The sequence below is a fragment of the Bactrocera oleae genome, chromosome 2 (assembly GCF_042242935.1).
Source record: "Bactrocera oleae isolate idBacOlea1 chromosome 2, idBacOlea1, whole genome shotgun sequence".
Classification (NCBI taxonomy): domain Eukaryota; kingdom Metazoa; phylum Arthropoda; class Insecta; order Diptera; family Tephritidae; genus Bactrocera; species Bactrocera oleae.
In genome coordinates this window covers 57639397-57711485 of record NC_091536.1, presented here as the reverse complement: position 1 = coordinate 57711485, position 72089 = coordinate 57639397, and the positions used below count along the sequence as shown (strand labels likewise).

Here is a 72089-nt window from a genome sequence, read left to right as displayed (position 1 = left end):
ATAAGTAAATATTTGGCAAAATGCAAACCCCGATAATGTCAAAACAATAATGCCGTTCATTTTTCAATGAATTAATATTAGATTACCTAAGTACAATAATTGTATTTTCTCAATTACCAAATATTTAATATTTTTATTAAAAAAAAAAAAAAAGCAAGTAAGGAAGGGCTAAGTTCGGATGTAACCGAACATTTTATACTCTCGCAAAGTCAAATGGTATACTCGTTTGAGATTTCTTTGTGGATTGACTGATATTTTCGGTAGAAGGTCAACTATAGGCACTGGGGTCCACATATATTATATTTAGTACTTAGGGGCTTGAACAGTTTTGGTTCGATTTAGACAATTTTTAGTCACAACGTGGCATACTTTAATTATTCACGCAAAGTTTTACCCCGATATAATCATTGTTGCTTGATATGCATAGTGGAAAGTGAAAGAATCAGATGGAATTGAAAATGGTGTTATATGGGAAATAGCCGCGGTTGTAGTCCGATTTCGCCCATTTTTGCACTTTGACATTGAAATATGAAAAGAACGTTATGTACCGAATTTGGTTGAAATCGGTTAAGCAGATCCCAAAATATGTGTTTTCACCTAAAGGTGGGCGGTGACACGCCCACTAACTAAATTTGAACGCGGTTCCTATAAACTCATCTCATACCATCCCAGAGATAAAATTTAATGTCTCTGGCGAGTTTAGTGCTTGATTTATCGCGCTTTTAGTAGTTTTTAACAGTACCGTTATATGGGGAGTGGGCGGAGTTGCCACCCGATTCTATCCCGAACTATTTTCACACTGTAGGTAGAGGTTCTGAAAACATTTGCTTCCAGTGAATTTTGTTATTATAGCATTAGCGGTTTAGGAAATATGCACATTAAACCCATTAGGGGCGGGACCACGCCCACTTTAAAAAAATTTTAATTTATGCATAAGCAATGTACGGGATAATAATAATCGAACTTCGTGCTTCCGTACTCGGTTCAACTTTGCAAAATCTAATTTTAAAAAGTTAAATACAGAACTTTCTACAATAACATGGCCTATTTATAATGGTGATATTGAGTTCAGTGTCTTCCATTTTAATAACATTATTACGAAATTATTTGAAAAGTATGTTCCAATAGTAATTGTTAATAAAAGTAAAAGTAGAAGTAGAAGTCCGTGGTTTTCAAAAGAGTTACATAAATTGAAAAACAGAAAAACTCGAGCCTTTAAACATTTTAAAAAAACCGGTTCACTTGTCGACTATTCTAAATATTCTGTATTGCGTCGACAATATTTTGACCTAAACAAAAAATGTTACAATATTATAATTACTTAAATAAAGTAAAAAAGAATGTTGTAAGTAATCCAAAATCGTTTTATGATTTCGTCAACTTCAAACGCAGGATTTCCAAATTTCCGTCCGCGATGAAATACAAATCTATCATTTCAAGTAACAATGATATTATATCCAATATGTTTTCAGAATTTTCCAAGTCAAACTACTGTAATAATTCTTCCTAAACTTTTTCTTATCAGCACGTGCTGTGTTCGAATACTTTAATTAACTCTCCAATTATTTCTGAAGAAGACGTCCTACTTAATTTAAATAAGTTAAAACTATCTTTTAGTTACGGACCAGACATGATACCCTCATGCTTCCTAAAAAATAGTGCCAAATATATTTACTTGCCTTTGACAATGATATTTAACTCCTCTCTTAAACACGGTATATTTCCTTTAATTTGAAAACAGTCAGTTATAATTCCTTTGCATAAAAGTGGATTTAGGTCCTCATTGAAAACTATAGAGGTATCGCAAAACAATCAGTTATACCTAAACTTTTTGAAGATATCATCACTGACCATATAACCTTTTCGATTTCTCCGTTAATTTCCTCATCTCAGCATGGATTTCGTAAAGGGAAATCGACTCTAACAAACTTACTTGAATTTGTAAGCCATGTTTCATTGGGTTTTAGGGAACATAAGCATACGGATGTTATATACACAGACTTTAGTAAAGCTTTCGATAAAGTAAACCTCTCGATTCTCATACATAAACTTGATCTGCTGGACTTTCAGCCAAGATTTCTTCAATTGGTAGCTTATTATCTTTATAATAGAACACAATGAGTGATATTTTGTTCAGGTGTTCCGCAAGGTAGTCATCTTGGCCCGATTCTGTTCTTGTTGTTTTTAAACGATATCTCTTCAGTAATAGAATTCTCAAAAATTTTCTTATACGCTGACGACGTAAAGCTTTTTAAATCATACACTTCAACTGAGGAAAGGTGTCTGTTGCAAACAGACTTAAACAAAATGGTTGCATGGTGTGATAGAAATGATTTGCCATTGAATCTAAATAAATGTAAGACGATAAGCTTTTCCCGTAGATCTGTGCACCACTCTTCTTATGTAATAAAACACCATATTCTAGAGCAAGTTTTTAATTATGTTGATTTGGGAGTTAATATGGACCCTAAGCTTAATTTTAGTCTTCATATTGACACCATGGTCTTGAAAGCAAAAGCTGTCCTTAGTTTTGTTAAACGTTGGTCTAAAGAATTTAGAGATCCGTATATTACTAAAACACTTTATACAACTTTGGTTAGACCTATATTGGAATATGGCTCTGTTGTATTGAACCCTAACTACCAAATCCATTCTGACAAGGTAGAGTCTGTTCAAAACCATTTTTTACTTTTCGCCTTAGCGCATTTCCGATGGGATTCAAGGGTAAGTCTACCTCCATCCACTAGTCGTTGAAAACTTATTAATCTACCTACACTTTCTAGTCGTAGGGAAATGCTTGGCATAATATTCTTAGTGAAAATCTTGAATGGAACAGTTTGCAGTTCTTTTCTCCTGTCTGAAATTAAATTTAATATCCCGGTTCGCTTTTCGAGGCAGTTAAGACCTTTATTGTTAAAATCCTGTAGATCAAATTATGAACTAAATGACCCATTTCGCCGTATACGTCATGATTCTAATTCTCATTCCAGCATATTTGACTTATATGATTCGCTTTTCAAAATTATAAAAACTTTATTGTTTTCTCTTAATAAATAAAAATGTAACAATTTATTATATTGTAACTTTAGATCTTAGCTGTTAAAATTTTTATTTCTGTAGCTGAGCAGTTTTAGATCCCAACACTTAAAAAACTCTCTTGCCTTTTCTGACTTGGCTAATTCCGCACATATGCGGATTGCGCCCCTCGCGTCGGTTGGGCGGGAGGAGGGTAATCGTTGGGTTATTATTATAACACAATATGCCACCCCGCAATTTTAATTACTATTTCAACATATTATATATATGTGGAATTTGGCATATTAGAATTTCTGATTTAACTCAACTTCTTTACTTTCAAGGAAAAAGATGAGTAATAATAGAAAGTTAGGTAAGCTTATACGTTTTTATTCCTATTTTTAACATCACGATAGATAACAAAACTCTCAGGGTAGAAATATATATTGTATTTTATTATGACAGTGAAAATAATAGGAAACTGGTTACAGGTATCCTTGTTTATTTCAACGCGCAATCGTATAAGAGATCAGAATTTAAAAGTCTATATTTGTCAGTTCACAAATTTTTCTAATCTCACAACATTTTGCAACAGAGAGTATAATAGTTTGGTTAACCTAGCTGTGTTTTTTAATACCTGAAGCTAATCGAGATAGATATAGATTTATATATATAAATTTTGAAAAGTATTGCAAATTTTGTATTTCTTAAGAAAGTGTTTATTTATTCATGAATATATATTTTGTCCCCTTCAAAGTAAGTACCACTGGATTCAATGCACTTATGCCAGCGTTTTGTCCAATCCTCAAAGCACTTAGAATAGTTATTTTTTGTAATCTTGTTCAGCTTCTCCTTCTATGCAGTTTTTAGGCAGGTCTGGGAAATACGGTGGCTGCGGCAATGTTAATGTGTTGCTTTTGGCCAAGTATTCGCACAGAAGCAACGATGCGTGAGCAGGAGCGTTATCATGGTACAAACCCCAATTTCTGTTCTTCCACAAATCCGAGCGTTTCTGGCGGATTGCTTTCCACAAATTGCTCATAACTTGCAGGTAATATTCTTTATTGACCGCACGACCCTTTGGCAAGGACTCATGATGCACGATGCCCCGAAGAAACTGTGAGCAAAACCTTCGTATTCCATTAATATGATTGAATCGTCACCAGCTATGACCCCCTCAGATATGGGCGATGTCCATGCGAAGCAGTTTTTGTTCAAAATTGAGCAATTTGGGCACAAACTACGCGGCGACACGACTCATACCCAAATCATTGGTTAAAACCGAATGGCACCAGTCGATATGTGCGATATGTGTAGTTTCTCGTCAATTTATCTAGTAATGATTCAATGATTAGCCAATTCTATTTTCTTCACTTCATTAAAGACGTGCTCGGGCGTCCGGCACGCTCTTCGTCATTGACATCTTATCGACCTTCTGAGAACATTTTGTACCACCGCTAAACGTTGCTTTTGTCCTGGGTAGCTTCCGTATATGCCACAGTCAACATTCGAAATGCGTCCGCGCACTTACATTTGTTTTTCACACAAAATTTTATACAAATTCTTTGATCAATTTTTTGGAAAAAGAAGAACCAAAACGAGTCCACGCAAAACAGCTATTAATTTCCATAAACTTTCAAAATGGCCGACTTTATCAGCATAAGAAAGGGATATGAGTACCAACATAAAGCAATAAAACAATGGAAAATCGAATACACGTAGCCCGCGAAAATTTAAAATTCGCGATACTTTTTGAACCGACTTCGTATGTATATGTACACGATGACGAGACGGGCTCAGGGATCAATTTATCACATGATTACGTAGATTACAAATATTTTGTGTTGAAAAGATATTATTTGGAGATCCATAATTTGTACCCAGCTGAGTGATATTGCGTTCTATGCATCTAAAGAAATGCCGAAATTCATTTGAAATATAAGTAAACATCTTTAGCATTGCTAAGCGTAAGTGGTATTAACTGGAGTAAGCATGTTGTTAAAGCATACATGCTTGTACTTAGAGCCGTTGACACGAAATCGACTAAAAACATTGTGAATAAAAAAGCTGGCACTTGGCTGGAATGATTACACACATAAAAACGATAACAATACATACATATCTACATATATGCGAGACATCAGCTGTGACAAAATTTGCCTTTTGGAAATAAACCCAGGTAAGCAAACTCTTATTTGAAGCGACAAAATTTCTACTGTATAATTGCTCGGATTCAGTAAACGATTGTATGACTTCTGCCTCCACTATTTAAATGACAAACAACCAGCGAAGTAATCACAGAAATGCCAAAATGGGCTTACACGCCAACAAGGCGTCAAAAATTTACTAATTCATAAACTCATCTCGGGAAACGGAAAGCTGCATATTTGTTTAGTTCATACTTACAAGTTCCCTTCTGTTAGCAGACAAGATAAAACGTTTAAGCTTTAAAAGAAATCTGGAAGAAACAAGACTTTCTACCTTTGCAATAGTTACATACCATTCTTTAGCTAATTCCTTTACATGTTACGCAGGTTTCATATATTATATTTAGTACACAAAACTATTGTGCGCATAAACTTGCCTACAGTGCATAACTCTATTCCGTGAAAACGCTCTAAATTTAGTTTGAGATGCTGCAAACAACCGTTAGGTGAACAAAACTATTATGCTGCAGCAGATTTTGCAAGATTATAGAATTTAGCAATTTTTGGTGAACAAAATCACATACATATATAACTGTACATCCATTAAAAATCGACATTGGCACTGGATATTATCCCTTGTCATTGTGAGGCAAAAACGATTGCGTATAAATCCTTAAAGACATCTTATATGAACATACCATACATACTCGCAAACAGTTCATGCACAGGTACACCCTACATAAGAACCGGAAATAATAAAACCAAAATACACGTTTTTCTTTTGTTAATTTTATCTAAAGTAAAAAACTCTAATTAACTTCAAAGAGTTTTTGGTTACATCTACAAATATATGGAAATATCGTTTGAATTTCATTAGTCTACACTGACAAAATTTTAATTTATTTTGGCATATTTTCTGCATGAACGCAAATTCTAAAGAATCAAAACCTACCAATTTTTATAAGAGCCAAAAGTAATCAAGGACAATAAAGCTCGAAATACATCTTCAGAAGTTACAAGCTCAATAAACAAGTAACAAAACTTATAAACTTGATAAAAATTCAAAAATAAACAAATTCAGGATCGATTAAGCTACAATCCACTTTTCCTAATAGCTCGTTGGTTGTATCGACACAAAATATTCCAAGAGACAAATGGGATCCTGTACTGTTAAATTTATGCACCGCAGCATTACCAGAAAAATCGTTACTATTGTTCTTATCACAATCATTCTTATCACCCACAGGAAAAGTCTAACGGTTGGTGGCCAATTGACCGGCCCCAAACTTGAAATTCTCTGCTCACCGCAGTGTTCTCTCAATTAATCCATTGATTGATGCGATTTGTGGGAAGTGGCGCCGTCTCGTTGAAACCAAATGTCGCCGAGATCGGAAGCATCAATTTCAGGCATCAAATAGTCCGTGAACATGGCGCGCTAATGACCATTGACGGTTACGTCCTCACCGGCATCATCAACCGCTATATTTTCGTCGCTGCGTGCTGGACGTGGTCTATTCGGTCGAATATTATCCAATAATGAATGCTAGGTCTCAAGATGGGTGATGATGTTGCGAATAGTACGCTCATCAAGCCATAAGTTGAGCGAAGCGCGCGAAACACATTCTTTGCAGAACGTGAATTTTCGTAATAAAGTTGAATGATTTGTAAATGTTGTTTAGGCGTAAGTCTTTCCTTGGAAAAATGCCTTATAGAAATTGCTAAATGAAGGCTTTTAGCTTAGTGCCGTACTTTTACCCAGGAACAAGAGGTTTTCCTTAAAGGGTGTTGTACTGTTCTAAGTTGATTCACTTAATAGGATTTTAAGTCAGGTGAAATGGCTCAGTTGATTCAAAGAAAATGCATTAGTTCATTTCTAATAATGTCTTAAATAAATTTTTCTGCCAATAATGAAAATTCGGAAGGTAACAACTCATTGAAAAACCTTAGAGATTTAGTAGCACAATACTATTGATCGACATCCTCTGGAATGGAAATTTTTTAGATATTAAAGAAACAAAAGCCTTGAACACATTTCTTAATATTATCGTACACTAATATTTAAGTAGTTGAAACCTCTATCCTGAATGCGACTTACAGGTATTGTTTTATTAAATACAGTTGCTATTTTCTATATTCTATTGCTATACTAGCCAACCAAGCTAATTATTATTATGATCCACACTTTTATTAAACCCGCAGTATAAGTTGTACAATTCTGTAAATTCATTTGGACGGTGAACAAGTGAACATGAATTGTTATTTTACCATTCCATGGTAAAGTTAGACTGGTAAAAGCGCGTGTTCTTATTCACAGCTACACATATTCTACTTTATACTAAAAAGCTACCCAAATAATTTACAATTTACATTTCATATGTCAATAAATTGTAATCAAATAACTATTTGAAAGAATGTAAAAAGCACTAATTCACATTTTGACTTACAGACATAAGAGGTTAACCCTGGCAGCGTGAAACCAATGTCTGGTACTGATGTCTTCAAGAACCATGCATTAGATTCATATATGAAAGGTGCATTAATCCAAGAACAAATATACTTATTCATCCATTTAAGTGGATTATTTAAAAAACCTGTGTTTAGATGCAATGAAAGAGAATAAAAATTATTTTCCCTTGATCAGTCATTCTTTAGTCTGAGTACTATTATCTTACTATTGAATTCAATGTTGCATTAAATGTTTAAGCCATACTTAGCGAATGTAAGAATAATTTTTGTTAGATACGGATTTCTCTCGACCAATCTAAACAGGCTTTGTTTTGAGCAATTGACAAATAGTGTGAGATCCAACGTGAACAAATGTTTTCTACAATTAAATATTCATGCAATATTGAATGAATGCTGGTCCCACTAATGCCTATAGTTGTCTAAATCTCACGATGACGATCTTGCAATATCAGTATCTGCTTCGAAGACGTATCCCTTTCAATAGTGTCCAGCAAGATGGAGCTACTACACATATAGCCAGACTCGTTATTCCGGAGCTCCAAAGAAAATTTGAAAACAAATTAATATCAAGAAAATTCACTTTCTGCTGACCCCGAGGTCATCTGAACTGCACCAGACTTTTTTATGGGGTTATATCAAGCAAGAGGTGTACAAGAAAAACCCAGAAATCTGACTGAATTGAAGCAGTCCATTAAATTGATAATTGCGGCAAGCCCAACTTCAACCCTTCAGGTAGCAATCAATAATTTTCTAATTAGGTGTCGCAGATACGTGGCTGAGCATGGAGGGCATTTACGGTCCATAATTTTAAAAAATAATAGATTATATAAAATTAAAATAATTTGCTATACAATAAAAAAAAATCTAACGCATTAATTATGAAAAACTTTACAATATTACGGTTTTTTTTTAACGCGATGAGCAACCCTGTAGTATTCTAATAGGAAATAAATAAATAAATGTAAATTGCTTACAACAGCACCGCCAAAGAGGAGAGGCAAATACAAAATTTTCAAAAGCATTCAATAAAATTACAACTAAGCAATAATATTAATCATTATATAACAGGTTGCAAAACTTTCTTATTGTATAATATAATTTCCTAGTCGACGTGATAGCACATTTTAATGCAAACAAACAAATAAATGTTTATTATTAAACGGGTTTCATTATAAATCCAGATTTAACTATTTTCTCTGTCCCACATATATCAATTTAGTTGGCCCAATTACCTGTGCCAGCAAATGTTAATGTTCAAATCTCTTCATGAGATTGCAAAACATTAATTTGTATATACCATATGTTTTATACTATACATATTGTACTACAATACAATATGTTGAACTAAAAGCAGATTTAAACAAAAAAACTACATAAAATAACTTTTCACATTTCTATAATCTACACAAACGTACTTATAAAATTGTATCTATAGTTTTGTTGTTATAAATATATATTGTATATACTTGTAGAGGTACTTTTTTCAATAGCCTTTTACTGACAGATCACGAGTGAGTCGTGTCAAAGTGTGACGTTATTTTTATTCAGTGTTGTTGCACATTTCATCATGGAAAGACTTACGCCTAAACAATGTTTACAAATCGTTACACTTTATTACGAAACTTCGCGATCTGTAAAAAATGTGTTTCGCGCACTCAACTCATGGTCAACATAATCGGCCTAATGAGCGTACTATTCGTTACACCATCACCCATCTTGAGACCCAGCAATCATTATTAGATAATATTTGACTGAATAGACCACGTCCAGCACGCAGTGACGAAAATATAGCGGCCGTAGCTGAGAGTGTACACAAAGACCGTGGAGAGTCGATTCAGCGCCGTTCGCAGCAACTCGGACTAACAAATGGAACGACTTGGCGCATTTTACGTCGAGATCTCAAATTGAAAGCGTACAAATTACAGCTTGGCAAGAACTGAAGCCGCTCGACCTTCCCAAGCGACATTGGTTCGCTCTATGGGCTCTTGAAAAGTTCAAAGAAGATTTCTGGTTCAATGGATATGTAAACAAGCAAAATTGCTGCATTTGAGGCAAAAAGCAACCTGAAGAGATTCAAGAGCTGTCATTTCACCTAGAGAAAACAACGGTTTGGCAGGGTTTGTTGGCCGGTGGAATCATCGGTCCATCTTTGTTCAAAAATGATGCCGGTGAGAACGTAACCGTCAATGGCGACCGTTATCGCACCATGATAACCGACTATTTGCCGGAAATTGAAGCTCGCGATTTCGGCGACCAATCGCATCAATCGATGGATTAGTTTAGACAACATTTAGGTGAGCAGATAATTTCACGTTTTGTCGGCCAGTCAATTCGCCACCAAGGTCATGTGATATCACACCGTTAGACTTTTTGCTGTGGGAATATGTAAAGTCTAAAGTCTATGCGGACAATCCCGCAGCCACCAGTCGAAATGCTGAAACGAGTCATCGAAAATAGCCGGATCCAAAATTTGAAAAAGTTAATCTTCAACAAGTAAGAAAGCGCTAAGTTCGGGTGTAACGAACATTTCATACTCTTGTTACTTTGCCAGGATTAAAGCCAGGGAAATACCTTCAGATGCATACGGTTTGTTAGAACAAAGAAAATCAATATATGCAGTACAAGGTGCGTTCCAAAGTAAACAGTACAAAAGTAACTAAGTAAACTCTAGTGGCGCCATCTATATATCGACTAATGCATTAGAATCTGCTATTCTTTATCGACTTCCAGTAAAAATTTCATGACATTTCATCTATTGGAAGTGAAGTTATTCCGTTTTAAGTGTCAGTTGTTTTTGTCATCGGTGCGAAAACGAGCTTCGAACAAAGAGCCAACATTAAATTTTGTTTTAAAATTGGTAAAACCTTTACCGAAACGTTTCAATTGATGAAACAAGTTTATGGCGGTGATTGCCTATCCCGTAGCAGAGTGCTTGAGTGGTTTCAACGTTTTTAAAGTGGTCATGAGGACATAAATGAGAAATGAGAAACCCAAAAAATCGCGCCTGGAGAAATCAAAAGTGAAGACAATGCTGATTTGTTTTGATGATTCCAAGGGTATTGTCCACAAAGAATCCACCCGGGCAAAACGTAAATGCGGTATTCTACCTTGGAGTTTTGAAGCGTTTGGTGCGCCGTATTCGACGTGTTCGGCCCGAATATCGCGAGGATGGAAGTTAGCGTTTGTTGCATGATAATGCGCCGTCTCATCGATCGACGCTTGTGGCCGATTATTTGACCAAAAATCACATTTTAACAATCAACCACTCCCCGTATTCACCTGATATGGCACCGTGCGACTTCTACCTTTTCGGAAAAATGCATTTGCTGATGAAAGGAAAGCGTTATGCAGACGTGGAGGCCATTCAAAAGGCTTGCACCGGCATACTGGCGGCCATACCGGGCAACGAGCTAAAACACTCGTTCGACATGCTTTTGGACCGTGCAAAAAGCTGTATTAAAGCAGAAGGAGACTATTTTGAATAAAGTTAATTGATTTCGCCGATAAACCATTTGTTCTGTCTTTTTTTTAAAGTCCTGTTTACTTTGGAAAGAACCTTGTACATAGCGATATAAGGACAGTGAGAGCGACTTGGTTTTATACTATGTATTGATTATTAATGAAATGAAAGTATTTATACCTCAGTGAACAAATTCAACAGTAAACACTCACTTACAAAAATTATTGTACATTTATTCGCATATATAACAACATATCCTCTCATCTATATAATATATACTATATTGCGTTTTTTTTTAAACTTACTTTTACACATACTTACACATTTTCACGTATATTAATATAAATCTTGATTAACAGAAATATTCTCCTTTTGAGCCAATACAAAAATGACAGCGCTTAATACAATTTTCCAAACCTATGTTATAAGCCTCAGCTGATATGAGCATCAACTTCACTTTTGACTGACTTTGGCGTGGTTTTATATTTATAAACATATATGTTTGGTGAGAGGGATGATATATGTATGAAACTGTTAAAACTATCAAACATACTTGTGAGGAGCAAGTACTCGTATTTCCATGTCTTAGAAGCTAAAGCTGCTGGCATCTAAAATACGATACGATATTAAATCTTAACTTTCCAAACCAAATCTAGAGGGCCTCTCCTACTGATAATAATGCACATGTTTGTCAAACATTTAAAAAATCGGGGTTTTATTTGCCTAGCTTCCATTAACCTAATATACGGATTTTCGAACTTCCGGTTCATTTTAAACTTCTGTACATCGGTCAATCTGTGAGATACCTGAGTGCGGTTCAGATAGTATATTTTCCTGATAATGGTGTGCCATCAAATTACATGCCATAAGGTGGTTTTGGGCTGAATATGAATTAAGTCGGTCTATTACTTGATTTGGACTCCATATCTAAACATATATATGTCCATATGTATATAATTTATATTGGTATAAAAGTTTTAAGTAAATGACAGAAATTATAATGTGTTATGCTTAGTGCCACAATCTCGTACTCATAAAAACGAAATCTTTTTTTATTTAATATTATATAATCTCCCTTAACTTTAATACACCTATTCCAGTGAACCGGAAGCTCTGCAAAATACCCGTCTATGGCTGTAATTGCTAAAAATTTAGAGTGCTATTTCTTGGTGAGACCAACCAACTTTTCAATCAACCTGTATATTGTGATATATTAGATATGATGTAGGAAAGTAATTCTAAATTTTAATATGGAAGACAGAAATATTGCACATAGTAGATCTAAGTACGTGGGTACATTAATTAATAAGTTTGCAACCATTAAAAACGTGAACTTCGGCTGCACCGAAGCTGTAATACCCTTCACAAGTGCATCTCTTATAGCAATTTTAACACTTCCTAAACGAAGGGAGTTAATTTGCAGAACTAAATAACCGTCCAACGCTATACATCCTACAGAAAATATTTTGCTAGTTCTTTTTAGCCAAGTTGTTTGATAAAACCATCTTCAAACACTCGGTAATGAAGTTTTGTTTACGAAACTACGAATATAACGTGGACAAAGAATATGGCTGCAGAGAGCAAAGAGAGAAAGGGATTGTTGTGTTAAGAGATCTGTTATGCCGAAGAGTGGGAGGAATGAGCGGAAATTGAGCTGTTTATTTTGAGTGACACCGTCAAAAGAGTAGATTTGAATTCCACATCTGCTCACTATGAATATTGATTTGGCTTAGGAAGTAAAATGGGTATATACATATTTACATATGATGATAGTGAATAAGAGAATGCTTGACGGAAGAGAATATCGGTGAAAAGAATTTTTACACGCAAGGTCTTTACTAGACCCATGTCTGCGGTTTAAACAAAATGAGTGTGAACAACAACAAACAAAAAATGTTTAAAGCAGAAAGTTTTTGTGTTAAAGCGTTAATTTAATTATTATTATTTTATTTTTGTGTGATTTTCCATTTATATTATATAATATTTTGATGGTTCTCAAAATCGCTGAAACATCAACAATATCATGAATATTAAACTTAAGAAAACTCAATTTGCCTTTAATTATCTGTACTGTTACAACGCTCAAGAGAATATACATTAAATGCATATATGTTTGTAGATGTCTATAGAAAAGAGTAACAGAAAGTATTCGCTACTCAGCAAACCACTTTTCCTACGCCAATCCCAGCACATGAATTTTGCTACTTTTTTACTTTTTCTACTACATTTTACCTTTAGTTGCAGATTTAGTATTATGACTCCAACGTCGACAGAAGCAATATTTTCACATTCGCCACGGTGTACCAAAGTCAGAAGCGATTCAATAGCGACAATTCAGTACGTCGGGATACCTTTAGCATTGCGGTCGTGAAAAAGATAGTCGGTGGAAGGGCAAGAAATTCTCAAATGCAGTAGACTAAAGGATTATATTGAAACATGAGAAAAGTTTGTGTTTCTGCTAAGAAAAATAACATAATTATTTAAGGAATGTGTTGAAGATAACAAAAATATAATTTTTTCACACCTGTGAACGGAGACAATTCAAAAAGTAATAAAATCATCGTTAAACAACAATTATTTTAAAAAAGCGAATATATATAGCTGTGCAAAATTTATACAAAAAATTATTCGAATAAAGTAAGTTTATATATTTTTTGTGGAAAATGAGTTTGTTTATTAACGCAGGAAAGGAAATTTTTAATGTGGAAGAAGTGAATTGTTTCTTATTGGCACAGCTACTTTTGTGTGTGAAAAAAATATATTTAAATAAACAATATAATGTATAAAAATTTGAATATAACCAGAAAACTAAAAATACAATAAAAATTTTATTTGAAAAATGTTTAAATTACTGAGTATAGATTAAAATTAAACAAAAAAGTTATATATACAAAAGTTGAGTATTTTGAATGCAAATAAATCGAAACAAACAAAAAAAATTTACTGAAAAATGTTTATGCAAAAATAAGAACAACTCGCAACCAACTTACTAAGCAGTTCACTAGTGACTGATTGGCGAATTCGAATAGAAATTTCTTAAAACCTTAAAATATTTACCTAAATTAATAATAAAATTGCTCTTCCTTTATTTAAATCGGAAAGCAAAACTAATAAAATACTCAACATTAACCACTGAGATAACTGTAAAAATTCCCGTCTTCACGTCAGCGTACGATTGCCAAGGTTAAGTGATGTGAAGTGTAGCTCTTAGAAGCTTAAGAAAAATATTCAGCAGTGTCGGTACGTTTCTTGCTACACAAATATTGTAAAGTGTTGTTGTATTATTTTCTTCCAAAAAAATAGTTTTTTGTTAAAAATAAAACACCACTTCGAGGTGTTAATATGCTTGCATGTGGAAGCTACTTTTATTTACTGTTAGTGAATTTATAATTTATGCACAACAACAAAGAGTGAGAAAAGTTTAACTCTTTATTGACGTCAAGTAACAATCTGCAATCAGCCAGCGTATAAAGTGAACAAATCTCGTTCTGAACTCCTTTCTTACGCAATTTGCATAATGTCTGCGTAATGTTTTTTATCTTGACTTCAATTGCTGTTTGTTAAAGTTTTGCCATCTGAAGTGTTTGCTGTTTTTCGCACATACCAGAATTTGTAAATCGAAAAATTAAAGAGGGAGTGTATTAAAAGGGCAAAAGATATTTTACTTTTTTTTTAATATTCAAAATGTAACATAATATAAGTGTGTTTTGGAAAGGAAATTTTGAAAAAATTATTTAATTAAAATATAATTTTAGAATACAAGTACTTATCAATAGTATCTTACAACAGAATTTTATATGTAAACTATCTAAAATAATGACTATTTTTTAAATCATTTGTGAAATTCGCTCTTAAACTTTGCTTAAAAATAACAAAAGTATCGAGGGCTTTATTTATAACCTGAACACCATGTAAAAAATCGAAAGAAAAAAATAAACCTTATGAAAAAAAATTTTAGTTATCCGCCATTCATAGCCAATGAAGTGGTATTAGCTGAGCTAAAGAAACCCCCTGCTAAACTAAAAACCTTTTTTTTCTAACATTGTGTTAACAAATAATTCAAATAAGTTAATCCTGATCCTGTATAAGAACTAAATATGTTAAAACTGTGGGATATTATACTTCGATTTTTTGAGTTAAAATAATTGTTAACCTCAACAGTAACAACAGGTAAAAAATATTTTTTACTAAGCAACGACTTAAAATAGTAAATTTGGTTTCAAAAAAATTAATTTTTCGTGGAAATTGTTTTTATATAAGCCTTTGCAAATGTGTTTAAATTTAAGAGTAACACCAGTGATGAGTGAGTAAGCCAGTGATTGAAGGTCCGTATCAATTAAAGAGAGAAATTATTAAGTAAAATAAAGAAAGTGCTTCTGTACCAACGTAAATTCATATGAAAATATGTATTCATTTAAGTTTGAGTCACAATCACTGGCGTTTTGTGTTTCTTGAACTTCGTGGAACATAAAGCAGCAATTAGAAAAACAAAGAAAGAATATCATAATATTCATATTGTAATTAGTGATTTTTATAAAGGTGGCTTAAAAGTTATGCAATACTGATATAATTGTGAATACTTGCTTTTAACTTGACCTTTGAAAATATATTGAAATTATCTGCTCATATACTTTAAAGCCAAAAAATGTGTGGTGCAGTACAGAAAACATTTATTTCTTAAAAAGGTCTTTATATTATTTCGTGTGTGATATGAATTACCAGTTCCTGAGAGTATAAATGTAAAGACCTAGATCACGAGATACTTAAAAGGGTGAAGTACGTGTTCAAATCACACGTTGTCGTCAAAAATATTTACTGGTGATTGCCTGAGTTATATTTTTAATACTTGACACAGTTACAAGTCCTATTGGAAATAATGAGGTCACTAGCTCTCGAATAAATTGCAGAAAAATCTAGTGCACTTAAAATATATAAAACTATAATTTGCTTAGAAACCTCTTACAGTTAAAACAAAAACGCCGTTTCGTGAAAAACGTGCTTAAATTTGAAAAAAATATTTACTTGGCTTAGTAACATGGTAACAAAGGCGCTCATATAGCCGAACCAACTTCAAGTTTTCAAAGAATATATTTATTTGTTGTAAATTCTAATGTCTTTGTCTTAGAAAATTATAATGTTCGCAACATCTCCTAAGTTGTTACTCATATTGTCTAAAATTAAAAACTTTACTGTGAAAAAAAAAATTCCCGACAATATTACCAGACGTTTGTGCTGCTATAACAACATTCTTTCAGTATCTTATACAAATAAATAATGAAAGACTTATGAGAAGAGAAGTGTTTATTTGCTGAGGTACAATTAAACAACAATTAATAATAAACAGAGAAATTGAAATGTTAACGGTTTTCGAAAATATTTAAACAAACAATGTGTAAAATAAAAATATAAAAAAATATTTGTTTTACATAATTTGAAATTATTTGCGAATCGATTGATGTAAGCAAAAGCGTTTCCTAATATGTAGAGAAGTATACATATATGACTTTGTGTAGACTGTAATCCCTGCTGATTACATGAGGGTAACGCACTAGATAAAAATAGAAAATAAGTTTCAAAAGCATTTTTCGAAATTTTGGAGAAATTATTAATAAAATATACGTATTTCTTATGGTTAATTTTATATTTGCTTTCCAAAAAATATCGTTTGTAATATTTCTACATATGAGGGTTGGTCGGTTTGATGGAGTTTCGATTCCAATGCCTTATTACATTACTTTTTATTTACAAATATTTCAGTATATTATATATCTATATTTCTACTTGATGTATGTTAGTGTGATCAGGCAGTACGCTATGCGGGAGATTTTCTGTTGACCGGATGCCGACAACTTATGTATTTCAAGTATACTTGAATGTGTCCTAATGTGTTTGCCACTCTGCCTCTGTTTATTTGTGTACTGAGCTTTTCTATTGCAATAAGGAAACTAATACATCCATTTCATATTACTTTCATAACTCAATCAATATCCGATATTTCTTTTATTTTTGGGTGCTTTTATTGTGGACTTTCTTTTAACTTATCCAAAACGCAAAAATTGTATTCCTTTACCATTTTAATGTAGCGGTGGGCATCAAGTGTATCAATAGTATATATGTACCTATATAGTAATATTTAATATACTTTATAATGGAACCGTGAAAGTGTGATGCCTTTCAAGTGCTCTAAATGTAGGCACAGTGTAGAAGGATTTACTGTTTTCTATAATATTATTTAAAACCAAACCCTCTATCTAATACATAATATATATACTGCTTACACCTAGATTATTATATCATCATAAGTATATACATTTTTGCAATGACTAGAAATTTAGTTCTATGACATGTTTGTGTCAGACATGTGATACATACATAAATAGGACTTACTCTCAGTATACTTTGATTTCTGCCCCTCTAAACTCATTAATTTGACTGATATTATATGTATACATATCTTTTTGATAACTTTTTTTTTTTGGTAGCTCGGTTTTGTTAATACGATGTGATTTATTCACAAGACTTCAGATTTACAAAATTTGTAAAAATATAAGATAAGTCTGAGGTGGCTTATCAATAAAAGCCTAGGGCTCTTTTCGGACAGAAAAATTGTAACTAGAAAAATGAAATTAAGTGCAAAATGTCACATCAGACACGAGATAATGTTAATGTAAAAGAATTTTTTTATTAGAATGAATTTAGTTCAAGCAAGAAAAATATGGTATTATAGCATCAGGAACGGTTTTTTCCGATACTGGGAAAATTGCACACATCTTACTGGTGGTTGTATTAAATATAATTAGCTAGAACCCCTTTGCAAAGCCAGCAGCAATTTTTTTTATAACTACACACAGCATCAAAATAACAACCGGCACTATCACTTCGTGGTACGCTTCAAAGTACGCTCTGATATGTTTGTCAAATGGAAAGTCAGTTCAGATATTTCGCCAAATAAAAAAGTTTTCCATGCAAGCTCTTTATTCCAATCGTTCAGTTTGTATGGCAGCTATATGCTATAGTGTTCTAATCTGAACAATTTTTTCGAAATTTACATTGGTATCTTAGGCAATACCTCGTGCCTAATTTCGTGAAGATACTTCGTCAAATGAAAGAGTTTTCCATACAAGCACTTGTTTCCGATCGTTCACTTTGTATGGCAGCTATATGCTATAGTTTCCGTTATTGGCAGTTCTCACAAATGAGCAGCTTCTTGGGGCGAAAAGAACGTGTGCAAAATTTCAAATCAATATCTCAAAAATTGGAGGACAAGTTCGCATATATACAGACATGGCTAAATCGACTCAGCTCGTTACGCTGATCATTTACATATAAATTTTATAGGGTTTCCGACGTTTCTTTCTGGGTCTTACAAACATCGTGGCAAACTTAATATACCCTGTTTATGATATAAAAATTGTGACACTTTTTGACCAATCCAAGTATGTCCGCTTGTGAAGGATCACCATGGTAATTATAGTAACTTGAGTATTGTAAATTGGGTGGATTAGTACTGTGATATTAGTTTATTTTACAAAGGTCAAAATTCTGCAAATGAATTTTACAAATCCTGTTTCAACAAATTAAAATATATGGAGAACTTCAATTTCAAAAAACAATATATATATGAAATTTTTCTTTCATCCTCCTCTAATTTATCTCTTAATTTTTAAATTTATCTTATTCTCCGTCTTATGAAAAAATGACTCGTTGTCTCTGTATTATAACACATCTGTATATTTCCAAAAAACGACTACCAGTGGATGAAATTTCCACGCTAAACGGAAAATGTTTTTTAAGAAATTATTATTATTTATTGCACTAACTTCACTACAATTAATTTCCTATATAATTTCCAATACCTTCTGGCTGTCGACTTGTAGACACGACATGTAATTGTTGCAAGTTTATTGCCACTGATTTATTTTAGCAGATAGCTTTTAGACCACACCCCCGTTGTTGTTCGTTTTTGGATTGTGAATCGTTTGCTTTCTTTTTATCAAGCTTTTGCTGAGTCCGCGGAATATCTTTATTTTCATTTTCTTTCACTTTAATCACCGTCATAATAACTTGCATAGACAGTTGGTGGCGGCTATGCTTGTTTACGGGTTTGTGTCAAATTTTTTAAATGTGTTCAGTAAAGTTTGCCATTTCGTCATGTTACGTTTTGCTTTGTTACAATGCTTGGAAATCGTCCAAGATTATTACGCAAATTCACGTTCTCCGAAATATTCACAGATTCACGTTCATCGCAAAATCATTTTCTCAGATGATTCCTATTTCGCTCTTTCGGTAAGTCAAATGCTCGTTTGATGCGGATTGTGAATGCGGGCCTTATTTTTTTCGAAATGAGGCAGGAAATGCCGTTTCCATCAATAGCGAGCGTTATAATACGATGTTAATAGATTTTCCTTTCCGGAATTTGATGAAATCGAGACGTATAATCTCTATTTCCAACAAGACGGTGCGCCGCCTGATGTTTAACGTCTAAACATGGACACATTGCGTGTAAAGTTGGGTGACTAGTTAATTCCGAAAAATGGCCCGATCAAATGGCCACCAAGATCATGCGATTTAGCGCAAATCAACTAGCAACGCTCGAAGGCAACATTCAGTGCACTATAGCCGAAATGCTGCACCGGGTCATCAATAATTGGCTTGAACGGGTGGAGATATGCAAACGTAGTCATGGTGACAATTTACCGTCATTTTGTTCAAATCTCAAATGGCATAAAATTATCTATATAACAAAAAATGCAGCACCCATTCTGACCAAATATGAGTGTTTTATTCAACTTTAATATCACGTCGTTCTTGCGCTATAACGGCTCGGGGCGAATATTTGTCAAACCTGAAGGATAGTTTCAAAACGTTTTAACCTGAATGTAGGTATATATGTAAATATAAACTGCGGTATTATACCTTTTCATTTTTTGAGGTGACTGCAATACGGTTCAGAAGTTTAATTTTAATTAGTGAACTTCGGTATGGCCTTCAGCTCCCTGTCTACTTATCAATTGACATATACAAATGATCATATTGACTAGACAAGTTGAAATGTGCAGAAAGTTTTGTCCGCCCGTCTGTCTGTGCAAGCTGTAACTTGAGTAAAAATTGAGATAGCGTAACAGTGTAAAAATGAAATTAAATAGAAAACACGCCTACTCCCCATATAACAAAATTTCATCTGATTATTTCACTTTCCAGTATACAAATCAAGAACCAATCAATGTATCCGGATATAACTTTGCACAAATAGTATATTTAACCCTTATGTTAGTAACCAACTTTTAGCAACCGGGTACCGGGGGCTACCACGATCTGAGTGTTGATATTATTTTGTTTATTTTATTTAAAAAAATTTTTTAGAAAAAATACGGTTCAGAAGTTTAATTAATATTTGAAGAAAAAATTTTTTTCTTTCAATTTAAAGAAAAAAAATAACAACGTAGAATGAAAAAAAAATTTAAAAAATGAACTCACAAATAGCTTTCTTTTAAGTTAAAAAACGACGATTTGAGAGCTTAAAATGAAATATTGAATTTTTTTTAAGCTATTCACACAAATACACCGCGGTGGGTACCCGGGTATCCGGTTAATAACATAAGGGTTAAGGTATTTCATCTTACGCTTAAAAATTATCAAAATCGGACCAGACACCAAATATGTGGACCCCAGTGCGTATGACGGACTTTTTTCCGAAAATATCGGTCAATCAGTGAGATATATTATTGAAATTCGGGGAAAATGTTTCTTTGATAATAATATACCCTTACGTTCAAAATGGGTTGAATCGGATCAATACTTCTTTTAGTCTCCATACTCATAACATAAAGATTTTCGAACTTCCAGTTGACTTAATACCACATATATCGGCCAACTGGAAGTTATTTTAGTGAAATTGAGAGAGCGTGTTTTTCTAATAGATCAAATCGCTCGAAAACTCTCCTTAGCCCCTATAAACTTGATATTCAGGATTTTAAAACATCCTGCTAACTTTACTCCATATACATACACTTGTATGTTTATATTTATAAATTTTCTTGAAAATAAGTTCTCAAGTATACCTGAGCAATATAAAAAAGTAATGCAATCAGCGCTTCCATTTCTCTGCCCCCACTGATTTCAGTATAATTCTTCTTTACTTGTTATACTCTCGCAACTTGTTGCTACAGAGTATAATAGTTTTGTTCACCTAACGGTTGGTTGTATCACCTAAAACTAATCGAGTTCAATATAGGGTTATGTATATATAAATGATCAAGATGAACAGACGAGTTGAAATCCGGGTGACTGTCTGTGCGTCCGTCCGTCCATCCGCCTGTCCGTCTGTCTGTGCCAGCTGTAACTTGAGTAAAAATTGAGATATCTTTATGAAACTAAGCACACATGTCTCTTGGTACCGTAAGACGGTTGGTATTGCAGATGGACCACTGCCACGCCCACAAAATGCCATTATTCAAAACAAATAAATTGCCAGAACTAAGCTCCGCAATAAGATACAAAACTGTTATTTAATACACAGGATCACATTAAAAAGGGGCATCTGCATGCGTGGTCCCGCCCCCTAATAGGTTTAATGTGCATATATCCTAAAATGCTAAAGCTGTAATAACAAAATTCACTGAGAACAAATGTTTTTATCGACGGTCTGAAATCTTTTGCACCGACGTGAGAGCTTTTGCCGGCCTTCGGAATAAAAGTAACCTTAACCTGTCTCCAGACCTTCGGGACATGGCCCAATCTAACACAGTTCGCGTAGATGGGGGCCAGCCAGCTGCATGACATCTTAATCGTACGCTGTAGTTGCGCTGGAATAATGCCATCGGGCCCCGGGGACTTTATGGGAACCGCGTTCACTTTTAGGTGAAACCCCATATTTTGGGATCTGCTTAACTGATTTCAACCAAATTCGGTACATAATATTCTCTTCATATTTTTATATTATTATGCGAAAATGGGCGAAATCGGATGAAAAATTTTGTGTGACCAAAAATTGTCTAAATCAAACCAAAACTGTTCAAGCCCCCAGTGCCTATAATTGACCTTCTACCGAAAATAATCTCAAACGAGTATACCATTTGGCTGAGGCTGAGCGGTGTCATAATTAAAATTGTTGCCTGTTGTCTAGTCCTGGGTGCTTTCTTGCAACCGCTCGCTTCAATACGATGAGTTGTTGTCGATAGCCTTCCTCATTCAATGGTTTCACCCGCTTTTAAAGTGCCATAATACAACACGCCCTTCTGATCCCACCAAATGCAGAGCATTACCTTCAAACTTTTTAGGCCGCCGAGGATGTTCTTTCCCTTCCAAGCCAAAATCATCACTTTTGACACGTTTGCTCAGCTAGACCATGTTCACCATAAAGTTCCACCGAAATACGATGAGTTTTGGCTGATGTTTTCTTCATATTAAACACACTTTTCCAGACACAAAGTTCGACTTATTTGAGTGAAAAAATACTGCTGTTTACGCTTCAAATGACATATTCTAAAAAAAACGCCGACAGTGGCTTTCCAACGAATATTCGGAATATTTTTTAGCCACACACAAGATATGACTTTTTCTTTTTAGGTTTTTTTAATAATAATAATAATAATAACCCAACGATCACCCTCCTCCGCCAACCGTCGCGAGGGGCGCAATTCGCATACGTGCGGATTTAGCCGAGTCAGAAAAGGCAAGAGAGTTTTTTAAGTGTTGAGATCTAAAACTGCTCAGCTACAGAAACAAAAATTTCAACAGCTAAGATCTAAAGTTACAATAAAATATTATGTTACATTTTCATTTATTAAAAGAAAACAATAAAGTCTTTTTAATTTTGAAAAGTGAGTCAGATAAGTCAAATGTGCTGGAATGAGAATTAAAATCATGACATATACGGCGGAATGGCTCGTTTAGTTCAAAATTTGATCTACAGGATTTTAGCAGTAAAGGTCTAAACTGCCTCGAAAGGCGAACCGGGATATCAAATTTAATTTCAGACAGGAGAAAAGAACTGCAAACTGTTCCATTCAAAATTTTCACTAAGAATATTATGCCAAGCATTTCCCTACGACTAGAAAGTGTAGGTAGATTAATAAGTTTTAAACGACTAGTGTATGGAGGTAGACTTACCCTTGAATCCCATCGGAAATGCGCTAAGGCGAAAAGTGAAAATTGTTTTTGAACCGACTCTAACTTGTCAGAATGGATTTGGTAGCTAGGGTTCCATACAACAGAGCCATATTCCGATATAGGTCTAACCAAAGTTGTATAAAGTTTTCAATTAGATATTGTAGATACTTTCAGCATTACCTATGAGTTGTTCGTTAAAGACTCTTTATCGAGTCAAATATTCAGTCCATTCACAAAATGAAGGTCAAAGTCATCATGTTTAAAATTTCCATTCACAGAAGATCCTCTGACGCCAGCTTCACTCAGTTACTACGATGCTTATTATATTTTTTTTGTAATTTTAACTTTACTGAATTTACCGTAGTTGCGCCTTCAAGCTTTGTCAATCTGTTTTACCGGACCTTCTCAAATATAAGATGACCAGAATAAGCACTTATTTACATAAAAGTACGCAATGTCCGGCGTCAATTACGTACTACAAGTTATATATCTTTCTCGGTGCTCACACATTTACATAGTATAACCCGTTTTATACTTGTATGATATTCCTTCGCTTTTTAAATGTCCGCCCTACATGTTCTTCTGGGCTGTCGCTGAATTTTCAAGTCCAATGTTGACTTAACGGCTTAGATGACAGTTTACTACAGCAGCGATTAATTTAAAAGCATAACAGCGTGATATGGAACTAGATAATTAGTAGGTGGCAATATCATCCAAATTCTCACTAATTGCCTATGGATCTATTAAATCTTTACCATTTATAAAAAGATCGCATTAAGTAGGAGGATAGCTCATAGTCTCAGATTAAAAAAATTGTTCGCAAATATAACTTGTTAATTGACTTGTGCTAAATTTTCTAGTGGGCTTGCTGTTCATAAATATTTCAGTAGACAAAAGTGAATAAAGTAAATTATCGAACAATGGTCTACAACACTCAATTGAGCTTGATTAAATTTGTCTCGTCTCTCGCATAGAATGTCAACTCGACATTTAGTTTGCTGATTCCAAATTATTGTCAGAATTTTGTACTTATTGAGTGCTTAATTTAGTAATACGTATATTGTGTTCTGTATTTACTAAATGTATATACATAGGTATATCCCGTGGTCTGTAAATAATACATAATACCTTGAAATGCATAAATTTGGTTTAATATCCGAAAAGAATAGTTCTGTGCAAATATTGTATAAGGGTGAGAAGAATGAAAGTCTTGAAAATAATTCAAATCACAATTGCAAACTGAAGACTAATGGCGCGTAGTACACCATTATTGAACTCAAATTAATGCAAACGAAAAGTAAAATATAAAAGCAAAACTAATATAATTTAACTAAGAGGTCAGATAACAAGCTAAGCAACTAAGTTATATAGTAAAATTACACAATTCTTCTTTGTGCTGTGGTGAAATGTAATAACGGATGTTACTCAGACTCTATTATCATTGAGTGATGTCTAAGTGAGCTTGAAAATTGATTTAATTGCTGTATTAATAATAGGTTGGCTATCACATAGTACTAGTATAATATTATATATGTATAATAATATATTCATAAGTAATTTTATGCCTTTGTGGAACTTAGTTATGGCATTTTATAAATTTTCGTTTAGTGACATTAAGTGGGTGGGCAATCATCAGAGTACGCCCATTTGCACTATCAACCTTTCTTGGGTGCCAAGGAAGGTGGATTTCAACTCCATATTTATTTCGATTAATTTTACATGATATAAACAACCGTTAGGGGAACAAAACAATAATACTCTGTAGCAACATGTTGCGATAGTACAAAAGAATATAGAACCATTTTCTCCGTTTAGGATTCTAATAATAAATCCCTTTTTCATTGATTTTTTTTTCATGTCTTTGAAGCAAATTTTCTCAAGTGCATTTTCGGTTTTCCATTTGTCCTTCATTCAATTCATATAGCCCCCGTTTTCAACACTTTAGGGTCGTTCCCATAGCTTTTAAACGGTCTGAAATTGTATGTTGTGCAACATTTAACATGGCTGCCATTTGCTTTCAAACTTTTTTGGTGGTCTTCCACGTTTTTCATTTCTCACATCGATATCATTATTTCTGAACCGTTGAAACCATCTTTCGTATGTTGCTTCTGATTGCCTCGAAAAAATGAAAACAAAAAATTAATGCTATCCACACAAATGAAAAAATATAAAGTTGTTTGTTCAATGACTGTAAGGTTATTGAATATGTTTGACAGATGTCATGCCAACCAAACAGAAAAAACATTAAGGTTCATTCACAACAAATGTTCCCTACCAACACATTTGTATCTTAACTAATACATAGATAGTGAATATATCTCAACTGGCAAGTTTTGATGTTGTTTGAGAACCAAGATAGGAGTAATTCTCTCAATAAGTTCAATTGGAGACCATAAGATAAGTTACCCATTATGCATTATATTTTTCCAACTAAAAACATATACCTTAATCAGGACAAAACTGCATATCAGTTGAAATTTTATAATTTGAAAAAAAACGATAATAAATATTAAAAAAAATTTAATTGAGTTGTCAGCATCGCTCAATTTTTTTGATACACCCTAAAAGTGCAATTGTCAACAACATCAAAAACTTATATCTTCAGTGGTTTTCCAAGGATAATAATATGGGTAAATTAAAGTTGAGTTATTTTAATTTCAACCCAACTGAATGGCGTTGTAAAACGCAATAGAAGAACTTCATCAATGTCAAGAATCGGAGAAAACCGATATTTTTTTGTAGAGTTATACATATATAAATTATGCGGATAGCAAATGGAATTTACAATCCGAGAGTGACATTTGGTGTATATGTTATTTGGCACCCTAGAATAGTATGGCATATATGCGCTAATGTCACGCCCACAAAATGTGGTTAATAGAAAACTTATAAAGTACTACTACTAAAAATAAGATAAAAATCTATGGGATCTGTGATTTTAAAATTTTTAAAATTGGGAGTGAGCCACCCTCTTAAAAAACTTAGGTGCAGATATTGATAGGTAGGTAGAGTGGCTGTCTAACGACGCACCTAGGCCTATAGGAGGAACATTGTGATACCACCGGGACTAATGTTCCCTTACTCTCTCGTCTCATCTCTGAACCACCCTGCTCTTCCGATGAAGCTCATCAGTACAAATAGTTTTATATGTGCAACTTTCGATACGTCGTCAAGGAATACCCGACCGAATGTTGCGATTCTTTTCCTGTATAGAGCCTTACATTCGCATAGAAGATGTTTTACAGTTTCCTCCTCTTCTACTTCCTGACAGCTTCTACAGTAGCCGTTGTAAGGTACACCTAGCCTGCTGGCATGTCTGCCATTAGACAGTGACCTGTTAGTACTCCTATCAAAGTTCTTATGTCATTCCTTTTAAATTTTAGTAATCGGTTTGTGTGACTCACGCTCCAATCCTGCCACGTTCGTCTGCTAGTAGGGCAAGTTGTTGTTTGTCTCCACCGAGACTCAGCTAGATTTACAGCATGTTCGCTGGTTAGGTGTTTGCAAGTTTTCAGGGGTTAATTGCAAAGTGGTACTAGTTCTGGTTACTTCATCTGCTTCGCAGTTACCAGGGATATCACTATGCCCTGGAACCCATTGCAGGTTTATCGTGACGTATGATGTCAGATCCTCTAATAGGTCAAGACATTCTTTCACTATCTTGGATGATACCATTGGAGACTTGAGTGATTTCAAGGCCGCTTGGCTATCCGTATATATACATATGCTCCTTGTTGTGAGCACACTTTTTGTCAATACCGCAAGACTTTCTTTGATTGCTGTGATCTCCGCCTGGAAGACACTGCAGTGGTCTGGTAAACGGAAAGCGATTTTGGTGTCTAATGTTGCGCAAAAGACACCACCTCCCACTCGATTATCCAATCCGTGTAGATGCTAATTTCTCTATTCCTGTCTGGTGGGGAAGGCAATGTTGTGGAGGAAGGCAATGTTGTGGACCGAATTTAGCTTCAATTCTATTGGATTGCGTAAATCCGCGGTTTTGGGTAGGAACGGGAATATACTGAGTATCTAGAGCCACCATACCAATATACCGTAAGTCATGATTGGTCTGACAACTGCTGTATAGAGCCAATAAGCTATCTGAGGCGTTAGCCCCCATTTGGGGCCCACCATTATTTTACAGGTGTTGAGTGTTGTGGGTGCCTTCTTCACCCTAGTATCCAAGTTTTGATTCCATGTAAGCTTCCTGTCTAATATTAGTCCTAGGTAGCTTGCCGTCTTGCCAATTGTTAGTCTGCAACCATTTAATAATGGCGCCGTAACTTCTGGAGTATTATGCTTTCTGGTGAACAATACTAGCTTTGTCTTACCAGCATTTAAGTTTAATCCGCACGATACAGCCTAACGAATTATATCGTCCAAGATCGTTTGCATAAAGTTTGCGAGAGTATTCGGGAATTTACCTTTAACCGATACTGCCACATCGTCAGCATAGGCCACTACACGTACCCCCTTTTTTCTAGATACAACAGCAACTTATTCATTGTCAGGATCCAGAGAAGTGGGGATAACACGCCTAATTGAGGTGTACCTCTTTGAACGGATCTGCACATCGCATCACCTGCTCATGAGCAATTGTTTAATTAATTTTCTGAGAGGTTCAGAGATGTCCAGATATTTAAGCGCACTCAGTATGGCCCTAGGCTGGATATTATTGAAGGCTCCTTCTATATCTAAGAAGGCAATTAGAGTGTATTCTTTAACTTCCAGAGATTTTTCAATCTCCGCCACCACAAAGCTTAGCGCTATTTCTGTAGACTTTCCTTTAGAATACGCATGCTGCGAACCAGCCAACTTTGCTGGTTTCAGTTTGTTTCTTATATGTAATTCAATTAATCTTTCCAGCGTTTTAGAAGTCCTATGGATTTGTATGCGAGCTTTTGCCTGAATTTGGTATGTATATTACCTTGACTTCCCTCGAAAGCGAAGGGATATAGTTTAGTTGCAGCGCCTCTTTAAGAATGGTAATTAGCCAATCCATTATATAATTATGCGACTGCTGTAGTTGAGCCGGGAATAGACCGTCTGGTCCCCGCGACTTGAAGGGCTTAAATCAGCGTACGTTGCTTTCTGACACTATGTTTATAAGAGTGGGGTCTATTTCTGATCCACTGTCTTAAGTATATTCAGCAGTATGGCTTTCAGAACTGCTTGGGAAGTGGGTATCCATTAGTAGTCCCAGTGACTCTTCACTGGATACCGTCCAACTGCGTTCTGGCTTCTGAATATAACCGATATTGTGCACGGATTGTGCCATTATTTTCTTAAGTCAAGACGCTTCCGCCGTGTTCTCGGTATCATTACAAAAAGATTTCCATGAACTTCTTTTTGCTCTACTAACTTCCTTTTTGCATGCCCTAAGGAGGTTGTAATAATAATCCCAGTCTGACTCGCCTTGGGATTGCTTGGCTAAATTGAACTACTTTCTGCATTCTTTCTGTAGCTTTTTAAGTTCTAGAGACCACCAGGGGGGCCTAATTCTACCCCTACTTCGAGCTATTGGACAAGCCACTTTTAATGCTTGCCGGCAAGAATCCATGAGTCGATTAACGAGGATATCGAGATACTCCTTACTATTGGACTGAAACGGTAGAATCATAGGGATACGTTTTTCCAGTTCTTGCATGTGCACCTGCCAGTTCGTTTTCCTATGATTCCTGAAGCTAATGATCCTATCGGCCCTTTCCTCTATTGTACATTCAATATATCGATGATCCGAAAAGAATTGTTCTTCGAGAACCACCTGTAGGGCGTTATCCTTACTTTCGTGAATCCATAATTTATCTCCCCGCCACTTTTCGCCAGCGGTTGGATGGATTCTTTCGTTAATAACAGCAGAATCTGCATCGTGGCCCTTTTGGTCTCCACGCCATATTCTGCTACGCTATCTTCAAATGTCTTGACGTACCTCCACCCTTACGTGGGCAGGCTCGGGTTGCAGGCTTTTATGAGCTGCATAATCTGGTCCGGCTGTGATGGTGTAGCCGGAATCCATACCCTTGCCCTTGGTCTGGATGGTATGTCCTTTTTCTCCTCTGCTACCAATTTTTCCCCGGGGTATACCTCTTTCACTTTGGCTATAGTAGCTTTGTATAGAGCGACCGATTTCTCGTCGTCGCAAGCAATCATTTTGATCTGGCCCTGGTATCAGCCGGCATCTGTGCATGACGGTGGCGGACCCGGATTGCATAGTAGCACTTCCAACGCCACATTTGTCAGCGCATTTCCATTGGGCTCTGGGGATTCCTCCTTCGGGATCTCCCTCATCCAGAACGCCAATAACAATTCGGTTTCGGGCCACTTCTGTAACTTCTTTTGCGAGCGTTACACCCTTTATCTTTGGCCTCTTGGCTAACGGCTTAGCTTCTTCAGCCGACCTTTGTCGCTTGGCTGCCCTTACTGGCGGCTCCAGCTTGAAATTTGACAAGACTGATCTCGCGCAGTCAATCGATGTTTGGAGCTTCTTCGTTAGCTCCTCTTTCGTTGGCGGCTTTAACTCACTAATCTTAGTAGGTATGCGGCGCGTCGTCTCTCCGCATATTTTTCCTTTGCCGGGTCCTGAATATTAAATACAGGCCACTCTTTGGCAGATGCACTTCCAGCAGCATCCCCTTTGGCATCTCCCCCCTCCCCCTGTTTTGCTGCCGTGTTTTGGCTACAGGGTTTGGGTATGGCTGCCTTCAGCGTTACTGCTTTCTTGGGGCCAGCTTTAGCTTCTGTCCTCTTGCTTACTGCTGCCGAGCTCGCTCCAAACGCTGCTCTTTTTTGGGAGCAACTGCCCCTTTTTTGTGAAGATCCGGGCTCTCTCCTATTTTTGGTTTTGTTTTCATTTGTTTTATTTGTATTTCTGCTCATAGTTGGTCCCACGAGTGTGGGGGAAAGTGTGTCCGCTTGCGCATAGCTCCCGCTGCGCAAGTAAGGCTATCATATTACAGAGGACGCCAGGTATTCGTAAGCTCCGTTCGAGACTGGGCTATTTAAGGGCCCCCAGCCAGGTTCATCCTCGGCACGGTTCGCATGACACCTTGATCCAGCTCTTTATAGTACCCCCGACCATGGTAAGGCTCCCTATCTATATGCTGTGCTATTGAGGAACATCGAACACACACATAAGAAGTCTGACCTTAGCTAGATTCCTCAAGTCTACAGCAGGGGCGGACTGTTACCAGCTCGCCCCCGCTTACGTCGTGAATCTGTGGAATCTATTACCAGTCGGCACCCTCGAGGAGGGTTCAGTGGGGGATTTCCGCCGACGAGGTGCATATATTACAAACATCTAAAGCTATTTCAACGAAACTTGTTGATAAGTAATATTTCTTGCACCTCTTCAAACAAATTGCTGAAATCGTATAATAAATATACATCCCCATATAATTTTCATATTGAAAACAACTGAAATGCCATAACTCAATAAGTAACGACATCAGAGACATTAAATTTTACATCCGATATAGTACTTAGGGCTTCATAGGAGCCGGTGCTCAGGAACTACTTGACCAATTTCGACACAATTTCGTGCATGACGTTATTTTGACTTTTTTATGTTACGTTGCGAAATGGGCGAAATCGAGCTACCACCACGTCTATTTCTATATATATTTTTATTTCAAATTCCATATGTTTCTTTCTTTTGCAGTACATAAATCAAAAGCCAATGACGTTATGATTCACAAATTTTACTTGTGGTATGCAATCTTACGTCCAAAAATGTTAGAAATCGGACCATAACTTTAATAGTCCCCAGAATATGTGAACCTCAGTGCATATATGAAAGTCAGGAAGCATCTTATTCAAGAAATAAAAAATGGATAACATCGGTTCAATACTTCCCTTAGCCCCCATATACCTAATAGAAAGATTTTAGAAATTCCGGTTGACTTAATACCGTATATACCGGTCCATATGCAATATTCTTAAAGAAATAAAGAGAGCGTCATGACCGAAAAACAATTTGTCATTGTGCCCAAATCGGGCCAAAAAAATTGCAGATCTTCTCCTAGCCCAAATATACACGACATAATAATTTTTATCCGTTTGACCGTTCTTAGTAAGAAACCAAGTTAGTCTACGACCTAGTTATATTTACAGAAGTTCATAAAATGTCAAATTTAATTCTAAACCATTTAGTTACGCAAAATTTTTGTTATACCATAAAGTTTTATAACATTTAAAAGTATTTCCCCTCCTTTGAGCTTTGCAAATTGCAAGAGTATAAAATGTTCGGTTAACCCGAACTTAGCCCCCCTTACTTGTTTATAATTGTTGTGTTACCAGTTGATAAATTAAATCAGACGGAAACCACTGTTACTATTTTAAGAAAATGTTGCATACATATATTAAAAGGGTATATGAAATTTCTTAATGAAAACTATTTATCGGCAATTCAGTATTCGTTCAATCACAAATGAAAACGAATCGTAAATGTACATCAGGTTAGAACCTCTTTAAAGCTTCAAACAGAAGGTACAACTGTTAGGCTTTTCAATTATCAAAAAAGTAAATAGTAGATTTGCGAGAAACAAAAACGAAGGTTACTTATTGAAGCTACAAGTATAAATGAACATTTTTCATATGTATACCAAAAGCTTTGAATTCTTCTCGGTAACTTTTCATTTGATTGAAAGTAAAAGACGATTAGTTGGAAGACAGAGATATCTTAGCCTACATGTTCGTTCATTCTCCATTTTTAGTTATACATTATTTATACATAGTTCAACTAATCAAGAAGGTTTATCACAAAGAAGAAAGTGATATGACTATGCAATTGTTTTATTCTAGCACTGATAGACTATGTTAACCCGCATTGATGAAATTGAAGTTGATATAAATACACATAATATCTGGCCATTAGGAGTAATAGTCGTATTTATATACGATTGCCATTTTACAATTGAAAATATGGTAAGCTAGGTATAAATTTAACTTTTTTTGCACAAAGTTAAAGCTCCTTATATTGCAAACGTTCTCCGGTAGTAAACATAATGCAATTGATCATGAGAAAACAAATATTATTCCATAAACATACTTATACTAAATATACATCATTGGTGATTAATGAGAATATGTTTAAAGTGTGCATACATACTCATAAACTCTTGAAGCGCACACTCTCGGTGGAATTGAACAGGCCGCCAACTCATAGCAAAATGTGTAAACAATGCAGTCGCAATAGACTTTAGAGCAAAACAAGTGCTTGCGAATATCAGTCGATGAAAGAATTTTACAAAAGCTGGCAAGTATGGAATCACATTGGTTGGATGTGTTCAGCGTAATTAAACAATGATAAGACAAACGCTAGTCAAACTGTAGTCGGTCACCAAAGCAATTGTTAATGATAAACAATTATCTAGCAGAACACACTGCAAAAAGTGACTTACAAACGGAAGTAGCTTAGACTGACCCCACATAACGGCGGTACACGTCGCATCAGACGCAATATGACACCAAAAAGAATTTTCACAATCAGCAGATGTGGTGCCACTAGAAATAAGTGTTTTAGCTTAGCTTATGGCAAAACTGAATGTTTTCTATAATGTAGGAAGTGTACAAGTGCAATACATAACACATGACAAATATTACGGTGCTGTATGCAACTGATTTTAAAACCAGTAAGGAAAGGCTAAGTTTGGGTGTAACCCATTTAATATGCTTGCAACTTGCAAGAATACAATGCCTTCAGGTGCTGGCAAAACCTTATACAAAAAAATAAATCAAATTATAGATTAACAATCTAATTTGGTATCTTCTTAGCTTATATTGAAGACCATTAACTTAGATATAATTTTATTGCTATATCTTAGTTCGCATCAGCTTAAATTATATTAAAAACACTTTTAAGGGGGTATTCTAGTCTTTTTTTACCGTTTTTTTATATTCTCGAATTTTTTAAACATAGTCAAAGTCGGAATTTGTGAAGCTGAGAAATCGTGGGTATGAGCTCGAAAAATACAGTTTCGAGAAAAACGCGTTTAAAGTTTCGCGTAACGTTTTATACCGTTCAAGTCATGAAATGATATTTTATAATTACAGCTATATGTCCGAAAATATTTTAAATTTTGAAAAATCCTCTTGTACACATATTCATGCATAGTTAAACTTTTTTGAAATTTCTAGACTAGAATACCCCCTAGAATGGAATATATGTCGATATTTTTGGCAATACCGCATACTATTAACATGCCACATACTAATAATATGCTCACTTAGTTTCATTAAAGTACACATACAACAATATAAAGGGTGATTCATTTCAAGGTTTTCTAATTTTTTAAAGAAAAAAACACAGAAAATAATAATAGCTCAAGTTCTCGCTCAGTCAAAGTTTCCCGTTAGTTCAAAAATATTTATATTAAATATATGGGGGCTAGGGGGACTATTGACCAAATTCAACCCATTTGACATACAGACATACTTTGGTATTGTAATTATTCATTGCGGAGTCTTGGTATTATTTGAAATATTTTGCGCACACTTCATTTCGCAAGTTGAGTACCAGAGTAACTATGAAGTTAATTAAAAGTTTTTCTTTTGTGTTATTCATGTTTATATAACCCTTAATTTTGTTCATTGAAAGCTTTTATTAGGTGTTTTTATTACGTATAAAGCGTGACTCCGAAATTAGAATCTCTAATGTTTTTGTCATTCTGGATATTATCAGCCGATATTTTCGGATGCGCTGTCGGCTCTAAAGTCTCAAATACTAACAAAATGTTTCTCTTAAGTACGCATTTATTTTTTTATGTCTGTAAATAAACATGGTATACCTTGAAAAAAAGACAAAGAAAGCGTTGACTTAGCTATAACAACCTTCACAAGTTCATATTTTATAGCGTGAAATAGTATAGAAAGGTCTTTATCTTAATTTTTATGATTTATATAGAGGATGTTTTTTAGACATGTAGTTTTCAAGAAGAAATAAAACACATATAATTTGATGTTATGGCCAAGAATTTCGGTAAAGTAAGCACCGCGACTGACTCGAATAAATTCCAGCCGATAGGCCCAATTTTCGACCAATTTTTGCATTAATTGTGGTCGTATGTCAGCAATAGCGCGCCAAATACTTGCTTCCAAAGCGTCAATCGTCTCGGGCTTACCTGCGTAGATACGACTTCACCCTTTGGGGAGTATCGTGGTGGCTGTGGTTTAAACCTAAATGCTGGAAGAACTGAATTTCAGTTCGAAAAAAGAAGTTGCACAAGCAACTGGGTTCCGTACTCGAAAACCGAAGAGGTTTTAGGTCGGCCTCGAATCTTACCAAGATGGTCAGTGTGCCCTGCACACTGCCCACTGGTAACCAAGTTAATATTTGCAAATAGCTCGTATTATTTGGGGCGCTTATCAACACATTTTTTTGATACGTTGTGCTTTGGAGCACCGTGAGGTAAGGCCGTCGACGGCAGGTACTCACGTAAAACACACCGGACGTTGCCCATATAGCACACCAAACAGTGACCTTTCGAGAATGTAACGGTATCACAACAATGGCTTGTATATTTTTATCACTTCAAATGCGACAATTTAAACATTATTAACGTACCCATTTAACCGAAAGCTTTATCGCTTAATAAACTGTCTTGTGAATTTCATTTCGTTTTGGGCCTATTAACAGTTTTGTTAAAAACTGCTAAAAGTGCGATAAATCAATAACTAAATGCGTCAGAGATATTAAATAGTATATATCCAGGTGAAGAAGGCTTTATAGGAGGTGGTGTCATTGGACAACAGGCGGGTCACCGCCCACCTTTAGGTGAAATAATATATATCCGGACCTACGGACGTACAGACCAAATTTGGTGCATAGCATTGTTATGACATGTTTATGTCCCTGCGTTAAAAGGGGCGACATCGGCATACAAACACGCTCCCTTCCCACATAAAAAAATTTTAAAATCGATCTGATTTTTTGACTTTCCAGTGATTATGTCGCGATAAAACTTTCCACAAATAGGTATTTTGAGGTATGCCATCTCTATCCCAAAAATTTTCAAAATCGGGCTATAATTGTTCAAGCCTCCGATAACGAATATGGGAACCCCAGTACCTATTGTTAACATTTACGGGTCAATCTTTGAGATATATTATTGCAACTCGAAATAAGAAGAGAAGGAAAACTTGCCCTAACCTCATATAAATAATATGGGAATTTTCGAACATCCGGCTGACTTTACTTCATATAGGTACAGTTGGTCAACTCGTGTGCTATTTTAGTGAAAATAAGTGGACAAGTTTTCTTAAAAATTATACAATAATAAGAAAAGTGTAGTACAGGATATGAATGGAGTTGGCCTAGACTTTGGTCTAAACCTCATATCCCTAATATAATGAATTCCAATCCTCTGGTTGACGTTTTCTAGATCAACTCAATATATTAAATTTTGCCCGTTCGGTTGAGTTTATACATATCATATATATCTCATTTAAAGACGATTTCAATAAAATTTTCGCTAACGCAAAGTAAAATATAGCAATAAAACTAAATGAGTCTGTGAATAATATAGCTTAATAAAAAAAAATGTATTTTAATTCTTTCCCAACAATTTTCATACAAAGTTTTGTTAACACTTGAAGGTATTTCTCCGGCTTTGATCCTTGCAAGTTGCAAGAGTGTAAAATGTTCAGTTACACTAGAAATGAGCATATCCTTACTTGTTATTATTGCGCCTTTTCGAAATATTTTGTAAATGAATGTATTTTAATCATTTTTTGTTGGGTTACTTTTTCTTTATTTACGTTTTTGAATACGTCGAGCGGTAATGCAATGGTTTTGAACTCGACAAAGAATGTTTGCCTTATACTCGTATGAGGTCACAAAAACAAACAGAAGGTCTGCCTGGTTGCCTCTTTGACATACACACGTTTGCCGACTTTTTGTTATAGAAACTGATTAACTTCCTTTACGGCAGGACATGACGCGCCGTCAAGTAAAACACTTGTAACCAACAAAACATTTTTAAAGCATATGAAGTGCGCTAACGTTTTGTTTGAAAAAACTACAACACACACCTTTTGGTCACGCTATGGTTCTGTACTTTACAAAATTCAGCTGTCATCGTGGAGTTCTGTTATTGGACGATACCTGCTGGCCAAATATGCAACACAGCTGAACAACTATTTTCAAAACAAGGCGTAACTATTTCAATTCCTTGTTAGAGTTGTACTGAATTGAGCTTGCCAAAATATATAAGGTAAGAACTCAGTTAAATAGTTATTGACAAAGTTATTCAAACACACGTACAAAATGAGTAATTCGAAACTATTTGTTAATTGTTGGCAAATAAATTATTAACTTTTTGTATTGTTAAATAATTTACTAATTGATTTGGGCACTGAGGCATTACCATAACGAAAACAATATTTTTAAAATACAAACTGAAATAGCTGATTTTAGTATTGTTTGGTTGCTTAGATGAGTACTGATTACTTTCATCCAATGTCTATAATTAGTTTATCAACCACTTTAGCAGCTGATAATATGATTTGTGTGCCTTCTCAAGTTTGGAAGTTTACGCAGTCAAAATCGATTTGAAGTGTATAGTTTATTCTTTATGTAATACCTCGAAAGCCGATCGAAAGAAAGAAATTTTCGCAGACTTTCCTTTTTAGGAAATTCTGATTGGTTTTTTGCCCAAAATAATAGGCAGCTCTTCTAGAAACATCCAAAAAATTCCAAGTTTATTAGTTTCGGTAGATGAATTATACAATTTGTTAGATATATATATCTACTATATATTATATATTGCATACTAAAGTTTTTCCTTTCTCTTCCTGCAAAAATCAATGTGATATTGCGTATACGCCATGACCTACCTACTGGCTTAAGGCATGAACATTAATCGCTTGCCAACAAGAAGTTGGACAACAGCAAATGAAGAGAAAATATTTTATCAGCAGAAATTCCAAACTAAATCTTAACAAAATTTAATGAAAACATTTTATTCGTGGACTTTCTACAAAATTAAGAATATTTTGTGGATTATCAGCGATTTCCATTTACTTAATTCACCAATTATTGGCATTAGTTTAAACGAAAGGACAGATTGATTATATATTATCGGATTAAATTTGGAATTACTCAATTTTCAAAGTTTTTCTCAAAGTTCACATAACACTGTCAATATATACATAGTATATATGTTTCCACGGATTCTTTGTCTCGCTTATTCAGAATCACAAAATTTATGACAAATGACTTTATGCTATTTAAAGTGTGTTTATTTAAGATTTCTATTAGCAGATTTGCACACAATTTTGAAGCAACGCGCTTTTTTTGTTTACCCGTTCATATTTTTATTGCCTTTACATTACACGCACGAATGTGTATGTGGGATTACAAATATACAAATATATCGTTCCAAGATTCTCTATAATACTTTTATTTATAATCGTATTTTATGCCCACACCTGAAAGTTGCTTCTAATTTCGTTTCGTACAATTTTTGTAATGAAATTATTGTAGTACAGAAGAGCTTGTAGGAAGATGCAAATAAGTATATGAGGAGGCCCGGTTAGTAGTAAGAAATGGCAACATTATTTTCGAAAAACAGCAAACATTCGCTATTGGATTGGCATCTGATGACTGTGATGACAAATTTAATATGGTAATATCAATATGGTGTTCTTATTTCCATTGATTACGATCATTGTCTTCTTACAGTATCCAATCCTGGTTACTTTTGCCGTAATGCATATGTTTTATTTTATCATTCTGTTTTTGAAATAAGGAGTTGAATTGCAGTACTGCTGCATTTGATGTCAGATCTCTGAATTCTGTCCCGTATTGTACTTACAATAGATATATATCTTATCCCTTTTTAGACAAAATATTTTTAGCTTCTCTTAGACTAAGCAGTGTTTTTTCTTAAATAGAAGAACAATAGCTTTTTTGATTCATCCTTTTTTTGGCTTGTCATACATACAACTCGTATTTAAATACTTTGCAGTTCTTTTAATAGTTCATTTGGGTTTCGTTAACGACACATTAAGAAATGAACATGTGGTAATTTGCAGTTAAAGAAAAACAGTTTTCCAAGAATTGATCGCGCAAAGGAAAAACGTTATTTTTTAAATGCACTGTAATATATTGATTACAGGAAAAAAATTAACCAGATATTCGAAAATTATTTAATTACAAGTGTATAGTCTACACCGAAGTCTGGACCGATTTCAATCCTATTCACGGTTTAACCTCACAATAATGAGCGCAAAGTGATGAATTAACAATTGGTCAGCTTGGAAAGATGTTTTAATTACTAAGCTATGTTTCACATGCTTTACACAAGCCACCTTTTTATCTAACAATAAGAAAGTAGAAAACTGTAAGGCGGAGGACCTTCCCGTTAAAAATAAGAGCTCATACTTGAAGAGCCTTTCTTAGAAAGGTCTAAAAACCTATTTGTCTGAGTACCAAGCAAAAAATAAATTTTCGTTTTTTTCGACCCTCTAACATAAATATACATATTTTTTTTAAATACATATACACAATATACATGTCACATACTAAATTTTGAAATCTTTTCATTATATGCTTTTAGCAAAACTTTAAAATCAACAAGCGCCGTAAGAGCATAAAGGATTTCATATAATTCCGTAAGCCACGTACTATTTTTAAAAGTGGGAGTGCGAGTGCGTTGCGGTAAAAGGAGATGCAGACAAAATAGCTAATAACAAAATATAAGTTCACCAGAAATCCGAAAGGTACAAAGCAACAACAACAAATCTAAACCACCGCCAAGTGTGTTTCTGTAAATCATGTCCCACGAAAAGGTGACAAAACAAAATCCAGAAGCGAAATTTATCGCAAGAACTCATCCACTTAATAAGAAGAAAGCCAAACGCTAAACAACTAAATAGGGATTCACGTATACTTACATATGCAAAAACTTTTACGGCACAAAAATGCCCGACTCACACATACCAACGACGGCAGTGAGTGAATTTGGGAGCATAGAACCCTACAAGGTCGACACTTTTAATGAATTCGAGAGCAGCGGTGTCGGGGGCGGTCAAGGCGATGTCATAATTGCTACTGAAAATACTCGTGCTGTTTTCGGCGGCTTAGTGAACGACCTACGAGATAATTATTCCCAACTTATCGGTACCACATCGGTCATTGATTGGTGCAATCAATCACTGCTACTGTATGGCATAAATAACTGTAGTATGAATATTTACAGTGGAATTAACGATACATTGGTGTAAGTACAAAATATAACAAAATCCGATTATAATTCTGCTAGTTACGACAATCGTGGGCTAAGAATAAATAACATTTGAAATGTACATAATTAGTTTTTAACCAAAAGTTTCATTATTCTGACGCTAATGTTAATAGATTAGGAGTTTTTAACTCACAGAGTATGATAAGATAAAACCCGCCAAGGACGAATAAACAAAAACATATGTATTCTTGCACGTAAAAACCAAAATAGGCGACATTATTATATAGAATATATACTTGTGACTACTTAATTAACATTGTGATGTTATCGGATTAGAATATATTTGATCATTAACATTTCAAGTAAGGAAGGGCTAAGTGCTCGAAAATCCTGATATAAGTTATATAGCCACTAGATAAAGTTTTCGCCCAATTTTATCTATTTCAGGCACGAAGATACACTGTTATAAGAAAAACACACTTTCTCATTTTTTTTAAGATAATATTAAGATATTATAAGATACATGCTGTATAAAGTCTCCCGTAAGTTTAAAAATCTTTATATAAGGAATATAGGGGCTGAAAAAACAATTGACATACAGACATACTATTATCAGGAAAGGATTCTCTATGAATTTCAGATAGATACCTCACACATTGACCGATATTTTCGGTAAAAAGTCAACTGGACTAGGAGCTTTAATACTTTTAGTTCAATTTAGACAATTTTTGGCTGCTTTGTTAACCTTTGTATTCACGGTGACATCAACCGACTAATAAATGCAGTTTCTCTATTACCGCATTATAGCATATGGTATAGAATATTAGTACCGGTTATTTCAGGTGCTTCACTGCGTATTATCCAGTAATAATCTGTTTAGTCTTCGCAATGCTTATGCTAAAGAAATACGTTTTCCATGCCCCCTTCAGATTTGGTAAACGCATTCAACACTGCTCAATATCCTTTTAAACGTATGACAATAACAATAATAAATACGCAAATTGTTTGACAGCTAAAGGGATATAAAGCAGTGAAGTAAAATCAGAGGAGCATTGTCAAACCACAGAAAAGGAAACAAAAATGGCAGCTGAATAGAAATGTTTCCTTACAGATTCGAGGAATTAGTAGTACTTCTAAATTATTCAAAAACATATTGCATTATTGCCTATTTTGCCATTCATACAACTTCTGTCGCCCATTCAATTTTTAATGGAAGTAAAAAATTGTCAATGATGGAACAATGCAAATTCCGAACATAATTCGGCCTTAAGAAAATTAGAAATTACTAGCATTAAAGTGGGGAGCTAGACGAAACCGCATTTAAAGCGCTACATAAAGCAAGGGGTGCAGAAGTGAAGTGTAATGTAATTTCTTTTTCAAATCCCTCTCGCATACTGGGCGAAGGTACCTAGGCATATAGTACTACTTCAGCACGTTAGCTCACGTGTAGTACGCTCGAGTTCTCAGAGTTGTTTGTAACATGCGGTGACGTGTTGGCTGGTCTTGGTTCCCGTAGCGATACATTAGCATGCCTTCATAGGCTTGATTGCAACATTTGCTCACAGCTGCCGGAGATTTAAGCCTGTGAGCTCTTATGACAACATTAATTATAATCTAATCACCAAAAAGTCTGAACATTAAACTACTTTTATATTCTGATAAGCAAATGAACTTAATTTATATAAATAATAAAAGCATTAAGCTTTACATAAACGTAGCTGTATGTACTTGAGTATGATTGGACGTCTGATTAAGCCTGTGTTGCATAAATTTTTAGAGAGTCTGCAATAATTTCACTTGCTGATTAATATAAAGTTATAACGTCAAAGAAGTTAATCGTCATTACATACATATGTACGTGTACCTGCTTATTTAGGTATATTTGTAATCGCCTAAACCGAGAAGCCTGTTAAAAAATTTAAATTTACAAATAACTTTTCTACATTCAAATACTAAATTTTATGCTGGCGTATACTGAAAAAATTTGCAAATTACTAAGGCATTCAGCCTCACCGCCTGATCTCGCCACTATCGAAAGAGAAATACAAGGTGCGTTCCAAAGTAAACAGTAAAAAAGTAACAAAGTGAACTCTAGTGGCGCCATCTATATGTCGACCAGTGCGTTAGAATCTGCTATCCTTTATCGACTTCCAGTAAAAACTTCATGACATTTCATCTATTGGAAGTGAAGTTATTGCGTTTTAAGTGTCAGTATGTTTTTGTCACCGGTGCGAAAATGAGCTTCGAACAAAGAGCCAACATTAAATTTTGTTTTAAATTTCGTAAAACTTTCACCGAAATGTTTCAATTGATGAAACAATTTCCACAAAGAATTTATTCCACCCGGCCAAAACGTTAATGCAGTATTCCACCTTGAAGTTCTGAAGCGTTCGGTGCGCCGTATTCGACGTGTTCGGCCCGAATATTGCGAAGATGGAAGATAATGCGCCGTCTCATCGATCGACGCTTGTGATATGGCACCGTGCGACTTCTACCTTTTCGGAAAAATGCATTTGCCGATAAAACTAAAGCGTTATGCAGACGTAGAGGCCATTCAAAAGGCTTGCACCGGCATACTGGCGGCCATACCGGGCAACGAGCTAAAACACTCGTTCGACATGCTTTTGGACCGTGCAAAAAGCTGTAGTAAAGCAGAAGGAGACTATTTTTATTAAAATTAATTGATTTTGCCGATAAAACCATTTGTCCTTTTTTGTTTTTTTAAGTCCTGTTTACTTTGGAACGCACCTTGTATACTATAGTGTAGTACATTTTTATAGACAACTACTGTCAGTTAAATCAAACTTATTTTGAACAGGAAACGGGAAAGAAGGCGAAGACTGTTCAATCAGCGCGAATGTTGACGGCCGCCGTTTTTTGGAATTATGAAAGTGTGACCTAAAAGTTAAAGAACAGCTGGGTCAAGTGTATAATTTACCTACAACTTTCGCTTTACTTTTGTAGAGTAAATACTTATAAGACCGTCCTTTTAAACATAAACAGCAACTCTTGATAGATATATGCTTCGAAAAAGTTGCCTTTCTAACTGCTGAATTTTAAATTACAATTTGTATTTGCTGATGATAAATAAGTACTCACCGGTTTGAGTTTTTAAGTGATTACTGATTACAAAACATTACCACCTTCCATTGCATGATTATAATAAACCCTTCACAAATACAAAGGTTCCTTACAAGAACTTGATTCTTATCGTTCAGTTTTAACGTCAGCTGTATAATATAGAGATCTGAACTGAATAATTTCTTCGGAGAATACATAAAAAAGTTTCACATACAAGTACTTTATTCCGATTTTTTAGTTTGTATGGCAGCTATATGCTATAGTGGTCCGACGTCGGCCGTTCCGACAAATGAGCAGTTTCTTAGTGAGAAAAGGACAGATGAAATATTTCAGATCAATAGTTTAAAAAGTGAGGGACTTGTTCGCATATATACAGACAGACAGACGGACAAACGCACATGGCTAAATCAACTCAGCTCATCATGCTGATCATTTTTGTATTGTATATATTTTATAGTGTCTCCGACATTTCCTTTTGGTTACAAACTTCTTGCAAACTTAATATACCCTGTTCAGAGTATAAAAATAAAATGTGTAAAATGACAACGGCACTGTAAGACATATAATATTTAGTTACTCGTCTTATTTAATTGAATTAAGCTTCAAATGTATAAATTTAAAAAAGGGGAAAGAAAACTGTCCTATGCAAATTTGAATTGTCGAAGTACTTAGACAAACACTTTGAAATATAAAAGTTTACGAAATGTAAACAAAACGATGGGCATTTCCGAAGACTTGCAACGACAGAGTACTGTAAACAAAATGGCAAAGGCACTTGCACCAGGAGTGAGGGTGGGGAACATAAAACAAATACTAATAATATTAAGAAATATTGTTGAGCAATATTCGGGTGTGTTTATTAGCTTTAGCTACGGTTTGGCGAAACAACCCCTTTTCCTGCAAATGTACCAATTTTGGTTTCACGCTACATTTTGCGATACCATGATTTCACATTTAAAAAGTCTACGTGTATGATTACTCGTCGTTTTTATACCCTAAACAGGGTATATTAAGTTTGCCACGAAGTATGAAACACCCAGGAGGAAACGTCGGAGACCCTATAAAATGTATACATAAATGATCAGCATGATGAGCTGAGTTGATTTAGCCATGTCCGTCTATCTGTCCGTCTGTCCGTCTGTCTGTATATATATAAACTAGTCCCTCACTTTTTAAGCTATCGATCTGAAATTTTGCACCTATCTTTTTCTCACAAAGAAGCTACTCGTCGGAATGGGCGATATCGGACCAAAATAGCATATAACTGCCATACAAACTGAACAATCGGAATCAAGTGCTTGTATGGGAAACTTTTCATTTGAGGAGGTATCTTCACGAAATTTGGCATGGAATATTATTTAAGGCAACAATGTAATCTCCAAATAAATTAATCAGATCGGATGACTATAGCATTTAGCTGTCATATTAACTGAACCATCGGAGTAAAGTTCTTGCATGGAAAATTTGTTTATTTGACAAGGTATCTTCACGAAATTAGGCACGAGTTATCGCTTAAGGCAACAAATTATTCTCCGCAGAAATTGGTCAGATCAGATTACTATATCATATAGCTGCCATACAAATTGAACATTCGGAATCAAGTTCTTGTAAGGGGCCTTGGTATTTGTGAAGGGTATTATTTCACCGGTTTCACCGAAGCTAACGTTTTTTCTTGTTGCACTTGATTTACGCAATGAGGCAGATTTTGATTTTAGAAACCAAAAATATAATATTTATTTATTTAACTTTTCACACAGAAAAGTGGTACTTCTAAAAGATATTCAATTTTCTTTCAATTGAGTATCTTTTATGGAACCTTAAAGCTAGACAAAATCTTAAGATTGAAAATCATGTACAAAGTTAATACCTTTTTCAATAGAATGTTGATCGACGAAGTCTTAACTTCAGGTAATGGGCTTTAATAATAAGCACCCAAATGTTTTTATATTATTAAGAAACCCTTTTACTATATCATATCATATATAATATAATAAATGTCTAGCATATAACAGATTACCCACAATTGAGAGTGCCTTAAATGACGTACACATCTTCCGCTTTCACACGCCAAAAATCATTTAATCGATTTCGTAGAGAATAAATAATTGCCATTAAATCACAACGGTGCATTTATTTTTACACGTTGCGTGTCTGCCAGATTGTCTGCTTACGCTACACCATATGGCTCAAATAATAAAAGCAAGAGGCCAAAATTTCATGGAATTTGCAAACGTAATAGCTTTTGTGTTGTTTGCGAAGATTTTTCCTTTCATAAATTGTATTCCTTTCGATTTTTATACTCTCGCAACCTGTTGCTACAGAGTATAATAGTTTTGTTCACCTAACGGTTGTTTGTATCACCTAAAACTAATCGAGTTAGATATAGGGTTATATATATATAAATGATCAGGATGAAGAGATGAGTTGAAATCCGGGTGACTGTCCGTCCGTCCGTCCGTCCGTCCGTGCAAGCTCTAACTTGAGTAAAAATTGAGATCTCTTTATGAAACATGGTAGACATGTTTCTTGGTACTGTGAAACGGTTTATATAATTCTTTCCAAAGTTTTCAAAGAAAAACTTATACACTCACCACCTTTCGCTTTTAATACAATTGTAATTTTATTTTGTAATTGAAAGTACGGGTTTTATACACTCCCTTAATACCACAATCACTTGCGACGCAGCGCAGAGAAGAGAAAAAAAAAATGTATATAAATGCCTTTGATAGCAATTTAACTGGTTCGGATCAGATCCGCTGATGTGACGAATCCACGGATGACGGTGCTTTCGCTGCGAGTTCAAAACGAAAAAGAGGCAAGCCGATTCTAGTGTCCGTGATTTTGTTGATGGTTGGTGGGGTGATCGCCCGGTGTGTTGTGTATCCTGGGTGGTAGGGTCGTTGTGTGAGGTGTATGTTGCGTGAGGTGAGGTGGTGAATGTTGCGAAAGGTGATGTGGTGAATGTTGCGTGTCAGTGATGTGTGAGGTGTGTTGGTGTAAGTTTTCGGGACGACGTAGGCTCATTTAGCCATCCCGGCCCCCCTAGGCGAATATTAGATATTATTAAGTTGTCACAGCGTGTATACGACGCTGCTCAGCCCAGTGGCACGGCGGAGTGGTAGCCGAAGCTGGCTACGGCGCGTAATTGCTTCGTTGCGTGGGCGCCAGGAACTCGGCTCCGGAGGGGAGGCCAAACGGCGAGGTCGTGCTGATGTGTGTCTGGGGAGTCGCCTGACTACGCCGCGGCGGTGGGATTCAGTTAGTCGACCACTGTCGCGCCTCGCGGTGCGGTGAAGGAGTGTGTGATGTTGCTCACCGCACATCTGACAATGGCCCCTTGACTCACATGCGGTTGTTGCATGGGTGTGCGCCAGACAATTCAGGCAGTGGCCATGTGCCTGGGCGATTTGCTGTCGTTGGACTGGTGGCATACCTTTAAATATGCCGCAATGTTGCAAGCGGTGTGGGCGACGACATAGCGGGCATCGGAGGCGATGCTGCTCCGCAGACAGCGAGGATGACGGGGTTAGTGGCCGCGTGCCACTACGAGGAGCGATTGGAGGGGCTGTGGTAGCCGTTGTTCGGGGTGCAGGATTTGCCCCAGGGCGTGGCACATTAACGGCCGAACGTATTGCTGGCGTTGGTGTTGGTGCATTTCCGTCCATAATGATCTATATGGGAAAAAGTTATTTAGATTATAAGTTTGTCGCATGATTGAGTTGGAAATTTGGGCCACGTTAAGTGGCATAAATGGGTCGTTTGGTCGATCGACCTTTTACCGGATAGCGGTTTTTGGTTCTTATCGGGTTATTATTTACGTTTGTTCGGTATTATCGGCGGTGGGTAAAAAGCATAGCTTTACGAGCGGTCTCGTTAGTGTTCCGGTTTGCGTACGGAGATCGACTACTCGGATGTGACCATCGGAACCATGGTGAAGGTTTTCTATGCGGCCAAGCCGCCATTCAGTAGGGGGGAGACAATCATCGTGTACTAGCACGCATCTCCAAGCTTCGGCGCCTTTTCTGGAGCTTTCCAGCGGTACCTCTTGTGGAGGTCCTTTAGATAATCTTCTTTCCAGCGGCGACTAAAATTGTGATGGACAATTTCGATTCTTTCCCATCGGTTTAATAAGGATAGCGACTCCACGTCTGGCTCAGGTATGGCCAGAATGGGTGCTCCTTTGAGAAAATGCCCAGGAGTTAGGGCGGTGAAATCGGAGGGATCTTGCGAGAGGATTGTGATTGGCCGTGAATTGAGTACGGCTTCAATTCGAATTAATAAGGTCGAGAATTCTTCATAATTAAACTTGTAGTTTCCAGCTCCTTTTTTGAAATGGGATTTGAAGCTTTTTACAGCTGATTCCCATAAACCACCCATATGAGGAGCGCTTGGGGGGATGAACTGCCAATTAATGCCTTGGGGTGCGTACTTCTGTACAATCTCAGGTGAGACTTGTTGGATAAAGTCCACAAACTGTTTCTCAGTGGCTCTTTTGGCTCCAATAAACGTTTTGCCGTTGTCACTCATAATTTTTGAAGGAAAACCACGCCGTCCGACGAAGCGAGCGAATGCCGCGAGAAAAGCCTCTGTCGTCAGATTTGTACATAGTTCAAGGTGAACAGCTTTTGTCGTAAAACAAACAAAAACTGCCACATAACCTTTCATTAAAGTGGGAGATCTTAACATTGAAGCCTTTATCTGGAAATGCACAGCAAAATCGACACCTGTTGTTGTGAAGGGCAGAGCAAAGTTGCAGCGTTCAGGTGGAAGTGCTGCCATTATCTGCGTTCGCATTTTTTGCTTGTACGTTGTGCAAACTTTGCACATGTAAATGCACTTCTTTATTTGAGGCTTAAGACGGGGAATATAAAACTCGGTGCTCGGCGTGTAGCATCAGTATGTGGACATAATGCAGATATAATGTGGCAAGCCGTGCTTTTTCTGGTATGATTATGGGATGTCGTTCGTTGTATGTCAGGCTGAAGTTGACAAGCCGACCATTCGCACGAAGCAAACCCTTTGTGTCCAGAAATGGATTAAGTACTAAAAGTGAGCTCTTTTTATCGATTGGCTTCAAATCTTTTAGCAATGATATTTCTCGGCTGAAGTAGCGCGTTTGAGTAGATGCGATAAGAGCGACCTTTGCTTTTTGTAAGTCTAGGTGCGTCACTGTTTTGCATTGGGAGTGTAATGAAGTTACTCCCTTAAGTTTAATTTTGAGTCGCTCTATGAACTTGAGCATGTAGGCAACTACTCTGAGGGCTCGGGGGAACGATGAGAATCGCTCAAGGATGTCAGTATCATCCGATGTTGCATGAAAGGAGTCGATTTTTCGACTTTCTGGGGCAATTATATTGCGAATGGGCGATTGTGGCCAAGAATCGGAAGATTCTGTTAACCATCGGGGGCCATTCCACCATTATTTAAGGCTTGTATCACTTGTGATAGTGACTCGTATGCTTGTGGAAGACTGTGACTTCCAGACAAGATATCGTCTACATACGTTTGTGTTTTTAACACCTGGGTTGCCAGAGAAAATTCTGACTTGGTGTTTTCTGCCAATTCGTGCAGTGTTTGAATGGCTAGATATGGAGCACAGTTGACGCCAAAGGTAACTGTTTTTAATTTATAGTCGCGGAGTGGACTATTGGGAGATTTTCGGAAAATAATTCGCTGAAAATCTTGATCGTCTTTATGTACGACTATTTGTCTATACATTTTTTCGACGTCTCCGTTAAATACGTATTTGAATATACGCCAATTTAAAATTAGTAGCATTAAATCTGGTTGGAGCGTGGGTCCCGTAAATAGGATATCATTTAGGGAATTCCCCGAGCTGGTGGATCTTGATGCATTAAAGACAACTCTTACTTTAGTTGTTTTTTTGTCTGGCTTTACTACTGCGTGATGAGGCAAGTAAAATGAGTAATATTTGCCATTTATGATTTTTTCGCATGGGCTTACTTCCTCCATGTGGTCTAAATGGAGGTATTCTTCTAACACGCCATCGTATTCTGGCTTAAGCTCACCTTTTTTAAGTAAGTTTTTTTCCATACTTAAAAACTGCTGTATAGCAGAGGTGCGAGAGTGACCTAAGGCGAGTGTGTTAGGAAATTGTTGTTTTAGTGGTAGTCGTACGACGTACCGACTATTATCTGATCTAGTAGTTGTGGCTTTGTAAAAGTCTTCACAATACTGATCTTCAGGGGTTGTGATTGGTATGGGGGGGAGTTCTTCTAACTCCCAAAATTTTTTCAATTGTGAATTGAGGTATTCGTTTGAGATTTCCTCAACCTGAGTGGTCATGGTGGTAACTGGTTCCGAAACTAGTCCACTTAGGATCCACCCAAAAATAGTATTTTGTGCCAGAAGTGTATTTGAAATTTTCTCAATACCTTCGAGTATTATCTGTGGTATGAGATCGATGCCTAATAGAAGGTCTATTTGAGCGGGAGTGTTGCAGTTGGGATCTGCTAGCTTTAGGTGTGAAACCTTTTGCCAATGCTTGCTATTTATGTGATAGCTTGGAAGCATATTTGTAAGTTGCGGTAAGACTATAGCTTCTGCTTGTATGTGCTTATCCGCTTGGGAGGAAATTAGGGTAATGGGGCAGATTTTATTTGAGTTTTGGACTACTCTTCCGCCCATTCCCGTAATTTCAAAATTGGCTAGTCTTGTTGGCAGTTGTAGCCTATTTTGAGCCCTAGACGCTATGAAAGATCGTTGTGATCCTTGGTCTATTAAGGCCCTAAGTTTAAACAGTTCTCCTCGGTGTTCGATGGAGACGACTGCTGTGGGTAGTAGTACCCTACTTTGGTTTTCGCTGTGTAGCGTTTGGGTTTTAATGCCTTTGAGCAGCATGGTGCTTCTTGGCAATTATCGGGATTTCGCACTTCGCGAGCTGGAAAATGTGCTGTAATGCAGCATTGAATGATGGCGTTTATGACAGTAAACGCAATTAAATTTGCTTTCGCACTCTTTAAGTGTATGTGCATGTGATAGGCAATTTGTACAAAGTCTTTTCGTTTTTATTAAATTGTTTCGATCGAAAATATTCATCTTTTTGAATCTCTCGCAAGATTTGAGCTTATGCCCCCCTGTACATAGTTCGCATGACGTTTGCTTGTACTGTTCGGATGTGAACGTTTGATTTTTGAAGAAGCTTCTATTTAAATTGTTGTTGCTACTGGCTTGGGGTCTGTGAAAGCTTCTATTTAGGTCATGTTGAACGGGTTTCGTTCTGACCATTTTTTTATCTACCCTTTCTGCGATTTCATATAAGGTTATTAAAAAGTCTTTCATCTGTTGCCACGTTGGGCATTTTTTTCGAGATGAGACCGATTGCTCCCACAAAAGTAACGATTTTTCTGGTAAAACGGCGGTGCATATGTTTACCAGTATTGGATCCCAGCTGTCTGTGGGAATATTTTGTGTCGATAAAACCGACAAACAATTTGAAACAGTGGATTGAAGTTTGATAAACTCTTCACTTGTTTCCTTTTGAATTTTAGGCAAGTTCATTAATATCGATATTTGTTTATCGACCAATATTCTTTCGTTTTCGAATCTTGATTTAAGAGCTTCCCAAGCCAAATTGAAATTATCGTCATTTAGTGCGAACTGTTTTACTATGACGCCTGCTTGACCTTTTGTTTTGTATCGGAGGTGATACAATTTTTGCGCATTTGTTAATTTTGGGTGGTGTATGTAAACGGCTGTAAACATGTCCCGGAAGGACGGCCATTGTTCATAACCACCATGAAATATTTCTGTATCGCATGTGGGCACCTTGAGATGGATGCCTGAACTTGCCTCATGACTTTGTACTTGTGGCAGCTCTACTCGCTGATGTCGAGTAGGTGCAATTGCTTTTATTAGCTTAAGTTGATCGGAAATCATTGCTTTAGTTTCTTCGAACTGGTCTAAGCAGTTTTCGTATTTGGCGTAAGCCGAAGATTTGAAATTTTCTGGTAGATCTGAGTCGTCAGATTCTACAATTGCGTCATATGCAGCTTGGAGACGTGACCAAAAATTGTCAAGATTGTCTTTTTTGATTTCTAATACCGATTCAGAATTGTCTTGAATCGGCGAAGATGAGAATCTAGTGCAGTATCTTATTAAACTGTCACTTTCCGAAATGAGTTTTGTGTAAGAAATGTCTCTACCCCTTTTTTGTTTTGTCGCACCTTGCTTGGAGCGTGTAGCTTCTGCTGGTGTGCATGGACTTTTTTCGTCCGAAATCATTTTTGGTACTTTTAGAGACTGTGTTGTTTTTGAATCTTTTGAGTCCGAGCTCATTTAGAAATTGTATGGAATAAATTAAAAATTCCTCAGTGTCGACTGAAGGATGATTCAGAAAATATCTTCGTATATATAAATATGTGAACGAAAGCTATTGTTAGTGAATATAGTTTTTCACTTCGAACCAAATTAATATTAATTTCCGTATATACTTGTATGTATAACCGCAAAAAAAAATTTTTTTTTTTTATTAGCGTTCTTAATCTCAAATAAATAACTGAACTACCCGGATTTAGTTGTTTTAGATACCGGTTCGTGTTTATTTTTAATTTTATTTTATTTAACAATTTATTGAGAATTTTTTTTTTTTTTTTTTATGTCCTTATTTAGGGGTATGTAGATACACCCTAATTCGTGGACTTGTAGGTATGTATATATGTACTTGTGCAATTAAGAGCTCGTTGAAGAGATCAATGCACTTTGTACCTATGTACGAGTAAGCACGAATTATTTGTGCTGAAAAGTTTTGTACCCAATCCTGCTTGCTTGCTGCGAGGGGTATTGCGGGATATATGCCAAAGTGGACTTTGAATATAAAATATAAATTTAGTTTGAACCAATATGTATGTATATTGTTCAAAATTTTGTATTTTTTATATAATATAGTATGTATTTTATTAAATAATCCGCGTTTTATTTACCGAACCGAATTTATGCGAAATGATTGGTTTTCTTATAGTTGTACCCTATGTACATATATAGGGTATATAAGTAAGCGGTTTGTATACCGTATGTAATGCAAATAAGCGAATTATGTGTAATCGTTAAAGAGTGCTAGAGAGAAATTGGCAATAGCAAGTAATGGCGCAATTTTCCGTAAGCACTGTATGTACGTATGCAAGTTTTTAATTGTATGTATAAATGACGCATAGGATATATACGTATGTATGTAAAGTACGATATGTGAAATACGATATTAATATTTAATATTTAAAAATACATATGTATGTATGCGTGATTATGCACGCTGTATATAATTTTATATATGTACTTGTTATATATACGTTAGAAGTAAATGTATGTACTCCTTTTAGTACGTATATATATATATATATTTTTTTTTTCCGTTTAACTTCGTTTATTGTATTTTATGCTTTAAGTTTGACTATACCTTTGCTCACATATATTACGCAATCCTGCTTACTGCTTAATTAAGCGTAAGGGGTATTGCCGGAAAAATTTGTAAGTAATGAAATACTTAAATTTCTTTTTTTTTTTGTATATTGTGTTTGAATACACGAAGGTAAGCAGGTACAGGTAGTCAATTATTATATGTTATATACATATATACAATAAACGGTTTTTCGTTATTTGACCCCGCAATTAAAAACCGGTAAGTTATACCAAATTGCCAACCGTTACCAAGATATTGAACGGTGTTTTTGGTATTTTATTACAGTTTTTGTGCAAATGTAAACTGCAATTCGCAATAAATATATATGTATGTGCATAAATATAAGAAAAGGAATCGAATGGACTCACTTTGATTTCCTCCAAGGGCTTTTGGGGAATAAATGTATTGCGTGTATATACAATAGTTACGTGTATGTACGTCTATGTGTGCTTCTGTGCTTCTTTCCAATTCCTTTGTCCTTTCCTTTGGATTTTGTGTGTGCTAGGTGTTGCTTTTTTGTGGTGTTTTTTTTTTTTTTTTTTTACTCCGCGCCCGAATGTATATTTGTATGAAATTAAATTTGTTGTTAGGATCGCGCCCGGTTTGATTTTGGCATTATTTTCGCGCCCGTTTTGTTTATTGTTGTTATTTGTATGTAAATTAATATGTAGTTTAAGTATTTATCTAATATTTTCTGTTTTTTGTCACACCACTTTTAAGTCGATATTATTATTATATATATATAAATTTTTTTTTTTGTTCACCAAGCGAAACACCTTGTATATATGTATATGTATATAACTTTCTGTAGATATGCTTTTATATGTTTAGTACACTACACAGCACTTTGGATGTTTTTTTTTTTTTGTTTTAACACTGCACTGAACTAACACTTTAGGTAGCTTTGTTTTTTTTTTTTTGTTTTTTTTTTTGGTTTCTCACTGTTCCACTGCACTTTGGCTTTTTGCATATACATATACCACCATATAATATATAAATTTGATTTTTTTTTTTTTTTTTTTTTGTAAATCGATAGTGCCTTTCTTTTAGGCTCGAAGGACCATATATAATTCTTTCCAAAGTTTTCAAAGAAAAACTTATACACTCACCACCTTTCGCTTTTAATACAACTGTAATTTTATTTTGTAATTGAAAGTACGGGTTTTATACACTCCCTTAATACCACAATCACTTGCGACGCAGCGCAGAGAAGAGAAAAAAAATGTATATAAATGCCTTTGATAGCAATTTAACTGGTTCGGATCAGATCCGCTGATGTGACGAATCCACGGATGACGGTGCTTTCGCTGCGAGTTCAAAACGAAAAAGAGGCAAGCCGATTCTAGTGTCCGTGGTTTTGTTGATGGTTGGTGGGGTGATCGCCCGGTGTGTTGTGTATCCTGGGTGGTAGGGTCGTTGTGTGAGGTGTATGTTGCGTGAGGTGAGGTGGTGAATGTTGCGAGAGGTGATGTGGTGAATGTTGCGTGTCAGTGATGTGTGAGGTGTGTTGGTGTAAGTTTTCGGGACGACGTAGGCTCATTTAGCCACGGTTGGTATTGCAGATGGGCGTAATCGGACCATTGTCACGCCCACAAAACGCCATTATTCAAAAACAAATAAACCGCTAATGCTATAATAACAAAATTCACTGGAAGCAAATGTTTTTAGAACCTCTACCTACAGTGTGAAAATAGTTGAAAGCCCACTCCCCATATAACGGTACTGTTAAAAACTACTAACAGCGCGATAAATCAAGCACTAAACACGCCAGAGACATTAAATTTTATCTCTGGGATATTATGAGATGACTTTATAGGAACCGCGTTCAAAATTAGTCAGTAAATGTGGCACCGCCCACTTTTAGGTGAAAACCCATATCTTGGGATCTGCTTATCCGATTTCAACCAAATTCGGTGCGTAACGTTCTTTTTGTTATAGTGCGAAAATGGGCGAAATCGGACTACAACCACGCCTATTTCCCGTATAACACCATTTTCAATTCCATCTGATTCTTTCACTTTCCACTATGCATATCAAGGAACAATGATCATATCGGGGTAAAACTTTGCGTGAATAATACGTTTAACGTATGCCACCTTGTGACCAAAAATTGTCTAAATCCAACCAAAACTGTTCAAACCCCTAAGTACTAAATATGTGGACCCCAGTGCCTATAGTTGACCTTCTACCGAAAATATCAGCCAATCCACAAAGAAATCTCAAACGAGTATACCATTTGACTTTGCGAGAGTATAAAATGTTCGGTTACATCCGAACTTAGCCCTTCCTTTCTTGTTTTTTTTTGAAAATGATTAGAAAGAATTATATATTCGATACAAAAATTAGGAAAATGCACGTGACATATTGATTAGCAAAAAGATGGTTTTGTTTAAGGGAGAATTCATACCTGCTAAAATTTTCCGTTTCTTAAAGCTTTTTTTATGTATTTTTTAAGTAATGTCACAAACCTCGACGAAAGTACAATCAACTTGCATATATTTCTAAGTACATTGGTATATCTAATTTTTGAAGATATTGTATTATTCCTCATGAATAGCGTCGTATACATAACAATATAAATTAAATATACACAGGGTGTATATAGAATAATTTTATTTGTTCATTCGCAAATTTACTGTATTATTCGTTTGACCAAGATTCGGGCACATGGCTTATTTTTTTTAAATAGATATTTTAGATATTGTAATATCGTTAGGTCTTTATGAATTTCCCCTCGTACACGTAACAATAATAAATATATATAGGCACAGGATGTTTTGCACATTGTAATTTAAACGACAAATTTTTATGACGCTTAGTATTTGCACGTTTATGGTCACAAAAAACAAACCTATTCAATCTTTTTCCTATGTAATAGGAATATGGTTAATTTGCAACGTCTACGTCTAATTGCTGATTTTTTTGCACCATTTTTCTTCTAACTTATTCTAACCAGCCCCTTTTGCCTTCCTCTATTGCAGTGACGATGACATATCATTCATTCTTCCATGGTGGCGCCAAGTCCTGTGGTCTATTTTATTCGGTGGCATGGTTTTGGTGGCAACAGGAGGAAATTTAATTGTCGTTTGGGTTGTTATGACGACGAAAAGAATGCGAACCGTTACCAATTATTTCATAGGTGAGTTCAGTTGGATATAATAACTAAGCAAACAATAAATTTCATAACAATTGACATAATAATATATGCAATTTTTTCTGATTTTGATTTAATATATGTATTTCATATGATTACTTATAAAAATAGCCACATATATACGTATATATACGTTTATATCAATGTCGTAAGGGCGTGTGGCGTAAACAGTAATTTTATGCTAAAACTGCATGCACATATGTTCTTTATTATTACGCTATCCGTAGAAGCAAAAGTTAAATCGCATAGACTATTCGGGTGACTCTGTTTGACTTCGAAAATTGGTATATATTTGTCGAAAATATTGTATATGTTGCAATAGATGTTAAATGTGTTCTTATGTGCAAAACAAAGTTTATACAATTTGCAGCGAACATCAGCAAATTCAGGTGCCTAAAAACAAACCTCTACACATATACAATAGGGTGTCCGTTATTTCCCAAGTTGATTGTTTTTTTGCATCGCCCCCTAAAGTTTCAGTTTTTGCTATAAAAAAGGATCCAATCAAGCTCTTTATTTTCAGTTTAAACCGTGCCTAAATTATTTTTTTGTTATATTAGGTAAAGTAAAAAGTTCGTTAGGTTTTTTATTGATTTTTAAAAAAATGATAACTTTGTGTACATTTGTCCGATTTATGTCAAATATGCGCCGTTTTGTTCGTAAACTTGTTGCTAACGAGATGCCAACTTCGTTATACCCCTCTCGTAGAAGACTGCGTCCTTATTGCCAAAAAACTCGGAGAGCAAATTTTCACAGGCCTCTCTTGAGGCCAACTTCTCACCATTAAGCGCGTTCGCTGATGGAACACAATTCGGCCTTTGTTGATTAAAGATGGCCTCTTCTGGATGAGTGCTGCCTTCACGCGGTCCAGTTGTTGGCAGTAGAGGGCCGAATTAAGCGTTTGGCCATAGGGGAGCAGCTCGCAGTAGATGATTCCTTGCCCATCCCACCAAACACACAGCAAAACCTTCCTGGCGGTCAATCTGGGCCGCTTCGCCGAGCTTTGACCACGACCGTTTGCGCTCGATGTTGTCATAAGTGACACATTTTTCATCGCCAGTCACAATCCGCTTCAGAAACGGGTCGAATTTGTTGCGATTCTGCAGCGATTTGTAGATAGAAATTCGGTCCATCATGTTTTTTGCGTTAGTTCGTGTGACTCCCAAACATCGAGCTCCTTTTTGAATCTATGGTTAATCAAATGGTTCCAAACGGTTTTCTGGCTTATCCTTAGTTCCTCAGCAATTAAATAAGTGCTCACGTGACGGTCTGTTTCCACTATTTCCATGATTTTTTCGCAATTTTCGACGACAGGCCTCCCGACGCGTGGTGCATCTTTGACATCGAAATTACCGGAACGGAACCTAGCAAATCACTTTTGTGCTACACGTTCGTTTACAGCATCGGGCCCATAAACTAAATTAATGTTTTCAGCCGCTTTGGCTGCTTTTTCGCTTTGATCGAAGAAAAATTGTAAAATATAGCGAATTTTCTCTTTGTTGGTGTCCATCTTTTACGAGCGCTCACAACGAACTGAGTAAATCAATCGAAAAACTGGCAAAGACAAACTTTTAGCGCGAATAAACACGTTTTCAGCGCCGTATAGTATGACATGATGCGACACGTAACACTAGTACTATGGCCAATAACACCATCTCTTAGATAAAAACCGAACGAACTTTTTACTTGACCTAATACTACAAGGGATTTTTTGCTCTTATCTGCCCTTCTGTCATAATCATATGATTTCTTTAATTTTGACATGTAAAAAAAATTAAATCAAAATAACTAAAAGAATTACAAAACAAGAAATGGAAAGACTGTTGTTGCTAGGCACTTTTCTTGAAAACAAAATTTTATATTGCTTGGTCCTTTTTAATACTCATAGAGATATATTTTTGTTCCTCCTCAGGTAATAAAATGTATAAAAATTGGTAGAAGCAATTTGCTTCATTTTGCTGGTTTATATTTATTTCCTTTTAGTTGATTTTTTTTTTTGCATCAGCTAATGAATATCAAACTCAAAAAAAACATATGTGTGTCACTATGCTGGTACGTGGGTTCCTGAGTTTTTATTATAGTACACATTGTTGTCCTGAAACCATACTCAAAAACGGAAACATAATTCAAACTTCATACAAAAAATATCTATAATTTTTCCAAAAAGCTTTCCTTTAAAAGTTATACGCAATTAAAGTTATAACGGGTGTTTTTTTTCGAGGTATACTTGTAGAACTTTAAGTTGGCATTACTGTTCAAGATGGCGACCGATTTAACAGCTGCCAAGTGATTTATTCTCAGTTTGGTTTGGCAATTCATTATGAATAGACTCACGCCTGAACAACGCTTGCAAATAGTGGAATTTTATTTCGAAAATAATGGTTCTGCACTACCCAGTGCGATGAATCGCACTTCTGGTTGAATGGCTACGTCAACAAACAAAACCGCCGCATTTGGAGTGAAGCTAATTATCAAGTGTATGTCGAAACACCGTTACATTCAGAAAAACTGACTGTTTGGTGCGCTTTATGGGCTGGTGGAATCATTGGTCCGTACTTCTTCAAAAGCGATGATGGCCAGAACGTTACAGTCAATGGTGATCGGTATAGAGCCATGATTACTAACTATTTCATTCCTGAATTGAACAACTATGATGTCCAGGAGTTGTGGTTCCAACAAGACGGCGCAACATGTCACACAACTCGTGTCACAATCGATTTATTGAAAGACACGTTTGGTGACAATTTCACGTTTTGTACCTGTGAATTGGCCTCCAAGATCTTGTAATTTAACTCCGCTAGACTACTTTCTGTGGGGTTATGTAAAGTCATTGATCTATGCGCATAAGCCACAAACGCTTAATCATTTGGAAGCCAACATTCGCCGATATACCTACGTCCACAATTGTTGGAAAAAGTCGTAGAAAATTGGAAATCCAGATTGACTACATCCGAGCCAGCCGTGGCGGTCATATGCCACAAATCATATTAAAATGTAATGCCACAAGATTATCTTTCGGAAAAATAAAATTCATGTCAATCGAATAATCCATCGTTGTTTTATTGCAATTTAATATTCTATACCTCTAAAAAAACACCCTTTACAATCTCCGTTGCTCATAACATACGACATGGTATACTACATGAGTACAGTGAATTTGATGCACAAACTACGTATAGCTTTTAAAAGAATGTTTATATGAAAAAAAAACCTTTTTTGTGAAGCGGGAAATTTTGTGTTGGAGTATCACTTTTTCAAAGTTATAGATTTATTTGGTATGGAGATAAAATCTTAATTACACGGTTTAAATTGAAAATGAAGAAACTGTTTTTGTTTGATTCTTGTTTAGGGCAACAACTATAACTTTAGGGGACGTTTGCAAAAAAACAAGCAACGTTTAATATAACGGGCACCTTAATACTTGTATATAAGTACTTGCGCGAGATTGCCGAAACCAGCTCTATGTATATACATATGTATTCGATTCATAGTGTTAAGAAAAGGTATAAAGAGATCCCGCTTATTTATTTATTAAATATAGCCATATTTCAGGAATACTATATGTGCTCTATTTTTTCTATTGGTTATTCAAATATTCTTTCAATGAATATGAACTGAGTCTGATGAAAAACAAATGCAAAGTGGCTGGTTACCGTATGTCCTTGACCATAATTAAAAGCTGACAATAGATTGGGAATTATATAAACTAACTACTAAAGCAGGTTAGTTGAGTTATTTCCGAAATAATAAATTTTCATCTAAATATGGACATTCTACTTAAATTTAACGTTTCATTCATTCTTGTTTAGAGAGTTAGCGGACTTACAGTAGTTTCGAACACATAGCTATATAAGGCGTAGGTGTATTTATGGCTCAATTTCACCTGTTTAAAAACATTACAGTTGAAAATGCTTTAAGTTATTTAAATTGCATCACTAAACCTTTAATAGTAATTTGTCTGCAATAGCATGTCTTTTGCAATTTTACTGTGATTTTAGTATAAATATTACAAGGCTTTTTCACTATTACGTCTATTTCGTGTGAACAAATCACCATAAACTGAGTTTGAAGGTGTATATTCATGTAAAATTATTCATCGCAAAAATTGATTATCCCTACTCGCATATATAACATGCCTACACTTATAGCAGCGAGGTAAAAATGAGAACGGAAAGACCGCCAAACACGCGAAAGTTAGATGAATGTAAATAGATATGAAACTTTAATGTCATTAGCAAGTTACATGTAATCGAAGACGTACTTGTATATTATATACGGTTTTTGAAATTCATAATATTATTTAGAAAAATTACGCCGCAAAGCACTTCAAAATAATAATGGTTGACCGCTCTCTAATCAATTACTCAAAAATTCCTTAATGATGTTCCCCTTTTAAGGCACTTCAATTAACTCAGTAATCCTTTACTATCCACACTCTCTTCTCAGTGAATCTCTCCATCGCGGATGCCATGGTATCCAGTCTCAACGTGACGTTCAATTATATTTACATGCTGGACAACGATTGGCCTTTCGGTGAACTATATTGCAAAATATCGCAATTTATAGCAACGCTGAGCATAAGCGCTTCAGTGTTTACACTAATGGCGATATCCATCGACAGGTGAGATGAATAAACCTCAGCGAAGGACTGCAGCAGTAACGCTAAAGTCTGATGCAAATAAAATTAAATATTTCACCCCTCCATTGAATACATATATCATATAAACATGCAAGGACAACACATTGGGTGCCAACATTTTGCAACTGAAACCCATCACTTTTCCTAGCTGTGACTCCCTTTCTCGTGTTCTCTAACACTCACCTCCTTTCAGATATGTTGCCATCATGAAGCCACTGGAACCGCGTATGAGTAAGCGGTGTAATCTGGGCATCGCCTCGTTCATTTGGATAGCGTCAATTACGATATCATGCCCGATGTTGCTCTTTTTTACAACCGGCGAAGTCGAACTGAAGGATGGTACCCGAATTGTATGCTATACCGAGTGGCCTGATGGTCCTACGAATCATTCGCAACAGGAATATGTGTAAGTATGGTATATGTTGCGTTATAAAGAATGATCGAATAATAGCATGGATTTTGGGGGAAATGTTTCAACACGTGTTTTTGACACTAAACTTTGTGTTAAAATATAAGCGAATTACACATAGATATGTTTACCACACATAGGGGGACGGTTAAATAAGTACTTAGAATGATCAAATGCGCCATTATTACAAGAGAATTTTACTATCATATAGGTCATTCACGTAGGAGGCGAATCAGAATTGTAGTTTTGTTTTGATCGGGTGTTAAAGTGAGTGTGTTCATATTTTAAAAACATAGAAAAAGGAAATATCGGTCGGGGTTTCTCTTGTTTTTAGAAGAGATATCTCGAAGTGAAACCAATGAGCGCTAGAATGCGCAATAAAATGACTAATCTCCTTCAATGGTGACGGTAAAAGTGTTTGACGCTGTTTAAGTGCAACTAAACATGGATCCACAGGTACACACCAGAGGATAAGGAACAGTTGAAACAGAGGACCCGGCGAGCATGCTCCGAATAAACCACCTATGGCAGAGCCAAACGGTCACATTCGACTCTACTACCTCTGATGAGATTTCAGTCTAATAAGGAGGTTATCTACGTCACAGGGCCTACTTTGAAAACCTCCAAAAAATTTCTAACAAGAATGTCGAGCTAAAGGAACCGTTTTAAAAAAAAAAAAAATTTTTTTTTAAAGAGTGCCTCGTATTTTTTCTTTTATCGTAAATTAATAAATCTTTAGTTGTTTTATTTGACACAAAATTAAAGTAGTGCCAGTACAGACTGGAAGAGACGTTACCAATTCTTAGTCAAGCGAATATATTTTGACAATAAATATATATATAATTATAAACTCCTCTAAGGTGCCATGCCTAAGGTGATGCCTTGAAAGAGAACAAAACAGAGAGAAGAAAAGCAATGCCCTTACGAGTGCATAAATAAATAGCCAAGCAATTTTTCAAATTCCCAACCGACATTTTGTATTAGCTATTTATTTAACTACGAGTATACTTAATTTCCCAAAGCAATAATAAATTTATTTGTATACAAAATTGCCCAAACATAAATTAAGGGTCGCTATAAATTTTGGAAATAAGGTTATACTATATTCTCGCTCATTTTATTTTGCTCTTTTACATTTTTTACAGTTATAATATCGTTTTTATGATTCTCACGTATATACTGCCCATCATTTCTATGACGGTCACTTATTCACGAGTTGGCATTGAACTTTGGGGATCAAAGACAATCGGAGAGTATACGCCTAGACAGGTGGAGAATGTTCGGAGCAAGCGTAGGGTAAGTACAAGTCCTTAAATATGAGAAATATTTCTACAGCAGGCAGGCTGAAAAGTGGGTATCATTTTAAATAAAAGTAAAGTTTTTTATCAAAACAATCCTCAGGTTCGGTGTTTTTTGCCTCGAATATTTTCATTAACAAGATGGATTTCATTAGGATTTCAAGATGATGAGTACGAACTATAAGATCGCATTTCTTTTTGATTGAGCAGAGAGCATTTAAATCACTTTTTGGTAGACAACTTTATTTGGTCGTATTCCACAGAGAGTAACTAAATAATTCAGTAATATTGTAGTTCGTCGACTTCAACTGCGCCAAATCCGGCAATGGAAAGCATCAGAAGTCGCCGTATATCTCGAATACCCATTATATTGCCAGCCTTCATATACATACATATACAACTATCTAATTATCTACAAAATTTTGTAAGGTTTTGAGTTAATGATATGTTTGATATTTACCATACATTGAATGTATATTTCTATCTGCTTACACTGAAATTGATTGCCATTCTATCATTTATCAATTATTTTGAATTCTCGCCCTTGCAGGTGGTGAAAATGATGATGGTTGTGGTGCTGATATTTGCCGTTTGTTGGTTGCCTTTTCACATTTATTTCATAGTCACATCATGTTATCCGGCGCTGACACAGACTCCTTTCATTCAGGAAGTCTATTTAGGCATCTATTGGCTAGCCATGAGTAACTCCATGTATAATCCAATTATTTACTGCTGGATGAACTCAAGGTAAGTATATTCAAGATTACAAATGCCAGTCCTGCAGTTGACACGTTTTTATTCAAAAGGGGTGAGTGACATTCACATAAAAAAGTTTTCCTCGCTTGGCAGTGCAGGATAGATGTGAAATTTTCAATTTATGCAATTTTTTACAATATTCACAGTATACAATACATACGTATAATAGAAAGGCTTTCCGGGTAAATTGCATAAACCTCGGTCTTGTACATAAACTTTGCTGCAAGCTAGTAATTGATTTTCCTCAAAAATGAAGGTTTTGAAGTACAAGCTAACAAACTTTGCTTATTTGGTTGAGAAATTTTATTAACTGAGCAAAGTATTTGGAGCCTACCGCATTCTACATTTTGTGCTGAAGTAAAAAGTAAGGGTTATTTCGATAATCGAAGGAATACTAAGAGCTCAATTCAAAGAGAAGAATTTATAATAACAATAGAATACCTATTATCTTGCATGCAAAAGCACTATTGTTTAACTCCATTATAGTTTTATACTTACGCTTAGAGCTATTGGTCTATCCGCTCATTCCATTCTATGCAACTATTTTTCCATCTGTAGCACAGGCGATGTTTTTGTTGAACAGGTTTATTTCAGCTGATTTACTAAATTATGCATATATATGTACAATATATACAAATATATGTATGTATGAATGTATAAGGTCCCTTCTACAGATTCGTACTTTGCAAGCTTTACTCACTGTAAATATGTAATCCCGTGGCCAGTCCATTGTTCTCATATATTTTTATCACTACGAAACTTCTACTTCTTGTTACTGAATTACCGCATATATTTGTAGTGCTAATCATGGTCTAAAGGTACTTTTAAGACTGAAAATAATATTTGTTGTTCACTATTGAATTTTGGAGGTTGACTTACTATTCCAACATCGTTAGATTCTCTATAAAAATTGTGTTTAGAAATTCTAAAATTCTACACAAAGTGTGCATATGTCTTCTGATCGTCTTACTAAAATTTTAATTCCTAATTGCTATGTCTCAAAGCTTTAAGTAACTTTAACTAAACATTTTGTTACATCCATAAATACTTTTTATTTGACAAACTTGTTGTACCCAGCATTTAACCATTTAATGCTTCGTTCGTTACGACTTTAACTAATACTAACTACTTAATGAAAAAGTTAAAGAAAATATTCGGAACTGAACCTTTGAAATAATATCGCCTAAATCTTAGATAAGCACAAACAAATGAGATCGGAATTCAGGTATTCACAATTTTGTGTCAAAGTGTTGATTAGAGTAGTTCGTAAAAGAAGTCCGTTTTCAGCGAAAATTTATTGTAATTGTACTTGTATAATAAAGAAATGTTGAGTTAGGAAAATCTTTGATGAAATTTACTCAGGAATTAGTGATCAAACCCCAAGTATTCGGAAAGTCTTCGTGGTTTCATTCACAAAACATAACATTATTATAAATAGTTATGACTACTTATACTATATGGACTTTCATAAAAGAGTAGTTATATATGTATCTCCAGAGCTCTTTTGAGTAAAAGGCAATAGAGGAAGACTTGGATAGACTAATTTCGGTAAGCATTATATCATCGAAAAGCCGAAAATAATTGCATTAGTATTATATAATGAGATATAGTCCTGCCCATACATTTAGTTTGCGGTAATTGCCGTGTACTAATCCTTTTGGGTAATTGTGCGCAGCAGCATGTTTCAATCTATTACCAGTATTCTGGTTGTGGTAATGACATTTATGCACAGCCACAAATTTGGTAGAATTTATTTAAGTGCATTATGTGCCGCAGCTGATGGAATAAACTTAAGAATGAATGAAAATAAGCACTCAAACATACCATAGTGTCCCTGCTCGCACTTAAGCTGATGTACCCAACGGCTCGCTTACTCATGAAGCTGAATCCGCTGCTTTGTACAGGGTAGCCGTAAAGCAGCATCTTGAAATAATAGCTGAGCCGTCACCTTCAGATGCAAGCTCAGTAGTGATGCATCGACATAAGTAACAGCGCACTCTGGGATTTATTAAACACTGTTTTTTTTAACAGATTCCGTTACGGCTTCAAGCGGTTCTTCCGCTGGTGCCCGTTTGTTAAAGTCGGGGCTGAATCTTTAAATCGGCGTGACAATATGACTTCGCGATACTCATGCTCAGGTTCACCGGATCATAATCGCATCAAGAGAAATGGTAAGTGCTATATATTGATATGTATTAATTAAATTTTCAAGCTTAATGTTAATTTAGAATGTTAATCGAAATTTCGTAATCACTTTTTCATTTGAATCTTCTTTCCCGAAACCATCACACATTTCTCATGTCACGTCACTTTTGTCTAATATTCATCCATTTGTCAACAATGTGACTTAATTTTAACTCACCTCCCTATTGGATCATTCCCAGTCAATTCATCCTTTTGTGTGTCTCTTCCAGATACACAGCGCTCATTTTTATACACCTGTCCGGGCTCGCCAAAAAAGCATCGAGTGGCCTCACATTATGGTAAGTAAATGAATTATGGTACTTAATAAACTTTAAGTAAATAACGAGCAGAAGCTTTTACTTGCTGTGAACCCATGGTAACAGTCTTTACATTACTTACTTTACTCTTTACTGTCGTAGACACCGCTTACGCGGTTATAGCCTAGTTAACAACAGCACGCCTTTCGTTTCTGCTTTGGCGCCAATTGGAGATATTAAGTGCAACCGGAGTGGAGTTCATCTGGACAACATGGCCTTGCCAGCGTAGCCGCTGTCTCTTCTCTGAACATCGACTGCAGTATTCGTGCAGTCAATGCGCAAAGAACCATAAATATTACAACAGTCTTTAAGTGGTTAAAAATCTTGAACCGTTCTCAAATCTTTTGTGGACCGTCGCATACGTTTGCGGTATTCCGATCGCTATCAGTAGTTTCATAATAATTAATAATAATTTTCTCCACCTTCCCCTAATTAATATTTTAGCAAGAGCAAGTCTAAATAAGTTTAGTAATTAAATTGTTGGATGTCATTAACATCAGTTGTAGTAAACATTTATAATCGCGCCAATTAGTCTAAAGAGCATTACTTCAAATACTGATTGTTGTTGTAGTCGTTAGCGAAATGCTCTCTTCATTTGTTATTTAGCAGCATCGGAAACAACAGAAGCACCGCCTCATTTTTTATTAGCGCATTGTAACCAAAACCAGTTGATACCAATTAATGGACATTTTATGTTAATTTAATGAAGTACTTACCAAAAACAGGAACAATAAAGATCACACATGAGCCTGAAATTAAACTTATTTCGAATTAATTTAAAAACCTAACATCATCTGACATTTATGTTAATTGTCCATTAACTTTTCCATCCCCACATGAAGTAAGTTTTTCTTATATCCTGCCAAAAATGTACCAATCAGCTTCAACATCCAATAAAAAAGAAACAAAGTTTTATCGCTTGAACTCCTAGTAATTCCGCAATTCCTCCACAATGCATGAGTGTGGTGTGTGTGTGAGATTTATCTGCTGCCAACAACATGTCACCATTGGATTTATAACACCAACTAAGGCTGTCTAATGTTGAGCCACTGCCCATTCTTGTCATGTACAAGCAGCTTCGAGTGACTGCCAACACTGGGCGGTTTTTAATCTTTTTTGTTTTACGACGAAAGCCTCTGGCTAGCCAGTTGGATTAGAAATGACTACACAGTTGGCAACAGTGTTACACCATTCACTATCCTTGCAGGAAATATATTGAAATTTAGTTCATACCCAACATATGTACATATAATAAGTACAATAGAGTATTGTAGTTTTGTAACTACAAGGTGCGTTCCAAAGTAAACAGGACTTTTAAAAAAAAATACAGAACAAATGGTTTTATCGGCAAAATCAATTAATCAATTAATAAAAAAATTTTAAAACATCTATATATTTATAACTAAGAGAGATAGGTATATGTGCTTATATATGAGGGCGGTGCGATAGATATTTAGCTTAAAATTTTATTAATTTAATAGTGTGAGACGCTGACTTTTCAAACCCCCTAACGAATACGCCTTCTGAAACAGTATTTATAGCTGCGCTGATAACACTGTCATTTGACAGAAGAGCACGCTTTTTTACCAAGTTATGCCACTTTGTCTGCATCAGTCCTTTAATGTGGCAGAGTAGAGCTCTGTGACCATTTTACCCTTACTCAGTTAGTCGATGTAAATCACAACTCGTGAATCTCAGAAAATGGTAGACATCACCTATAATTGTCACGATAAAATTTCTAATCTAATTATTCATGCAGATTATAATGTAGTAGGCATTCTATGCTAACTAGCGCACCTTCAATCTTCACCTTATCCTCCGTGGTAGCCGTTTTCGAGGCACCTAGGTGAAGCTGTTAAAAAACTGCCACCCCTAAAAACCAATATTCATCCAAATTTAGTTCATAACACTTTAATTATAAAATTTTGACACTGGACTCATGTTCTTTTTGTAAGAGAACAAAGTTTACGACATGAATATTTTATGGATACAACGGAACTCTTTTATATCAAAACATACTAAAAAGTTTAAAAAGTCCCTTTAATTATGTGATTATTTTGCAATTTTGTATTAGCGCATGGATCTATATATTTTCACGCTCCATCCCTCATTTTTATTGATGTCTTGGGGAGTATCACGAAAACGGTGAAAACTTGCTGATGCTTTTGATGGAAAGTGTGAACCTTTTCTCTGAACAATGCTAATTGTTAGGCGATATCAAAATTCAAACTAGCTTAAACCTCTTTCACAGTTTCTCCACGTACAAAGCCCTTTTTATGTACATACAAGTTTAGATATTATATTTGCATAGAGCTTATTTGGTTTTTACTATTTCCTCCCATCCATTGCTGTATGCCATTTACTACTTGCTATTTTCAGGTGTGTTACGTAATTCCACAGTAGTATCCCATCGAGATCCTATGCGACAGTCAGCGGCAATTGGCACCAACAACACCAGCGCATATCATCAACGCTTCACCATTAGTCACTGCGGCAATAGTCACGAGCTGACATCGCTGACGTCGTTAAGCGGCTCACCGGGTGCGGGACAATATGGATTCGTAATGAAAGCTGAGCCCATCAAAGTGGCGCTGCGAAATGGCAGCGCACAACAAGTGTCGTTGCCATTGTGGCCAGCGACAGTTGAAACAACCGACACCGAAGCATGTACAACAACACCGCCGCCATCCACACTTGGCGCTGGCGAAGTCAGAGGCTTTGAAGATAGTCGTGTTGATGATGCTGGTAGTGGTATGTGCCGTGTGGAAGAGACAAACGTACGTGCTGCATCCTGACAGTATGAACACACACGCAGCAACAACAGCGACAATGATAGTGTAAAAGTAGTTGAGGAGCGTGACAAGTGCAGCAATGGTCTAGAAGACGGTGTGGAATATAAAAATGTCAACGGTAGTACAAAAGCCTATGATATTAGCAACAGCAGCAGTAACAACAATAACAACAAACGTCGTGCGACAGATACCACAGTAACAAAGACAACAAAGCCCACAACAACTGCATTGCTGTCGACCAACACGCCACGTGGCATTTTTGTTTCGTCTACGACAGATGATAAAACATGGCTGTAAATTAACTGTATCAGAGATGGTTTAGAAAAACATATGCTTGGCTGACGCAACCCAGAAGATGACCAGAATAAAAAACAACAAGGCTGTTTTGCCTCGTGATTATAGTTGACACAGGAAAGTGTGTTTCATGCAACACCTGGTAGATGAAAAGAAAACGATGACGATTGACACATCTAATTTTAGAAATTTAATATTAATAAGAAGAAAGAGGGAGAGAGAGAGAGATCTGTTGCTACAAATTTAAACGACAATTCCACTCTCGACCTACATAAATGCAGACAATGTGATTTTTCAGAGGCGTTATAACCTCAAAATATTTATGATGAAACATTAAACCCAAACTCAATGTTTGAACTGCGTATCATTTTATATAATATATTAGCTGAAATTCATGGTTAGACCACGTATCTTAAGCGGCTGAGTGCAATTTAACTACAGAAAAAAAATGAATGTTATTTAGAAACCCGTATATATGTCCTCACAAAAAACCAAAAAAAAAAACAAGAAATAAAAAACAGTATAAAAAACGCAATATCAGCACCAGGACTAAGTCATAACAGCCTTAAAGTGCTATATGTAGATAAGGAAATCATGGAATAAAATTTATAAATTTAAGCTTAGCGTTTCACTATTAAGCATTGCACTCATATAAGTTAAAAAATTCATTAACAATGTGTAAAATATGAGAAAACTTACTTAAAATCAACTACACTTTATCTTTGACGCAAGGGGATTCACGAAAGTTCAATAACTAAATAATATACACAAGTATATGTCCATATGCATACGTCAACAAGTAAGAAACCTGATAATTAGCTTTTGCCTTTGCGAACTTCGCTATTAAGAAATATTTTTTTTTTTTTTTGGTATAAAACGTGTGTTAAAGAGTGCAAATTATGTCATAATTTTACCTTTCATTCTAACACATTTGAAGTATTTGCTTCGTTTCTCTACATTAAGAAAAAGTCTTCTCTCAATTAATGACTTATGTTAGTTCATTTTCCAATAGTTTTATAATCATTTGATGAATTTAGTTCTGTAGTTAAACGTTTTTAGATATCGATAATCTTCAGACTCTTAACTCTCATTCTTAGGTGCAAAACGAAAATAACTCACGTTCTTCGCCCTCGTGCCTCGCAATGAGATTAATTAAATTACATAAATATATGTTCAACCTGATTATTGTTTTGCTACCGACATATGACCTATTGGACATACAACCTTCATAGTCAAGCACAACATTGAAATTTTTATTACTAAAAATTTAAAGATTTTATAATTTCGGCGAAGACCATTGCCAAGTTGTATCGTTATACCGGAAACCCAATTATAGCAGTATCGAATCTAGTGCAGTACCACAAATTTAGAAAAATGTGTTTCCACTTCAGCAAACCCCCCTCTATACCTACTTTGATAGCAGAAGAATATGTAATATAAAATATTTTTCAAAACAGGACTGAAAAAGTTATATTCTTTATTATCATGCTCTTCTTAATTTGCGAAAAAAATAAAAAGGACCGTAATACTCCTTAAAAATATTTAAGTGACGTAATTTTTCGTTCCTAAAAAAAACTAAAACTAAATCCATTAAAAATTGTGTGAATAGACACACTCTTATTACCATGTTAGTATTGTCTCTGTCTTAAAATATAAATTATTGCCGCTGAGAAAGTCGAATTTTCTGTACAAAACATTAAACCTACGCTTGTTACCAAAATATTTACCACTTTATTGAACTTTTTGTTGTTGTTATTGTTGTTGTAGCGGCAGAATTCTGCCGAGTTAACAGTCCTTGCCCGGATAAAATCCGAGTCCGTTCCGGCTACGTAGACCCGACTGTCGTGGGAACTTTTTCTTAAACACTCGTTGCTGACAAAAATAAAATAAAATGCAAGTATTTTATATATTACATCTTTTAATATTATCTAAAAATTATTTATATTTAAATACAGTAAATAAAATATATAACTACGTTAAATAAGCGAATGAATTAAAATATCCAGTAAATTAAATTATATGTGAGGTTATATCAAATCTAACATTACAAGCTATTCCAAAACATGGAGTTTTGTGCACATCAGATATATACAAATGGTAAGAATAACCTAAAAATTTAATTAAAAAGAATGAAAAATATAAGTTAAGGCTAGTGCGTAAATTTCATAGAGAATATTTGTTACCATTAATTGTTGAAAACACTGTATGTACGCTCCTCTGCACACCACTTTGTATATGGTATAGATATTTACTGATAAGGGTTGACTTGATAGCCTTTAATGAAAATTGTGATTGTTGTTATTGGTATGTAGAAAAATTCGATATTTTAAACAGAGAAAAAAACTAAATATAATATGTTTACATATGTACTCGTATATAAATATATGTGTTTTTGACTATTGACCATGTGGGAATGTATATTTATATAGGTATACAGATGTATTTGGAGCATGCAATAAGAATAAACTATTAAATTGAAATATTTTTATGTATACGTACGTAGATGTTAACACATTTCTACATAAAACAACAAAGTTTATTGTTAAAACTGTAAAATAATTATTGATGTTGCACTGAACACATTGAAGAGTTTAATAACTATTTAAGTATTAAGTTGTAATTTTAATTATACTCTTGGTAATCTTTTAAAAGCATTTCACTAACTTTCTTGTTATCATATACATATACATGGATGAAAAATCGTTTATAATGAAATTAAACTATTTTGATAAAACTAACTCAAGTTGATTTAAAATAAAAATGAAATATGTATATCCTACCTACATTATTGTATAAATTACTTGTAATTAAATTTATTTTAGATAAGAAATACATGAACGCTTAACTGTACATTCGTCCTTGATTTTCTTTTTGCTCTGCTAAATTGGAAGGGATTGACCAACCATGGATAGATGTTTTGTAGGATAAGGTAACAAATACATCAAACACCAATAAAAATGTGTCGCAAAAACAAACTCTCGAAAATTCAAATTATCGCTATCAGATGTTTCAAAATAAAATAAAGAAACACTATAAACTGTAAATTCAACTAATGGGTAAACCAAAGTACAAAGTCGGTAATACTTTGTGAAGAAGTTACCACCTGTTAAATTTTTTGTTTTGAAATAATTATCAATTACGTATTCAGAGCTCAACGGGTTTCAAAACTATTTTTTGGATTTATTTTGGAGAAAAGTTGGCACTTATTTGAAACATTTAACATTTTGAGTATGGTCTTGAGCTTATATCACACTTTCCAATCTGAGCGTGGGAAAAATTGTAGGTTTAAAAATATAAAGACAATGTTAAAGGTTATTAACCATTAGACGAGAACAAGTATTTATTTAAATAAAGAAAATGATTTATAGGAATATAAAGCTTGCAAAATATTGGTGTAGTAAAAAGAAAGCCATTATTTTTGAATGAAATTAATTGCTTTATTTATTACTATTTGATCGATTTTTTCGTTAATTGGTCTACCAGAGCGTGGTGCATCTTTGACAGTATCAGAACCATAAACGCTATTCACATTTTCAGCCGCCTGACTTCAAATATAGTTATTTTCTCTTTGCTAGTGTCCATCTGGCGCCCAAGCTATTGAGTGAGTCCACAATAGCTGGTTTATGTCAAGGAGCCTCCATGTTTATATGCTACTACCAATTGGAATATACTCTCATTTCGCCACTCTGTCCAAATTAAATGGTCTAGTATAAATACTTAACCTTACCTTCCGATACGCCACTATCGCAAAAGCAATTTACTGCTATGTAACAATAGTAGACGACTCATGTTAAGATATCCTACTCCGAAAAGACGAACACTTTCCTATCAGTCAAAAAGCTGATAGCCTCCATTTTCTGTAATTCACAACTCTTATCTATATGAATTACCTGGAGAAAGGGAAAACGGTCACAGTTTTCTACTATGGCTAATAACCAAATAATTATTATCGACAAATTTTGAAAGTCTTTTCATGAATACAAGAGCGCTCAGAATGATTATGAATATTTACATTATATTCGGAAATTTGAATTTTATTATAAATAGGTAAATAGGATAAAAAATATAAAAAACCAAAGAATATTATTGTGCACCGCACACATGAAGCGTACAAAAGTTAGACTGATATTAGAAGACACCTTTGTGTCGCTCGTATGAACGCAATGACCGACTTCAAAAGAGAATGAAAAGAGTTCTCGTCTGAACGTAGCCTTAAGAACTTCTTTACAATGAGCGAAATCGGACTACGACCACGCCTACTTCCCATATAACACAATTTTGAATTTCGTCTGGTTCTTTACAGTCCATACATCAAGATCCAATGCAGATATCAGAATAAAATTTACCACCAACTGCTTTTCGTAGACAGA

At 35.3% G+C, this 72089-nt stretch overlaps 1 protein-coding gene across 3 annotated transcripts; it reads left to right on the top strand.

The window, feature by feature from the left end:
* Positions 1-13390: 13390 nt before the first annotated feature.
* TkR99D (Tachykinin-like receptor at 99D) lies at positions 13391-69558 on the top strand. Of its 3 annotated transcripts, none has more exons than XM_036357765.2 (10): positions 13391-13725; positions 38754-39416; positions 54858-55015; positions 59477-59651; positions 59863-60075; positions 61224-61374; positions 61927-62123; positions 64164-64303; positions 64517-64615; positions 67013-69558. In XM_036357765.2, exons 2-10 carry the CDS (start codon positions 39118-39120, stop codon positions 67426-67428), a joined length of 1848 nt encoding a protein of 615 aa, XP_036213658.2. In that variant the 5' UTR covers positions 13391-13725; positions 38754-39117; the 3' UTR covers positions 67429-69558. The 3 variants fall into 3 exon arrangements, with proteins under 3 accessions (XP_036213658.2, XP_036213660.2, XP_036213657.2); XM_036357767.2 differs by having other exon boundaries at positions 13392-13725; positions 64547-64615; XM_036357764.2 differs by lacking the exon at positions 13391-13725 and adding an exon at positions 36125-36407.
* The last annotated feature ends 2531 nt before the right edge of the window (positions 69559-72089 follow it).

What these genes read in the sequence shown, in the direction of transcription:
- TkR99D (XM_036357765.2), top strand. Translation starts at nt 39,118, where the DNA reads ATGCCCGACTCACACATACCAACGACGGCAGTGAGTGAATTTGGGAGC. An exon ending in GGAATTAACGATACATTGGT is followed by an intron (nt 39,417 to 54,857) that starts GTAAGTACAAAA and finishes CCTCTATTGCAG; the next exon opens with TGACGATGACATATCATTCA. An exon ending in CATTCGCAACAGGAATATGT is followed by an intron (nt 60,076 to 61,223) that starts GTAAGTATGGTA and finishes CATTTTTTACAG; the next exon opens with TTATAATATCGTTTTTATGA.